The sequence below is a fragment of the Mastomys coucha genome, unplaced genomic scaffold (assembly GCF_008632895.1).
Source record: "Mastomys coucha isolate ucsf_1 unplaced genomic scaffold, UCSF_Mcou_1 pScaffold21, whole genome shotgun sequence".
NCBI classification, from domain to species: Eukaryota; Metazoa; Chordata; class Mammalia; order Rodentia; family Muridae; genus Mastomys; species Mastomys coucha.
The window spans coordinates 149,576,806-149,648,894 of NW_022196904.1; the positions used below are offsets into that span (position 1 = coordinate 149,576,806).

Genomic DNA, 72,089 nt, shown 5'->3' on the forward strand with positions numbered 1-72,089 from the left:
GTAATGGAAGGTGAGAAAGAAACCAGACAAAATGAAGCTGGATGGCAGGAGAGTTAAGATTCAGAAACCTTATTGTCTCATTCTTGAACACTGTATATTTTTGTTAACATCAGAAGGGTACACATGTGCCCTGCCCATGCCACACACCATGAACTGTTTCATGACCATGTGTTTGACTCTGGATGGTTTCTCAGACGAGACATTTCCAAAGTCTCATAATTGTAGCATCAATAAGATGAGAGCTTGGTCATTAGTTCTCAGAGCCTTGGCTCTAAGGTGGGGGTGTGAAAGTTCATTCATCTTGAGTTGGAGCCAAGTGAGCCAGACAAAGAGAACTGGTCCCATTCCACTAATCCTAACTTTATTTTTCCTCTGAATTGAAGCGTAATAAACCATTTTCCAAGTCATAGGATGAACCAAACTTTATCTTTTAAAAAGGAACTCTGCTGCAACTTTATAGTCACAATAACTTTTTCAATATTTTCATTACTTGCACATAACAGAGGCAACGAAAAGGCCAAGTGCATTCTCGGGTCATTAACGTCAGTGCCAGAGTCTATTGAATGCCCCTGAGATGCGTGTAATTGACTCCAGTAATGCGTACCTCGTCATGTTTGTTGCCCGAGTCATTAGTGACTCTTCACTGTTTCTTATCAGTCTCCCACTTGCTACAACACTGGGGTTTGTTGCAGCCCTGACATTTGCAACAACATCATTAGTTGCTAAACACAAGGCAAAGAACATGTCCTTGAATGTTCAAGAAAGCAATAGTTACAGGCCAAAGCAGAAAGGGGGAAATTGTTTACCATGAGGAGGTTTGCTCATTAATTTCCTGGTTTTATTACTCCAAACCCTTGTTTGATGAATTGCCTTCATGTCTAGCATGTTCCATCTATTCACTGTTGCAGGGATACTCTCACCTACAAAACACACATACACACACACACACACACACACACACACACACCACAGAGCAGAGGGGAGAGAAAGAAAGAGAGACAGGTGCAAACTCACACACAGGGCAGGGCAGTGATTTTTTTCTTTCTGAGAAGACTGAATAAACTATTTCTTAAACATATTAACACATGCAAGCTATGGTTGGGCACACAGAGAGCCATGTACAATATTCCCTCAAGTCGTGTTTTCTTTAATGTTTTGTCTTTTGTTTCCCAAATGTAACTTTAGCTATTGAAAAAAATAATGGGATATTTCATCATATGACTAGGAGTACTTTAAAATTCTTTCTGAATTCCTAGAGGTTTTATTAATTTTTAGTTGCCTCCTTTTACTTTTAAAGAAAAAAGAATACATTTTCTTTCCTTCTCACCATATATTTATATATACATATATATTCTTTCACATATTTCATATATTATATTTCATATGTTATATTTCATATATACATATATATGAGGCAACTTTATTTTTCCTTTGTTTACCATGAGGAGGTTTTTCATTACCTTCCATATATATATATATATATATATATATATATATATATATATGTATAGTATAATATTCTGGCTTCTAAGAAGTTTTTAGATTCTTAGGTTAATATGCCACAGAAAGGTGTCATAAAGTCACCTAAGAATGAACAAAATTCTGAAAGTTACAGTGCCTGTGTGACTAAACTGGGTAAGATGATGAAAATGTGCCAGAATCCATAGACCAGTAGAGGCACAGACTTGAAATTATGTATCATCAAAGTTCTAGAAATGATGTAACTGTATTAAATTAACACCAAATAAATGATAGTATTTTAACAAATAAAACCAATGGGGGTGCCCACCTTATATAGTTAATGACTGGTCTGAATTTACTAGTAAGCACAAAGTCATTAGATAAGAGTTAAAGACTATTGATGCTAGACAAAGAATTTTTATGCTATTTATTAATTTCCATCATTTTCAATTCTGTGTGTGCAGGTGTGTCTGTGGGTCTGTATGCACATAAGTATGGATGTCCCAAGGAAGCCAGAGGTGTCAGAGCTCCCTGAAATTTCAGCTACAGTTGGTTGTAAGCAGCCTGATGTGAGTGTTGTCAAGAAAACTTGACTCCTCTACAAGAGCAATAATATGTAGTCTTGACCACTGAGCCATTTCTCCAGCTCCTTTTTCCAATGTTTTAATTCTGAATTCCTTTTTGTAGCCTTTATCTTCCTTAGTGTATGAAATGGGCAATGCCAAGATCTTAAACAGAGGGTCTATCGGGACTAGAAAACTGCCCTGTCTGTCTCAACACCTTTGTCCAATGTAAGAGAACAGCTTCCTAAAAGTACTTTTGACAACAGCATTGTCTCTGCTTGTGTGGCAATATCTGGATTTAGAGTAGCTGTGAGACTAGTTAACATCCCATTTAAAGAAGGGACCACTAACCTGGTCTAAGAATGGGTGTTTGAGGTCTATATGCCACATTCTCATAGGACTTTTCATAAAAGCAGGAAAGGCAGCCTATCCCTTTGTGCTCCCTTTCATCTAGGAAGGATTTCCCACCAGCAGCCTTTCCTAGGACACAACCTTTCATACCAGAGGTCACAAGCCCTTTCTACAAGGGAGACTGAAAAGGCAGTGCTGGCCCTCCCCAGACCCTATGCTGTTGGACAGTGAGTGCTGCTGCCAGAGCAGCCTGGAGCAGCATGGAGCAGCCTGGGGCAGCCTAGAGTAGCCTGGAGCAGCCTGGAGCAGCCTTGGGCAGTTTGGGGCAGCCTAGAGAAGCCTGGAGCAGCCTGGTAAGCTCATCTTTCTAAACATCTCCTCTTCTCATTCTCTAAAATGAAAACATAAGAAATAAAATCCCCCTAAGGAAATAAAGCGAGCTCATGCTTTCTGGGCTGCTTTGCCAGGGCACAACCGGTCAGCTTTGCTTTCTCGGCTTTCTTTCTTGTGTAGTTGTTTCACTTCCTGGCCATCTCTGTGCTTCTTATTTTGGTGTGAGGGGTGTGGATCTGGGAACAGTATCTTCCAGGGCACTTTGAGGATGACAGAAACAGCCTGGTTTGGCAAATGAAGTTCTAGGTCTGAGAGTCTGTCATGTCTTTCATTATCGTGTGGTCACAGGCAAGGCTTTTGGTCTTGCATCCCAACTGTGAAGAGGAAATACTAACAATCCCTGCCCTGCCTATTTCTGGAAGTAATTGTGGGGGCCAAATGAGGTAAGATGTGTGAAGCTGTTTTGTAAGCTGTCAAGCTCTGTGTATATTAAAGGCAACCATGACATCTCAGGATCCTGTTTGCACTTATAAACACCCACACCTCCAATTACTGTGTCTCATCCACTGAGCTGAGGTCATTCTAAAGAGAAAAGTTCTTTGCATGAGTCAGTAGTCCAGGTACTGACAGGAAAGCCCCACACTATTTGTTCACAAGTGAAAAGCTCACATGTGTCTGTACTCCGATCAGAAACGAGGCACAAGAGCCCCTCTCTTGTTGACTCGGCTTCCCTGGACGAGTCTCTGCGGTTGACTAGTTGTGTGGGAAGTGGCTTCGATAAAGTGTGCTGCACACTTAAGAGGCTGTGAAAGGCCCACTATTTGAACCGTCCATGCACTTGAGCCTGTGGCAATGCAGATCAATGTGGCAGGGAGCATGGGACAGAACAAGAAAAGCTTACTTGATGGTAAAGCAAAAAGAGAAAGTGACCAGATCATAATAGCTCTTCACAGCATGTAGCCCTAATGATCTAAGCTCCTCTCATTAAGCTATACTTTCTAAAGTTATACCACCTCACAGTAACATCGGTAAGGCTGGAGTGTATGTCTTCAACATCTGGGCTTTAGAGGGACATTTACAATCCAAATCATAGTAGCATTTACTTATGACAATCTGGAAGCAAACACATACACACATATAACAGAATAATATAGACTAGAAAAATTAAGGCATGGGAGTTTGTACAAGAATATTGCTGAACACTAGTTTCAGGAACAATATAGAAACTCTGTGTTCAGACCTTTAGTATCAATCTTAAAGCAGAGAGATCAGGAGACTAGGCAGAAGTATTGAAAAGGGATTAAAGGTAGCCTTGCAAGAATGGTCTTGTGTAAAGGTCTTGAGTAAGGGGCTGAAAATGCCCAAAGTTCAGGCCTGAACAGTAGAACCACACTGGAGGAGGGGCCTCTACAGAACACATGTGTATAACAGATAGATGGTGGGGGGTGGGTCATGATTGACAGTGCTCTAAGTTAGGCCTCGTGGAATATGCTTTCATATTTCACCTTGAGGGAAAAAGGGACTCTTTCCTTTTCTTTCTCCTTCCTACCCCTTCATCATCTAGGTGTCCCATTGTCCCCTCCCACAGCCCTTCCTACCCACCAAAAATCTCTGTCTGGAAAGACCTAGGAGACTTAGGGTTTGACAAAAATTTTAAAAGCCTGCCCTTTCATTTAAACCATGGCTTACTAAAAATGACATCATTTCCTACCAAAGACATTTCATGAAGATGAGGAGACATCACACTCCCCAGATGACTGAGAGCCAGCATGTCTAAACATAGGTCAGAGTCTCTTCCCTAGTCATGAATCTGATCTGTCCCATGGACCGAGTCATATAACCTTTGTGCCCTCCAGGGTCTCTGCTTCTGTTAAGATAATCCTACCTGCCAGGCTGACATCACAGATCGCATGGAAAGCCCATGAAACAACCTATGGAGCTAAAAGATATAGCACTGTGTGGATTCTTCATCAGTCTCTGGCCACTCACAGGTCCCAGAACAGTCTCCACAAGAGGCTAATGGCTCTCAGAGGTGGGGATCTAGGTAGCCTCCTGCACTTTCTCTCATGCCTTGCCCAGTCTTCCCAACCGTCAGCTCAAAAACACAAAGCATACTGGCTTTGACTAGCTTAATCAAAACCACTGGCGTGCTCGCATTTCCACCCAAAGCACTTTACACACAAGAGAAGTGAAAAGCTATCAGAACCAAAACTCCACTTGGACCTTTTCCTCTCAAAGGTATTAAGCGTGGGCACACATTGGCAAGGCACAAAAGGAGCCCTCATGAGAGTTGGTGTGAGGCTTTGTGCTTGTTGTCATCTTGACTGGATTAAGAAATGTCTGGGGCTGGTGAAAAACACCCCTGCATGACCCTGAGGAAGTTTCCAGGGATAACTGTTGTGTGGGACAGTGACTGAGAACAAAGACCCACATTGAATAGGCTGTTCAGATAAACAGAACCTGGGTGGAAACAGCACATACAATATGCACGTCCCTTTCCTGTCTGAGTGAATTGAATGCATGCACGGCTGCAGATATACTGGCTTCTCTGGCCTTTCCATGTGGATTCCATAACAGCATCTATCTAGGGATCTTCAAGTCCTGCAGCACAGGATTGATAGTGCCGAGCTCCCTGGACGGTTCAGCTGCCTAGTTCACTGCCCTTCCAGCATGCAGATGGCCACCTTTAGATTAACCAGCCCTGTCCTATGACCCAACCCAATCTACTATTATACTAGGTATATACACTTTATTGGCTCATTACTTTAGACAGCTTTAGATGATGCATAATCCGAGTCTGAGTTCTGACCTACTTTCTTGTTCCAGTTCTACTCTTACCTACCCATGGGAACTTGGATAAATGGATCTGTCTCTTTAAAGATGACTCATGAGAGGTTTCGGCCCATCTCTTCTACAAACTGCCGATGATATCACCACTCCTGTTTACCACCCCATCGTAAGACACATTCTGCAAGATTATGTTTTGTTACTGTTTGTGATTGTGAGAGAAGAGACTCTGGACACTTTCAGATGCTTTTGGAAGCACAAGTTGTCCTTAGGTCTAACTCAAATTCCACATTCTTGAGGTCAGCTTCCCAGTTTTCCAGAAGAAATTACTCTCTGTGCTCTGTGTCTCCAAGCACTTTGTCAGGCCCCTCTACTACACCTGCACATCCTCACTGAGGCCCTTGAAATCCAAGAGTCCTATGTTTCATACCTTTGAATCCTCAGGGCCCAGTACTCTCCTGTACATCATGTCTGTGCTGAAAGTACTTGGATGAATGAGATTTTCCCAACAGTGAATTTGTTTTGCAGGTCATCTTTGGCTTAGAATCTCAGCACATTTTTAGAAATGTTAAAGGCTTGTCCACGGTGCCAGAAGGGAATCACAGGAATATGATAGGGTGGGGATATCAGATGCTTTGTGAGCCATTTCATATTCAATTTCCGTTGTCCTTGGTTCTCTAAACCAAAGGTGGTTTTATCCTTTCTTTCTCTGTCTTCAAAATGATATCCTTAAGACATTCTTAATTGAAACACTGGAATTAGGAATGGGACCACATGCTCTTATAGATGTGTCCACTACAGAAAAACTGTCAATAAAACAGCACTATGCCAAAGCCTAAGCTCGGGTCCCCATAAAATACACAGTCCCCTCTCCCCAGGTGCCAAGAGACATAAACAAGATACTTTTATTGTAAAGGAATGTGAAGCAACTAGATCAAAAAGGGTTGGGTGGGATTTTTTCCTCCCTTTCTTCAATGTGATCTCAAGCTGAAATGCAATCCAGCAGTTAAAAATGGAACAATCTGAAGGTGTTTGGTTCCAAACTATGAAATAAGAAAAACTGTAGTCTGAAGTCTGTTGAGTTAGCTGGCCATGAGACTTGCCAGCCATTCTTGAGCACTTTCTAAAGGGAAGTATTGCTGGGATTCAGCAGAGCCAGACAACATCCCAACAGTATTAGCATCACTTGCCCCGCTGCTTTCCATAGTAAGAACATCCCGTAATAGTGTGTAATCATATTGCACAATGCTGTGTCTAAAGACATGCCTTATTAAATGGGAGAGGGCCATTGATGTGTTTCTCTGTGTGATAAAGTAATCATAACTTTTTTAAGAGCATCTAAGACAAATGGAATATTGCAAATGGTTCAAAGTACTACAGAGAATTAAAACAAATGGGCTGTCTGTACCTGTAGTCAAGATGCCATTCTTGGCAATAAAATTGTCTCCTGAGAGGAATGTATGCTGCCTGGGCTTTGGAAGATATGTGTGTGTGCTTCTGCTCAACAAATCAGAATTCTTTTAATCACAATTGTTAAATTTCGGGAAATAGTTTATGACTCCACTACACACAGTCAGACTTCCACTATGAGCCCTCAGACTGTGTTAGCTTACTTCTGTAAGTTCTTTCATTTAATCTGCTCAGCAGTGCTTTTATTAGGAAGTAAAACTTGGGCTTAAGTGAGTAAAGGCTTAAGGGAGCTGAGCACCTGGTCAATGCTTTGTAACTAGTAACTAGCAAAGCTAGCTTCTAAGAGAGATCTTACTAGTACCAAGTCCACAGATTCCCCTCTGTGTGAGAGACATTGCAGCTGAGTGAGGCTCAAACCAAGAGCTGGTTATATTGCAAAGCTGGGAATCAAAGCCACGGAAACTTGATTCTCACTTAAGATTTTCCCTATTACAGAGTCATGCTGCCTCTTGTCCCCCCCGAAGTTCTTAAAATCCTTTTACTTGGGAAATGGAGTGATAACTCCAAGCTTTTCCCAAGCAGTAGCCTCCTCTGGCATTTAAAAAGGATGGGCATTTCATGGAATTCTGAACACTGAGAGAACAAAGACCTGTTGTAGTTAGCCTTGGCAGTCTACTTGATACAAACCCAGTGTCATCTGGAAAGAGGGAGTCTCAATTGAAGAATTGCCCCTATCAGAATGGCCTATGATGTATGTGTAGAGCACTTTTTTTCTTCCTAATTGATGAAACAGGGCTTAGCCCACTATGGGGTGGTAACACAGAAAGCTAGCTGAACATAAGCCCCCGTGGACTAGGCAGTAAGCATTCTCCATGGTCTCTGCTTTAGGTCCTGTTTAAGTTGCTGCCCTGACTTCCCTCAATGGACTGTGGACCTAGATGTATAAGACAGTAAACCTCTTACTCCCCACATTGCTTTTGCTCATGGTATTTATCACAGCAACAGAAAGGAAGCAGAAAGAAATGGCTATGTCATTTCTGTGGAGCCAACTGTCAGGTCTGTTCTGGAAGCAAAGGCCTTGTTCTCTGAGTGTTACAGAGTCTGCTTGCAGGGGTCCAGGCTACAGGAAACTTACCAGAGGCATCGGTGTTTCTACAGCCTTGACTAACCCTCCCCTCACAGAGTGAGCCCTCCCCTCACTGAGCACCTCACATGGACTTAAAGATTTATTTTGCATATTTTTGTGTAGGTATGTGCACATGAGTATAAGTTCCTGAAAAGGTCAGGGGAGTCAGAGGCCCCTGGGGCTGGAACTACAAGCAATTGTGAACTATCTGGCATAAGTGCTAGGAATCAAACTTGAATCCTCTGAAAGAGCAGTACATGCTCCAAACTGCTGAGCCATCTCTCCATATCTCTCCAGCCCTGTCTCATTGATTTAATAAATACATTTAGACAGTTTTCTCTTTGCCTGAACAGAAGAAGCCTATAGGGACATGCAAAAACACACACACACATACATAATGTATGTATGTATGTATATACATATATATAAAATGTATATGTGTATATATACATATGTATACATATATATGTATATGTGTATGTATGTATATAAAGGATAAAGATTGACAATTAGCATTTGTCAGGGACACCTTGTGGTGGTTTCAATATTTGAATGCTTGGTCACCAGCATTATTTGAAAGATTAAGAAGTGTGGCCTTGTTTGGGTAGGAGTGGCCATGTAGGATGAAGTGTGTCACTGGGGTAGGCTTTGAGGTTTTCAAAAGCACAAGCCAGGTCCAATGACTCTCTTCCTGCCTCCTGTGGATCCAGATGTAGAACTCTCAGCTGCCTCTCTAGCATCTTTGCCTGCCTGCATGCCAACATGATAATGGAAGTCTTGCCTGTCTGTATACCATGGGTGTGTCTAAAGCCTGCAGAAGTCAGAAGATGTTAGGGTCCCCTGGAACTGGAGTTACAGAGAGTTGTATGATGTGGATGTTGGGAATTGAACCTGGTGCTCTTAACCACTGAGGTATCTCTCCATCTCCTGGATATCCTACTTTCTATCCAGCTGTGATGATGAAAAGAATTGGAGAAGGCAACTTGTCTCCATAACATTTTCTGCTGCAAGCTCCTCACAAGATGCCACATGACAGCCCATTACCTCACTCACAGATGATGGCAGGTCCTACACACTACATGAGTCTCAGTCCCTTTCTAGCCTTTCTCTGAGAACAAAAGCTTCCAGAAGAACCTGTCAAATCCTGCCCTTCGGATCATGTCATCCAAAGAATCTGTTCTTTACATATCTACTAAATTAATGGCTCTTGGACTTGGGTGTGGCTGGCTGCATCCAAGATAACAAATGAAGACAGTCTTACATACTCACAGATAGATCATTTGAAAATTTACTAGACAAATTAAAAATAGCAATGGAGGATGAATTAATATTAAATTTGAAATATATGGTCCCAGGTTCAGTAATCAACTGCAAAGTTCTTGCTTGGCAAGCCTAAAGGCCTGAGTTTGGATTCCTGCACCTACACAAAAGCGATTGTGGTAGCACACATGTAACCCCAGTGCTCTGGGTGGGACACAGGTAGAGACAGGTAGATCCTAGGGATCACTAGCCAGCCAATCTATCTGAAACTTAGAGCTTTGAGTTCAGTGAGGAACCCTGTCTCTATAAAATTAAGGTAACAAGCAATAAAAGAAGACACCTGATGTCAACCTCTGTTCACCTCACATAGGCAGGAACATTCATACACTCAGGTGTAGACAGATAGACATTAAATAAATACATATTAAAATGGTTTCTAATTGGGGAAAAGGCTCAGTCAGCCAAGTGCTAGCTAGTCTGGTAGCAGTTCGTGACTTTAATCCCAGCACTGGAGAAATGGAAATAGGAAGCTCTCCTAGGGCTTGTTGACCATCCAGTCTATCCTGAGTTAGGGAGGGGAGGTCCAGGTTCCATGAGAGATTCTATCTCAAAAAAATAAATGAAAGGAGACACCCGATGTCAACCTCAGGCACCTACACGCACCCACATGCACTGGAATCTACACACACACAACATACCTTTATTTTATTCTTTCACAAACCATTCACTACATCCTTGAATTACTCCTTTAAAGAACTCACCAAACTTGAGATTCCTTGTTAAACAGTGCCTTCTATTTCAGTATCTGGTTTTAAATGAAAATACTTTAATGTTCCTCCTCACTTCTAAACCTCTCATAATTCACAAATCAAGGTATTATGCCAAGTAGGCTTCAGAGTGCACACACAGTCAGGTTCTCACCTCTTCCCTCTGCCCATCTCTCCTCTCCCCTTCCTGTATGTTTCCACACAACACTATTATTTGAGCATCTACTTTGTACCAGTGAAAGTAATAGGAAATCCCAACTGTTACATGCTAAAACAGCCCTTTGAATGCCTGAAGAAACCCAACGCCTCACTTCCAGCCAGGCACCTGCTGCACAGGAGCAGGAAGCCGGTGGAGAAGTGTGCTTCTGGAGTGTTCTGCATTTCTTCCAGGTTGATTCTCCAATTCAGTTTTTACACGTAGTATCATGCCACTCCAAACTTGCTAAAGATCATTTCTTCAAACTTCTTTAAATACAATTTTAAAATATTGGCTTCAAGAATGAATGATGCCTACGAATATAGCCTTCCCAGAGATTCCTTTAAATTTTTCTAAAAAAAAAAAAAAAAAGATCTCCTGATGAGAATATTATACACGAATAACTGCTTTTTAAAACATTTTGCATTATGCCCTATCATTTTCTAAGCAGTCCACAAGAATTTTGGAGGAATGATACTCTTCTGAGCTTCCAGTCTCTAGCTCTTGATGCCTGGTGAATAATCATTAATGAAGCAGCACTCCCTTGGATCTCCAAATTTTTAACTAGAAAGGCAACACAAGCTATATTTATAGTACCTGTGAATGCTTCCAAGGTATCTGAGGTGGGAAAAGGAATCCAGGTTCCCCTAACTACAGAGAACATGGTGGTAAAGAGAGTCCTTTCTCCTTTATAACCACAGGACAACAAAACCCAGCAAGGCCAGTCCTTGTTTGCAGTTTCTAGTTTGACCTATGGCTGCCATAGAAAGAACATGCTTACTAAAGGAGCCCTGGATTAAATTTCCTCTCGCTCTCAAAGCTTGCTAAGTGTCGGGGTCTTCCTCGTCTAGCAAGAAATCTCTCATAAATCTCTTCAAGAAACCTCTGCTGCACTGATGACAATCTGCAGCAGAAAGGCCATCTACATCTAAATTTAAAAAAATTTAAGGTAAAAAGAGCAAGAGCAATTCTTTCTTTTGTGGTATGGCCTTGGCCAATTCTCCCTTTTTTTTTTTTTGTAAAAGTTCTTTAAGAGTGTGATGTGTATGCTCTACGATGTCTTGTCTTTGAGGATTATATGGCAGTCTATGGGAAACATGAACTTCTGTTTACAAAATGACATAAAGGTTTGAGTTGTATAGGCAGGTCCATTATCTAATTTTAGCTGTTGGGGTTTGTCTCGAGCAGCCCATGTCTCTAGGCAATGTGAGATGACATTGTATGTCTTTTTTCTACTCAAAGGGGTGGCATGAATGATCTCAGAACATGTATCTACAGATACATGAACATATTTTAAAGTTCTAAATTTAGAAACATGTGTCACATCTATCTGTCAGATCTTAAGGGGAGACAAGCCCCGTAGATTGACACTCATGTCATGGGGATGATGATGGATTATACATTGAGGAAAATCTAAGACCACCTGTCGGGCATCAGTTCGAGACAGATGAAATTTTTGTTGTAATGTCTTAGCATTTACATGAAAATTTTGATGGAACTGTTTAGCCATTTCTATAGAAGAACTCATGAAAATGTACTCTATCTTAGTCTATTGATCTATAATCTCATTTCTTTTACTTAAAGGTCTTGGCAACCCGGTATGAGCCCGAATATATTGAATAAAAAATGGATTTTTTCTCTGTCAAATTATTTTCTGTAAATTTTCAAATAATGGACAAATAGTACTATTAATTTTAATGGGGCCAGTGGTTTTAAGAATTTTAAGAGTTAACAACATAATTCGAATCAGACATCAAATTAAAAGTAAATTGACAATTTTTTAAAAACTTCAATTACTATTTTTAATTTAACTACTTAAGGAGAGCTTGGTGGGAATTGACATAACACGGGCTCTTGTTTCTCTACCAAATAGGGCCCACAGCCTGTTTTAGAACCATCAGTAAACACATTTGGGGCCCCAGTTATAGGGGTAGCTGACATAATCTTTGGAAACATCACAGGATGTTCTTTAAAGAAGGATTGAGCATCTTGAAAAACTGGGCAGGCGAGCTGGAGCTCTGACCTCACTGCTTGCCAAACGTCTGGGTAAAAGGAGAGTCTTGGACCCCCACTGTTGATTGGATTATAGGGGGGAGGCACTGATAGTACGCAGCCTGGGGGGCCTTTTTTAGTCTCTTGCCCCCTTTTCTTCTGTTTCTTCTTAAGGGAGCTTTTCTCTATCTTCTCAATTAGATCTTGTAATTCTTTATCTGTATCAGACCAATCTGTGTCTGAGTTCTCTTTTCTTGATTTCACTGACCGCTCCTCTTTCAGTTGTTCTAGAGTTGTCTGTCTTTCTTCAACTGTCTTCTAACACTTTTGATCTTCTAGGCAGCTCTCTTTAAATTGGCCTGACTCTTCTATCTCATACACTTTAGAACTAACAGGTCCAATTATAGACTGAGGATTTGTTCTAAACAGTTACTATCTCTCAAGCTGAATTCTCTCACCCCCACATAGGGCTGTTTGTTGAAGGCAGCTCTTCCACCGCCTTAAAACAGCGCTGATCTTCTAAACAGCTCTTAAAGAGCTTCCACACAGGTCTTAACAGCTTTTGAAGAGTCAGAAAAATTGAGTTTGATAATAACAGCTCTGGGAGAGCCAGAAAAATTGAATACAAAGTGCCCATGGCTATTTTTGTTACTTTAACTTTTTTTGTTACTTTTCTTTTACTTTCAGTTCACTACTCTTTATAGCCTCTACTTTTGAGGTCTTTATTGCCTCTACTTCCGAGGACCTTAATATATGAAGCCTCCTTCCGAGGACCTTAATATATGAAGCCTCCTTCCGAGGACCTTATTGTCTCACTTACCTGGGAACTTCCCAGCCGGCTTACCCTGACTGTAAAAGGTTTTGAGTCTCAAGAGGTTTTTCTTTTCTTTTTTTCCATATGGGCCACCAGTTGTCGGGGTCTTCCTCGTTCAGCAAGAAAGACGCAACGACACGAGCTCTTCTTTTTGTAGTTTATTTCAGGACCCTTTTACAATGCTTCTCCCTCCTGCTCTCTCCTGTCTGCTTCTCCTCCTGCTCTAATCTTATGCCTTCTGGCTCTGCCTCTCTAGAGTTTACTTAAGCTCCACCTCCTGGCCCACCCTCGGCTGTTGAATACTCCCAAGCTTAGCCAATCTCAATGGGCCATGTAACAAAAACAGATAGATCACCAGATACAGAAACAACCAATAACAGTAGCTTAGCCAAATAAGGGCTTTGTTTACGAGGCCTCTCGCTTGGGGCTCGGCTCTCCACAGCTAAGGTGATGATCTGTAGACTATTGGTCCCAATTCCAACAGACCAGGCTGGGAGACACAGGCTGGAAACTTCTGAGTAGCTCTGTGCACTGTAAGCCTTGTAGTCATTTTTTAGCTGGGAGATTTTCTTTTTAATAATAATTATTCTTGCAGGGCTAGAGAAATGGATTTGTGGTTTAGAATACTTGTTGCTCTTTGCAGGAGATTCTAATTTGGTTCCAGAAGTACACATGACAGTTAATAACTGTCTATAACTCTAGTTCTAGAGGATCTGCTGCTTTCTTCTGGCCTGCTTGGACACAGCACATAGGTGCATACATAACACCCATATAGAGAGGTTTAAAAGATGTCTTAGTCAGGGTTTCTATTGCTGGACAAAACATCATGACCAAGAAGCAAGTTGGGGAGGAAAGGGTTTATTCAGCTTATACTTTCAAAGTGCTGTTCATCACCAAAGGAGGTCAGGACTGGAACTCAAGCAGGTCAGGAAACAGGAGCTGATGGAGAGGCCACGGAGCAATGTTTATTACTGGCTTGCTTCCCCTGGCTTGCTCAGCCTGCTCTCTTCTAGAACCCAAGACTGCCAGCCCAGGATGGCACCACCCACAATGGGCCCTCCCCTCTTGTTCAACAAATGAGGAAATGCCCCACAGCTGGATCTCATGGAGGCAGTTCCCCAACTGAAGCTCCTTTCTCTGTGATAACTCCAGCCTGTGTCAAGTTGACACACAAAACCAGCCAGTACAAAAAATAAATATTTTAAAAAAGAAATTTATAAAACTTTATGCTTGGGTGAGAGAATGTTGAAAATTCCTTCCTGAGCAATGAGACAAGTTCTAGTCAAGGCTACCTCCCAGACAGACAGGAGTACGTGAGGGAGATCTTTGTGCAAGAATGAGAAGGAAATATTTTTCAATAATGAACTTCAAAACAGGCCTCTGGGTATTTTCTCATTTACTCCCCCTTATAACTTCATTGTTTTTCAAACCTTATTTTTAATGATGGTTCTTAAACACTTTAACCTCCCTTCTAGTCCACCACCCCCCAGAGGTGGTAGGAAAGAAAAGATACAGGGGAAGTAAATCAATTTAGAAATACTTCTTTGGAGCAACTCCCGTCTGTGTTGTCAGGAAATCAGCAATTCAATTCACAGGTTAGCAGCAGCAGCAGCTCAATCCACTTGCAAACCCTTCCTGGATACACCAGCAGTTCAGTTTGGTAGTGTTGGGCTGCTAAACTGGAATCAGCAGTGGTGACATGACTTATCAGAAACAGCCAGGCCTCAGCCTCAGCTTTAGTCAGGAGGAGGGTCCAGGAGGAACACCAGGAGTGCTTGACTGTGACTCTCTCAGTTAAACAAAGGCCAGTGAAGATTTGAGACCAACAAGCATTTGCACAGCTAGCTCTATAAGCAAGCCTACCTCAGCCTCTGTCACTGGCCTTCGAATCCTTTTTATACTCCCTCCAAACATCACATGCCCTCTATGGGTCTTGCCTCACCACATGCATCTGTCTCAGCTGACATCCCTCTGTCAATCAGCCTGAGTCCAAGGAAGCCACAAGAATATGCAATATACCACCAGAAGTTTTTTGGTGCATTTCTCTCTATGGTGTCCCTACAAATGAAGCTCAGCTACGCAATGTAACGCAGACCAATACATGTGTGTCATTGGTGAAGACTCCTTCATCACGTGTCCTTTCATGTGCTTGCTGTAGCAGAACATCCTTTCACCTGTGTCTGTTTCAGCAAAATGCTCCTTCACAAGTCTGCCTTAACCTTTCACCTGTGGCCACTCCAGGAAAACACTCCCTCATGTGTTTGCTTCAGCAAAACACCATCTAACACAACTGACTTTCCAAAGAACCCTCAAGTTTCCACTTCATCCCCTGTGTGCCATGTCTCCCCCTAAGCTAAACTGTTGAAAGGGGTCACTTAATCCCTCCCAAAGAACTCTGGGATTTACCAAATGTTGGAATCTTCTCAGATACACCTGGAAAGAGGAGAGACTGAAAGGTAGAAAGGAAGGGGAAGGAAAATGGATTATAACACCTAGATGTCAAATAAAACTCCCTAGGGTGTGGGAATGCACGTCAGTGAAGAAAAGTACTATTCCCTCATCAAAACTGAAAAACTTACTAAATTAGGCAAAATTGCCCAATAGGGAAAGTGGGCTGACCTTGTCTTGGTTTTTGTGACTTTTCTAAATATAGGACAACTGAGGAAAAACCTTCAGGAAAAAAGTTTGATCAATAAAGTAATCTATTCATTCAAAGCTGCTCTACTTACCTAAGAAAAAGAAAGCTCATGTTTAAATTGTCTACAATGTCTTCTTCATGCAGCCTTTGTTTTTTCAGCCTTCTAAGATGTCAGGTCATGTCTTTTGCTTCTTTCTTTGTGATAAGGTTGGATAGTCCCTAGAATGTGTGTGTGTGTGTGTGTGTGTGTGTGTGTGTGTGTGTGTGTGTCTGTGTGTGTGTGTTCTTTTTATTACTTGTGCAGACTTTTCAGCCCAAGGACCTTTTAATCCAATACGACTTATTTAAAATGCATGAGAATGTTCTATCACCCCTATATATGCCTCTGGGAAGAGAAGAGAGCTATTCTGGTTATGCGCTTTACAGTAAATACCAGAGATTGCCAGACAGCCTTTGCACAGTGTGCTATGGCTGGAAGAGTGTGCAGACTAAGCTTCCACAGCCAGGGCAAGCAATCAAATGCAGATGTTCCAGACAGTCTGTAAAAAGAGAGAGCACAGAGCATATCAGGCTAAAATTATGACAGGGAGCCCACAGTGGGGCCTTGTAAGTCGAACCACTGCAGTGTGGTCTTGCTGTTGCTGTTGCTTGCTATCTGTCACCTTGTTGACATTCTGACCCTCCCTATTTGGCATGAACAACCTCCCCCAGTATTTTTATTGGTATGCCTCCACTAAATTTTGCACACACAAACTTCATGGTCCTGTCGTATCTGCCAGGTGTTTGATGACTGATTTTGCTCCTGGAGAATTGGGCTTTCTGGTTTGGGGATACTTAGCTCTGTGCTGTATGTGATCTAGGTCTGAGCTGCTCATCTTGATTGTGATTTCAAGATACACATGCCAATTCTTGGTAGTTCGGTGGCAAGCAAAATAAATCCTCTTACCTTTATCAGTATTGTTATCTGTGACAAAGACATATATTAACCATATTCCCCAATAAACATATAATTCTCAACTACGATCGAAACAATGGAAAGAACACAGTGTTATGAAATAGACTAACAGAAATGGTCTTTCCAAGAAAATGATAGTAAAGATAAAACCTGAAGAATTAGTAGGACAAAGAGCTTTCCAGGCAAGAAAAACAACATGCTCAAGGAACTGCTGCCAAGAAGGAACTTGGCACAGCCAAAAATATTGCATGAAGTCAGTGTAACTCTGGAGCAGTGATCATGTGGCAGACAGGACAGGGCTGCAGAATCAGGCAGGGGCAACAACATAACTGTAAGATTTTGGAATTCTGGTCTCAGGCCAGCAACATTGAGGATTCTAAGCGGAAGAATAACTATGGTCTCATTTATGTTAATTGAAACGAGAGACTGGCAGTATGGAGAGCCATGAGAAAGCATTGTCACACACGCTGGGAACAATAATTGGGCCAGTGAGGACTCCCTTTAACTTATTCCAACTTGATTCTTCAGTCTTCATCACAGCTGTGAACTATTCTCCTCATCCTGGCTATGGGGGTTCTACTTTGGGGTGTCTGAGAAACACAACACTACCATGGCTTATTCCACTAGAATCAAATGTCTGGAAGGGATTACATTTGTTTTCCATAGCCCCACAACAGTCTCAAGGAATCAGCTGCTTTCCTTACATCCGTTTTCCCTACAACCACCACCACTAATGTGGGGACAGGAGGTAACTTGGAGGGAGGAATTAAAAGACTAATTCTGGATTCTTTCTTCCAACAGTGCTGACTACTACTATTTATTCCCTAAGCTTCCCCCACAAGATCAACATGGCAAAGGCTCACTCCTCAGCTTGTACTATTGGGAAGCAATAGACACCTTGAGAGGGAAGGCACAATGTGAGGTCATTAGGTCACGGAAGATATGATCTTGAAGGGGACTGTAGGGCCCCAGCCAGTGTCACTTCCAGACCATAAGGGAGCAGTTTCACTGTGCCATGTACACTCCCCATGATACTGGCTCATCCTAGCTTAATGAGAAACGGGGGCCCACTAACCAGGAACTTGAACTTCCAAAACTGAACCCGGGTAAACTTTTACTACTCAAAATTTATTGTCTCAAGTATTTGTCACAGTGACAGAAAGCTAGCACACTAAGATAACAAAAACATAGATGGAAGGTAGAATGGGCAGGGTCAAAAAATACAAGAAATACTTATGAAAAATAAATATAACCATAGGGTGTCTCTTGACAAAACTCAGAAGTTGTGTGTTTCAGTTTCAGGAGCTGTGTCAAGTAATCAAAACTTAGATGTCTGCCAGGTCAAGTCCAGTTTTTGATTAGAGGGATAAATCCTTAAACAGAGCAGAAAGACCATGGGACCAGAGATGTGCTATTACAATAGATGATCCAAGTAAAAATCCTCCCACAAATATAACTGAATCTTCCAAGATACCAAGAGGTCCTGAGGTCAGAGATAGTGAGGAACAAATCTGCTTATATAACTCTAGGTGGATGGAGAAGGAATTTGGTGGGTATCCTTTTCCATGGTTAGGATAGTATTTAACTCAGCCCTATCATAAAAGTTTTGATTGAATGTCAGAGTTGTCTTACATGAGAGCCCCAGAAAACCACAGAGAAAGTTGAGGAATTTTATGGCTCATATTTTAAAGTTCTTATAACCCGTTGTGTGTGAATGAGGGAGAAAGGCTAATAACCTGTGCTCGGTGTATATATCTTTAATTTCTCTGAACTAAGACTAATGTGTGCTTCAAAGCACTGATATATTTCAGCATACTGTCAAGACATTAGAGACACACAAAAAAAAATATCTAATCACCTTAGGACAAACATTTATTTCATTGTAAAAACTTACTAAATAACATTGGTTAACTCATTTTATACTTTTTGCTATAAAACCAATTGCATGAAGTAGGAAAATGGAAGTAGGCTTTCTATGGTAGGATTTCTCTCTGATGATAAGTTTACAGAGAGCTGAACCCAAGGGAGGAGGGAAGGGAGACATTACACGTTCAAGCTATGAACTCTTCTGCTTGATTCTTTGTGATAGAATCATGTATTGATTCCAACCTTAGAGTTTCCACTATTTCAGCAAGAAACAGGAGAGAAGAGGTTGAAGTTTCTGTGGATTTCACATTTACCTCTGATGTCAGAAAGGATCCCAGAGACCACACACTCACAATCCTGAGCTTAACAAGGCAGGGGGCCCAAACTCCAGCTCAGGCTGATGTAGGCTATGCTCTGAGACTCAATGGCATTTTTTTCAAAATCCAAAAGAATAAGTCAGGAGACAGAGTGGAAACCAGAAAAAATGTCCAGGTCATCCTAGATGAGAACTTCATGTTTTGGCTATGCCGTCTTTTGGTGTTGGCAATGGCTCTCCACAAGTCAGACATGCCTGTTGGGACCATGAAAACACTGCCCAATGCTAATAAGAACAATTTTGTATTCATCTGTCACACTATCACCACCTTGACCCAAAAAACTAAATCAGTCTACCTAGGAAGTTAATGGAATGTTCCATTTGAGAGTTGAAATTACATCCAGGCAAAAGATCTTTTTCTCATTGATTTTTCATCTAGAGACATCTACAAGACAGCATGCCTTAAGAGAAATCCAACCCATAAAATAGGTCCAAAGTTTACTGAGGTTTCCTATGAAGGCAATGGATCCAACTTCTTCAAAAATCTGTTTTCTGACCTGGAAATGTAGTTCAGTTGGTAGAGTGTTTGCCTAGTGCATGCAAAAAGCCTTTGGCTAACCCTCAGCATACGCCAGACATAGTGGTGGCACATGCTTACAATTCTAACACTCAGGAGCTATAAGGAGAGGGATCAGAAGTTCAAGAATACTCTTGGCCACAAAGGTTAAGATACATAAAGCCCTGTACTAAATAAATATAATATAATGACACAATAACAAGAAAAGTGTTATGTTTTCCACTTAAATGTGGTCTGTATCTTCCCCCAAAGTCAGAATAGCAAATAAGATGAATTGGACATAGCATTAAGATGGTGTCTTGACTGGCTTTGCTGCTATATGGATGCACAGCCTTGGACATGATGGTGAACTTCCGAGTCTCACTTACATGTATCAATGCAGAAATACAATCCAGAGATGGAACGGCTGCTTTCTAGTGGCCTCATTTGTTTACTGAGGTTAAAACATGAGCCATCTAATGTTTGGCTGTGGGTCTCTGCATCTGTTTCCACCAGTCATTGTATGAAGCCTCTTAGAAGACAGGCTAGACTCTAGTCTGCAAACATAGCAGTGTATCATTAATTGTGTCAGGGGTTGGTTCTCATCCATGGGATCAAGATACCACAGGAGATTTACACCATCAACTAGCCTGGGACCATAAGGGCACATAGAAACTAAACCACCAACCAAAGGGGCTGGACCTAGACTCCTTGCTTAATTATATCTTTCTGTGGGTCTCCTAACAATTTGAACACAAGCTGCCTCTGGCTCTGTTCTCTGCCTTTAGGACCCCCTTCGTCTACCTAGACTGCCTTGTCTTGTCTTAGTAAAAGTTACACTTAGTGCAACTACAACTTAATGTACTAGGTCAGGGTGGTACTCACAAGGAGGGGGCTTCCCGTTTGTGGAGGGGGGACAAGGAGGAGAGAAGGGAGGGGCTGTGATCACGGAATTTATGGAAAAAATCATCATTATCAGAAAGAAAAATTATGCATATAAACAAAAAAATCAAAATAAATAAATAAATACACATGAGCCACCTTCCTGCTTAGAACACAGGAACTCAAAAGCTGCTGGCTATTCTTCATTGATAATCCTTTTAGAATCATCAAAAGACCAATCTTCTTGTCACCCTCACCTTTATTTTTCTATGGTTTGAGCTGAACTGCCATTATGAATATTAAAAAGAAAAATCACTGTGGACAGTCCAGATGCAGCTCTGAAGCAAGCAGTAGTTCAATATACATTTTCTTACTCACCAATGAGTTATCACATGTACTTATGACCAGAATAAAACATGAATAAGAAAAAAAAACATAATAACAAACCTCTCCTCTTTCTGTAGCAGGAAGCCTTGGGACTAGCTCACTGTATATTTCTATTCATTAAAACTTCAGATTAGGGGTTCAGCTCAGCAGTTGAGTGCTTTCCTAACATGCATGATAACTGTGTTGATGTCTCAGAGCCACCAAAACAAGAAAACAGCAACAAAAATCTCTATAAATAAACCAACCAAACCTTAAGGAGCTAAAGATTTTACAAAATTGCAATACCTCTCAAATTTTTACTACAGGAGAGAGAGAGAGAGAGAGAGAGAGAGAGAGAGAGAGAGAGAGAGAAAGAAAGAGAGAGAGAGAGAACCATGAAATTATTTAGCATCATTTCTAAGTGTATACCAAGGCAATATATCCACATTTCTGTGCCCCAAATCTGCAGGGTGTTGTTTTCCTCAACTAGAACTCGGTCCACTCAACAACTCATGTTCCCTCCTCAGCTTCCAGTAACTGAAATGCTATTTGTCTACCTACCTTTTGCATACATTTGACTTCTACAGGCCTCATGAGTGAGATCACACAGAATGTGTCCTTTCATGTCTAGATAATTTACCTTAATGTGATACCTCCAAGTACCCTTCATATTGTTGCATGTGTTAGAATTACTTTTCTTTACAAAATTCAATAGTGTTTCATTGTAGGATCACACCATACTTTTTGTTTGGTTGTTTGTTTTGTTTTGTTTTGTTTTAAACCTAGGAAAATTTTTTTAAAGATTTATTTATTATATGTAAGTACACTGTAGCTGTCTTCAAACACACCAGAAGAGGGCATCAGACCTCATTACAGATGGTTTTGAGCCATCATGTGGTTGCTGGGATTTGAACTTAGGACCTTTGGAAGAGCAGTCAGTGCTCTTAACCACTGAGCCATCACTCCAGTCCCCTGTTTTGGTTTTCTGAGACAGGGTTTCTCTGTGTAGCCTTGGCTGCCCTGGAACTCACTCTGTAGACCAGGCTGGCCTCAAACTCAGAAATCCACCTGCCTCTGCCTCCCAAGTGCTGGGATTAAAGGCATGCACCACCACCACCTGGCCACATCATACTTTTATAACCACTCACCCACCAATTCCCTCAGTAGTCTTAGCCAAATCTTTTAAAAATATACAACTTCCAGTGATTATTTTATAACCCCAACTCAATTTCAGTATATCCAATTTATTCATCCAGTTTAGAGGAATTAGAACCATGGTGACAATACAGAATTTTTGTGCCCCCTGTTCCTTGCTCCCACTTTCTCATCCTTGAAATTACCATATTGACAGTACATTTTCCTATATTTAGCTAGATCTTCTTCCTCATGTCAACCCAGACAAACTAAAACACTGTTGCAAAGCTTAGCATTAAAACCGTTCTGAGAAATTGTTGTTTAGTGGTTTTAAGTCACTAAGTAAACATCATTCAATACTTGCTGTCACCCTGTACTTATAAAAACTACAACAGCTGCAATTGGAGCTCCCTGACTCTATTGCCATCCTCTGAGACCATGGCTGTCCTTATGGTCTGTCGGTGGCCAATGAAGGGAATGTTACTGTCCTCCACTCTCTGGATGTTCTTGCTTTACACTGGCTCTAAATTTAACGTTTTGATTTTGTTTTGTTTATTTCTTTGTTTTAGGGAGAGAAAGGAACAAAAAGAACCTCCCAGAAAAATACTATTAAGTGAGAGGAACTGTAGTAACAAGGAGGCTGGAGACTCAGCATCAGAATCTTTGAGTCCCCCATCCTCTGCTGTCTCTCTTTCTTCCTGAGGTTTCTCTGGGTTGTTCTAATAAAGCCTTGGCACCAGGTGGGGAATATATATATACCCATGCTACAAGTTTTGTTCTTGAATATTTCAATCCATGCACCAAAATAGTCTGCTTATTCTGTTCCAGGCAGACTGCTACCTCCTCCCTCCTCTGTAGCCAGACCTGCCTCATTCAGATGCCCAGTCAAAAGTATTTCCCCATTGGATCTTCATGTCCTAATGCATGAAGATTTCTATCTAGATTTTAAAGGAGTCTAGTCTTCATTTTCTTTCCAGTTGAACCATAGTGGGGAGTCTTCACGACACCAAGCAATAAATTGACAAGATCTATGCTTCCCCTACTCTCCAAGCTGGTTTGCAGAACACAGGCACTGAACCCAGTGTCTGACCCAACATGACCTTAAGAGCCAATAAAATCAAAGACCCCCATAGTTGAACCTGAGGAGGATAATGGGGCCTTGAAGATCTAGACTACAAGAGAACTACTAGCAACAGTGGTGAGATGGACCAGAACTCTCCACAAGTTCAACCTTGATAGTATATGAAAGGCAGACTAGTCCATCAAGAGTCTAGAGCCCTCACTCTGAAGCTTTAGCCCAAACACTTAATTTTTTTCACTTGCGGTGGCCGGAGATGCATACTTGAGCATGTCTTTTGCTTGTTGGCCTTCCTTCTGTAAAGAGCTCTTTATTAAAACCCCAGGGATTATTGCAATACTGAGTGCTGGTCATTGGGCTTCTAGACCTTCTGTGGGTCACTTGCATTGTCTTTGAGAATCTTTGAATGTGTGTCGCATCATCCCTACCAGAGCAGCACTGTTTTTATGCCCCCTAAGGCAGAAGCTTCCAGTGAATGCCCTGTCTCTGATCCTCCCGTGCCCATAGCCTGCAGCTGTGACTCTTCCCCAGCTGGCATGTCTGTGATGCCATCTGTTTTGCTCACAGCCATTTCTACTCTGACTGCTAACATGGCAAGGGACTGTGTGCTTATGACTGAGGACTACAGGTGAGATGATCCAGTGAACTGCCAGGTTTTCTGGGGGAAAAAAGTTTGAGTAGATTTAAAGAGAAATTTAATGTCCCAAATCTGGGAACTGAAAACAACTCTTAAAGGCTTAAACATGATAACGAGTGTGCCCTGGTCCAAAGGGGCCACAGATACTAAATATACTTTGTTCTATGTGTGGTTCCATATACTTTGCTTGGAAGTTGTTAAAATCATATCACATCTGAAACTTAGCTCTACAGCCATGCTGCTGTCTTTCTAAGACACCAGCGATATTTCAAAGTGATCAGGAACTACACATGAGCTGCAAACCCCATTAGCCCAGATGCAAAGATCTTTCATCAGTGCAGAAAGCTCATTTCCACCATTGCAAGACTGCTCTGAGAATTCTAGGAGGTCAAGTTAGCCGAGTGAATCCCGGATGAATTATTAATACCATGGCAATACAACGCACTGCCTAAACACCATCCTTCTGAGAGAGCATGGTTGTCACTAATGATACTATATGGCCTGGGTGTATGTCCACGAGGACATCATGTTACATATGCAAAGCCTTTGGTTCAGTCCCTGGCTCCAAAATAGAAAGAAAAAATAAAAATGAAAAAGGACTGCACCAGTAATTATACTAGGCATTGTCACCTTATCAACATGTTTCCACTGGCTATCCCAGGGGTAGAGTCTAATGTGAACAGTGCTGATAGCCACTAAAGAGAATTTAAGAAAAAGCTTGATATGGTGTCTATATTTCATATTGTTTGGATGGGAGGTGAGATTACCAGTTTTCAAGTGGTTAAAGAGCTCACTACAAAAGCATGAGGAACTTAGGATTCCCCAGGATCTCTGTAAAAGGCCAGGTGTAACAGTGCTTATTTGTGATTCAGTTTGCTCATGGGAACAAAGACAGGTAGATCCTAGGGACTTGATAGTCAGTCTGGTGAAGCTCCAGGTTCAGTGAGAGACTTAATCTCAAAAAAAAATAAGTTGAAGAACAATATAGGAAAAATATCTTGTTGAGCTCTTGCTTCTACACACACATGTGCAAGCACACACACTTGAATATGCACATACATATGCATACCACAAAAGCAATATACACATAGAAAAAGTGGGGCAGCTGGAGAGGTTGGTCAGCAGTTAAAAGTATTGACTGATCTTCCACAGGAACTGGATACAAATTCCAGCACCTACATAGCAGCTCACAACTGTCTATAACTCCAAGGTCTGACACTCTCACACAGATATACATGCAGGCAAAATACCAATGCAGAGAGAGAGAGAGAGAGAGAGAGAGAGAGAGAGGGATGGGAGGAAGGGATGGGGGAGGGAGGCAGAGAGAGGAAGGGAGGGTAGGTAGAAAAAAGGAAATTGTTCTGGGATGCTGCATACAAAGTAGACTGTTCTCTCTCAAGTGGAATTCCCAGCCCAGAATCAGGGCTCTACCTAGATACTTGCTAGATATGCATATCCCAGACTTCTTAAAAAATTAGGTATAATCTAATAGCCAGTGCTTCGGTAGGCTTTCTAGGAAATTGTAATGGGTGAAAAGAACATGAAAGTGAATCATGGGAAATCAATAAGGAAGCTTCCTTAGTTAAGATTTCTATTACTGTGATGAAGCACCATGACCAAAAGTTGAGGAGGAAAGGATTTATTTTACATATGCTTCTACATCACTGTTCGTCATCTATAGGAACTCAAATAGGGCCAGAACCAGGAGGCAGGAGCTGATGCAGAAGCTATGGAAGAATACTGCTTACTGGCTTACTTCTCATGGATTGTCCAGCCTGCTTTCTTATATAACAAAAGACCATGAATCCAAGGATAGAAACACCCACAATGGGCTGGTCCCTCTTACAACCATGACTAATTAAGAAAATGTTCTACAGGCCTACATACAGTCCAACCTTATGGAGATAATTTCTCCATGGAAAGATAAAGGTTCTGAAGATTCCTTCTCTCCTATAACTCTAGTTTATGTCAAGTTGACATAATAACTACCCATCACAGAGGTCCCAGGAAAAAAAGATCCCTTCTATGCTTACAGACTTGCACCTTTACTGTGGAGAAATGCTTTCTTGAATGTAAAATATTGGGTGACAGTGTGGAAGAAAGAGTGGCAAGTAGTGGGGAGTCAGTGATGAAGATATTCTCCTGTCTTCTGTAAAAACCAGTCATTTACACAAGGCCACTAGCAATTTTCTTCTTAATCTTCATCTTTCTTGGTGGAGAAGATGTATAAGTCAAAAGTCTACATTCAAATCCTTTAGCTAAAAAAATATGAAATTGAAAAACCAATACTTATATCTATACCATATTACTGAAAAAAAATAAGAGATTAGAAGACTAGTTTATTTCAAACATATGCCTCATAAAGACCTAACTCTATAGTTTTCCATTCAGATGCAATTGGATAAAGTGTTTTCTAGCTAAAGAATAAAATTAATTAGGAAATATTATTGAATCCTGTTATGTGCTCAAAAGTGAATTACATATATTTCCCCTTCAGAAACCAGAGGAAACCTTTTTCTGCACATATATCCACTGGCAAAAAAAAGAAGGGGTGGGGAAGGGAGGAAGGAAGGAAGGAAGGAAAGAAGGAAGGAAGGAAGGAAGGAAGGAAGGAAGGAAGGAAGGAAGGAAGAAAGGAAGGAAGGGAGAAAGAAAGAAAGAAAGAAAGAAAGAAAGAAAGAAAGAAAGAAAGAAAGAAAGAAAGACAGGAAGGAAGGAAAGAAGGAAGGAAGAAAGAGAGAGAGAGAGAGAGAAAGAAAGGAAGGAAGGAAGGAAGAAGGAAAGAAAGAAAAAAGAAAGAAAGAAAGAAAGGAAGAAAGGAAGGAAGGAAGGAAGAGGTGAAAGAGAAAAAAAGAAAGAGAGAGAGAGAGAAAGAAAAAATAATATGCCATTCCCAACTATGGGATCTTTTCTCAGGCATCAATGAAAACAAACTCTCTCTGGACTCTGAGAGAAATAATTATCACGGTTTGTTGAGGACAGCCACTGTCACAACATCTGGATTTTTATGAAACCCAAGATCTCTATAAAATGCAGACTTTATGATGACAGAATAAAATATGCCCATGACCATCTCTCAGAGCACTAATGGATATAAGTATAGTGGATTACTTAGTCATCCACCTAAACCAGGAATAGTATAGCAGCTGCAGGAGAGAGGTGCATGGGTAGGGAGAGATTCAAGAGTATTAATCTCAGAGCACAGAGATCAGGGTAAAAAATACTGTATTCACTGGAGGAAAAAGGTTCATCAAAAAATTGGGAAAGATTAACCTCGGTTTACCTACCATAGGATGAGATCTTAGAGCTACTACAAAGATATATTCCAAGAATTTAATATAATCTTTTATTTACAAGCAAGGAGTTGTGCTCAAAGCACCAAGGGAATTGGTAAATATGGAAATCTTCCTTTTTCTGGTTTCCTTACATTGAAATTTTGAAATCTCAATTTTCCAAGGATGATTGTCTCATGATCTCACTAAGAGCCCAAGCAGAGAAGGTTCACCATTTTCCAAACCTATAAGGGATAGCTGTGTGCCTTCATGCCCCAGCTGAAGACAATACATTGCATGGATAATTCCCATAGGATCTTGTCAGCCAGTCTCAGCAGCCAACACCAAGTAGGATAACATTCTCTCTCACTCCAGCAGTATATACTTTAAGGTGAAGTAGGTAGGTCTGAAATTCTACTATTTCTTAAAACTTACCCAAAGCATTCAGAAAAGTAAGGATGAACAAACAGCATCCCCAACTCCTCAACTCAGAGGCACAAATGACAATTGTAAATTTCCCCAATGAACATCCCTACCAGGGAACATATTTGTGTCAAATTCTGGAAAGGACTTTGAGCTACACAGACTTCATATTAAACAGATTAAAACAAAGAAACACATACCAGAAAGAAACCAAAACACTTAGTGACTTGACCATTGTCACATAACAAATTAGGATAGCATCATTGACACCAAGTCCCATCAACTCCATGCTCTCCTTACAGGGCACAACCTGTCTAGCCCAGCATGCAAGACACAATGTTCTTTAAACAGTTTGTACTTGGGAAGTAAAACTATCTTTAGAAATTCTCACTGTTCTCCCGAGACCAAACACTGCAACACTGATTTGAAAATGCTTACATTTTAGAAACAATTGCAAAATAGAACCATTCATTATGCCCCAAAGCGACAAAACCATCCCTGCTTCACCACACTTGCAATGGATATTTTATTTGTAGGGAGGTGTCCTTTCTCTTATGCTAGCCAACATTATTTGCAGGCTAATAATTGATGCACAAAACAACCCCAGTTTATTTGTGTTTCAGATACTGTTTCCCTGGGAGACTCGGTATATTTAATGATAACACCACAAATACACTGAATAAGATAGTTTGACTTGCAACCTAATAGAAAAGAGTATGTGAACAATACTATTTCATTTCAGTATGAAGGGGAAAAAAAAAACTTTCCTTTTAATACACTGCCCAGAGATGTGCCAGAGAGCTCATGTGGTCTGAAAGAGTAATACTCAGCAAAAACTGAGAGCTTGGGTCATAATCCATGGCCAGCTCAGGGAATGCAAGTAATAACTAAGAACCAGAGCACATCCTGCTCCCCCGGTCTGCTCTGCCACACAGCCCATCACATAGTCTACTGCTTTTTTTTCCAATAAAAATATAAAAGAACACAGGAAAATTAAAACAAAATGGAGTAAGAGTTAGTACAACCCTGAGATCCAATGGATAAGCAAAAGTCCCTACCTAACCATCTGGAGCCCCAGAACCAAATTACTGGATTTTCTGGTGTTATCTCCTTAATGGCTGTTTTAAAGTGGTCATATGGCTTCAAGTTTAGAATTTCATAAGAAAAAAAGAGAATGGTTCTGACATGACATCAAAAGATGGTCTGATGGTTACACAGCTGCTACTCTTCTCACAGTCACCCACCAATCAAATGCCTACAGAGCTGTACTGGATCTTCAGGGGACAAACATCCTGCCTCCTCAAGGGTACACTGGATTCACAACAGTTTTCCCCGGCCAGTTGTCCCACTAAGACCACACCCACTGTCCAACAACATCACCTAGGCTCAAGTTTCTGCCCAAAGTGGACTCAGAGCCATTGTCCCCATTTCTTGCTTGGCATCCACTATTTCTTTCCCAACAAATATCAGGCAGCTTCCCCAAGCCATGATGGAGGACAACAGACTAGATTAGACTGACATTTGCCTGCCTTCTTCAGAGGTGTACCTCCAATGATTTACTGTATAAAGTCTGAAGGAAACCCACAAGGAAAAAAATAAGTATGATATTAAAGATTTCAGTTCAGAATGGGCAAGTTGAATCGTCTTTCATTTGATTCGTCATCCTTTCTTAGTGTGTAAAAACAGAAGAATCGAGTTCTATCCAAGCTGACATATAGCCCTATAGTGAGCTAAGAGCTAGAGACTCCATACACATACTACTTTCACTAACATAACCTATGCATGTCTGGAATTTGTACAGACCCTTTCTCCAATATGTAGTGTCACTACTTGAAGCTCCATACATTTTGTGCAAATGGGGACCAGAGGGAAGCCCAAATTGAAAACTAGTATATGTGTTAAAATATGCAAAGTACTCCACAGAGCCCCACTTGTGGTCATCCTTGTCACTTATCTGAAGCTTCACAGCCTTATAAGATATGTGTCATTAACTTTAGCTCAGTGATAAGAAGCATACGGTTTTAAATGCTCAATAGTGAATGGCTAGCATGTAGTAATTCAACTCTCATTTTTTTCTCCATATTTTCATGTTTACAAAAGAAAGGACATAAAAAAGTTTAGTCTTCAAGCTTCTAAAATAGTAACCTCAGACTGAGATGCAAGAAAAAATAGGATATTCATTTTCTTAAGACTGCATGAAACAATTTCACTTCTGAGCACTACCATGGTCCTTGCAGAATCCTTGGTGAAAACATAACTCCTCTATGTTTAAGTGGAGCTCCATATAACAATTTGAAAGCTGTCTAGAAGGCAGCTTGTGAAAGACCAGGAGCATTGTACTAGCAAACCCTAAGTTGTGTGGAGCACAAGCAGAGATAAATATACACCTCGATAAGGAACCAAATTATTGAGAGGATCATAAAATTCAAATGGTTCAAAGTCCTTGGATGAGTTTTCTCTACTTTGAGAGCTCTTCCAGATATGGTTCTGTGAGGATAGAAGTAGCAGGTTGTTCTGGTATCAGAGGGAGCATCTGTCCTACAAAGTCAGCAATGCTCTGCAATCCAGGACTCTACTTCCATATAGCCCATTGGTATTCTATATACTCACTGCTTGGATAGTAGAGATAGGACATTGGTAGAAAACCATAAAGGCATTATTCACACTCCCAGCTTCCTTAGCTTCTCATGTAATGAGACATACTTACGTATCATCTTATTTGATATGCTAACCCCATCTCGCAAAAGATAAAACTTAAACAGAGAGAAGCTGAGTGGCTTATTAGGAAGTTAGGTTTCCATATTACAATTCTTCTTCTTTAATATTCAGCCCTATAGTTCTACTAGACAAATGACTGGAGGAGGCTGCCTTAATTAATGTTCTATTGCAGTGACATAACATCATGACCAAGGCAACTTATAAAATGAAGCATTTAATTGGGGCTTAGTACATGAACATCATGGTTGTGAGTATTGGTGACAGGCAGGCACCTATGGCACAGGAGCAGTAGTGGAGAGCTGCTATCTGACGAATAAGTTTCAGGCAAACAGTGGGACTGGGTCTGGCTTGAGCATTTGAAACCTCAAAGTCCACCCCCAGTGATATCAACAAGACTTTCTTCAATAAAGCCACATCTAATCCTCTTTCCCAGCCCCCAAAAACCAGTTTCACCAAGTAGGGGCCACGCATTTAAACGTACAAGGCTATGGGGTCCATTCTCATTCAAGCCAGGACAAAGGTAATTTTCCTTTCTCCAAAGCATTTTTTAAAAATCTCACCTTTGCTTTCTGTTCCCCTTTATATCATACACACATGTGCATGAGTCCATGAACACATACACACATATATCATACACAGATGCTGTATGCTTAAGACAGTGCTTTCATTAAAGAAAATAAGTGTTGTGGGGGAACAGTACAGAACATGGATTGCACAGAGTATGAAGTGAATCGGTTCATAGGAACTTGTTTGTATCTTGGAAGAATTCTTGAGATTTTTGATAGATACAAGTGAAATTTGTTTTGCTAACACCTAAGCCAATTGAAAAGAAAGTTTATAAAAAGAAACCAGGACTCTTTTTTTCTGAACCTTAGAAGAGCATCTTTGGCGTGATGGTATTTGGACCTTGCTCACTGTCTACCTCATACTTGGGCATGGTGTAAGCTTTTTCTATGGCTTCTCTATACATTGGAATATGGATGATGGCTTCTAAGATAAAACTTTGGGTCTTTATGTTGTTCCATCCTTAAATCTAGGACACTAGGTGTCCTCTTCCATAGAAACCACATTTTTCTATGACAGAGTCCCACTCAGGAATTCGCAGGGGCAAGGGTATATACCCACCTGAATTCTATGTTCACCTGGAGCCCACTCGTCTAGTTTATAATACTTTCTCTTCACCTGGGACTCACCTGGAAAACACTTCAGGGCCTGTGTAGTCTCCTATAAGGGAAGAGACTCCTGACAGCAGGCTACTCCATATGAAGGCATCCAGGTTTGAGTTGAGCCCTAGAAATTTGTGGGTTGAAAGAGGGCTCAGCTTTAATAGTTAAAATTTTGTTGTGGGCATATTTATTTTGTCACACACACTAGCTGCAGAGCCCTTTCACCTCCATTCTCATCTCTTCCATCTCCTTCCTCCCTCCTAGCCTCTAAATGTCTCATGCAATGCACTTGAAAAACATGTTGGGCAGTTGGGCAGTTGGGCAGTTGGGCAGTTGGGCAGTTGGACAGTTAGGCAGAGGTGTTTTGGAGTTCTTCTGAGAGAGGAAACAAGAGGCTGAGGAGTTGAATAGGCTGGGACTGGTGGTGAACCTTGTGTTCCTTCTGCCCCTTCATGGAGGCTTGGCCTCCTCAGATGCAAGATCACCAACAGAAACATCTGGCCCAATTAATTACTTCTGCTCACCATCTCCATAATACCAGACACAATCTTATCAAATGTCTGGCATTTGTTGCAGACAAAATCACAACTAAGCTCTCCTTCCTCCATGCTTACCTTCCCTACAGAAGTCCAACCACCATCACTCTGCTGTGCGTTATACACTGACAACCTCTTGGTTTTTAAATAATTGGCTTGCTAAAATGCATTCCTTTAATCATACATTTTTATTTGACTCGATAGTTTATAAAAGATGAAAAATGTTATTGTTGATTGGGCTGTAATAATGTTTTGGTGATATGACGGAATTTAGAGATATTTTGTCTTCATGCTGTTTGGCTTGCCCCTTCCCCTTTAAGATAGGGCACCAGCCTTTCCATATTTGTTACTCATTATTTTTTTCATCCTTGGACCCAGTGCCTGACCAAAACAAGGATGACGATTTGAATTTGTCCCATGGTTTTAAAGATTCCAGTTCATGGTCCTTGGCTCCACAGATGCTGGGTTCACAGTAAGGCAGAACGCCATGGTTATGGGAACACCTACAGGAGGCACCTGTCTACCGCCTGTCAGATAGGAAGCAGCTAGGGTGCAAGGGACCAGGCACTAGTTGTAGCTTCCAAAACCCTCCCATTAGGAGCTACTTCCTCCAACTAGGTCCTACCTCCTAAAGTTCCCACAACCTCCCCAAAACAGTACCACCAGCTGGAGACTGAGCATTGAGCACTTGAACCTGTGCAGACAGTTCACATTCAACTATAAAAATATAGAAAATATATGCTTTTTATCCAACTCAAGGCTTTTAATAATCTACTAAAAAAAAAAGAGAGAACTATCCTTCCTCAATAAAACAATAATCCAGAGGGGATGTAGTGGGTGACATGGAGGAAAATGATTGAAAGAAAAGATAGAAAGAAAAGGGGAATTTTCAGAGACTAGGAAAGGGCAGAAATTGATAGATTCCTGACTTTGATATCAGTTCCCTAGAGGTGACAAGTCCTTAGAGGGGTTGAGGGACTATACATATTGTGAATGCTGAAGAAATCTCCAGAGTTGGTTACCAAACTGTCAGAATGCTAGTGTATGGGCTCCAAGTTGTTGGAACTATTTACCAAGTAAAGTATAGTAAATTCTCACTGGCTTTTATTCAACAAACACATGCTTGAATCATGACACGAACAGTGACCTATGCTCAGAGAATGGCTGTGTGGCCCAAGATTTGCTTCTCACTGCCATGCCAATGGGATTCTGGTCCCAGGTTGTCTAATGGAGCTTCAAGGGATTTCCTTGGGCAATACTACAAAAGGAAATGTTTCCTATCTACTCACTATTTCTTCCCTTCTTCCCCTGGTATGTTTCCTATGCTGTCAGCCAAAGGGATGATGTGAAGTTAGTAATGCAAAGTAAGCATGGATATTCCCTGGGAACTTTATCTGCCAGCTTAAGGAAAGACGTTTTCCCGGGGGTGGGGGCAGGGTGGGGGGCAAGCAAGAGCCACCTATTGACAACTGTGAGCATGGACAACTCAATCTCAGAAATTAAAGATGGGTCTATGTAGCCAGGATGAAAGAGAGATAATGTAGAAAACTGTACCACAGTTTTCACTCTAGAAACTGATCATTAAAATTCAACTCAAAAATCAACAACTGCACTCCCATGTAGCACCTGGCCTCTACACGCAGTTCACAGTAAATCTCCTAGGCAATGTTGCTCCATTACTTCTGCTGAAGCAGCATGAAGGTCTTTAACCAGTGGGACTGCCTGCATGCAACACAAAACTATTTGTCTTCTGTTTAAAACGCATCACATAATATCAAAACATTGGCCTAGAACTCATTGCAGGGCATCTGGAATCAACTTAGAGGAAGGTGGATGGCAGGGCCAGATCCACCTTCTTTCCTCCTCTTCCTAGATAACACAGTCGGTTGAACGATGTCAACCTAAGTGACAATCAATCCAAGCCAGTTTGATAATCTACCAAACACAACATAGGCAGATTTTTTATCTAATCCATAGTAATATTCTGGGGACAGAAAATTATTCAAGAAAACAGAATTGACCTGGTTAGAAGAGCCCAGTTTAACCATTCCTGCAAATCTGTTATCAGATGAAGGGTCTGTCACGTGCAAATCACATGTTCAGTCTCGAGTATTTAGAAAAGTAAACAAAGAACTGGTAAGTAAGAACTCAAAAGTGTTCAGCTGTTCCCATTTCCTAGGTGACTGTACATCTCCCATCTAGCAAGAAACTGGCATCAAAGTTTCCCACAGCTTCCTCATCAGCCTCAATTGTGTGACTAGACATGGAGATCTGCATGCCACCTCGAGTTGCTGCGCTCCCCCTCCTCCTGAAGTTTCCAAGCATTTCATTTACACCAGCATTTATACAAGTTGAGATGAGAAAATAGGACAAGAAACCGTCAACTCTGACAGACCATCCAATCTCCTCTTGTGGATACCTCCCCAGCTTGAATTCCTAACTGGTCCCAGCTATGGCAGGAGGTCCTTCTACCTGCAAAGATCCTTATTTAAATGTAAATCAAAATCAGAACACTTCAGATTGGAAATGCTCACAGTTCAGTCAGACACTGTCCTGTTGCTGCAAAGTTGAAACCATTATTTTCAACTCAGTGAGTTCAGAATCTGTTCTAAGTGGAAATATGGATGGGAAATTAACATTTTAATATCATTTTTAAAAAATGTTGCCTCTGTTCCATTTAAGCTCCAGCACTGTTTTAAGCAAGAGTCTTTTGCACAGCACTGAAAACTCACACAGTTTTATTGAACTTTTAAGACTGTTGGCTGCTCTAGGGGTGTGGTGTTTCTCCTATGTCTAGGTTAACTTCCAAGTGTCTCATGTATGTGACTCTTTTGCAGGTACATTACTGAATTTTCAATGATGGTTGTTTTCTAGCGCTTGCCTCTCTAGGGGCAAAGGGACAAGCTCTCCTGTCCTCTTCAACACAGGGAGGCTCATTACCTGCAGATTAAACAACAACCCCCTACTGCTCTACAAGGAATGCTAATGTACCCTGCCAAAACTTCTATATTTCAAAAGGACCTTCCTGGACTGTTTTGATATTTGGAAGGTAACTGGGAGAGCAAGGAATTGGAGTAATTTTCCTTTATATAGGGAATTAAGAAGCCCAGTCATCCTGGAAGGGAGGGAGATGTGGGGACATTAAGAGGGCCTATGAAGACCTGGGTGTTGTCCTTATATACCCCTGTGCCTGGCACTGCTCCTCTGAACGCCATGGAACAGACAGTTGGCATAACCTGGGCGGTATATATTCAAAAGATGTTTGTCCCTGACACCGCTGCTGTAGGAAGCCAGCACCTGTGCCTGCCAGGTTGCCTGTCTCTCCCACCTTCCTCCCAGGTTACAGCAAACAGACTGCATAATGGGAACATCGCCCACCATTTTCCCAACTGCAACTTTTTCACAGTGTTCCCACTGCCAAGAAAGTCCTCCATTGTTATCACCTTGCCATCTTAAGACTTGCTCTCCTTCCTGAAGCTGACTCCACTGGGTAAGATCGTGCCTGTTTCCGAATTGCCACCCTCCCAGCTGCTTCAACACCTGCACACCGTATGAGTCACATCAATTGCACATCGAGAATCCACTTCTTCCTTTCCTGACCATAAATGCCCAAGGCACAGACTCTGTACATTCTTACTTTTTCTTCCCCTTCTCCTCCATGAATCAGCACAATTCCTTGCTTATAGCAGCTATTCAATAGAAATTGACTTGAGTGCATGACTAAATGAAGATGTTAATGAGTCCCCAGAAGCCAGGCTTAATTTCAGAGAGAACTAGTGAATGATTCAGGTAGTAAGATGGTCAAGTTCAGCCCTAACTATATGTTACCATTGCCAAGTCAATGTGTGAGTATATAAAATTCTAGAATTTGTTGCTGTCCTAGTTTGCTTCTCTATTGCTTATAATAAACACTGATCAAAAGCAACTTGGAGAAAGCAGAGTTTATTTTATCATACATTTCCAGGTAAAAGCTCATCGCTGAGGAAAGTTGGGGGAAGAAACTGAAGGCAGGTAGGAACCTGGAGTCGGGAACTAAAGCAGAGGCTACAGAGCACTGCTGCTTACCGGATTGGTCTCGTCATTTGCTCGCCTTGATTTCTTACATATACCAATGGTATAGGGGTATCACCATCCACAGTGAGCTATACCCTCCCACATCAATCATTAACCAAGAAAATGCCCACCGGCATATCCATGGGCCAATATGATAGAGGCAGTTCCTCAGCTGAGCTTCTCTCTTCCCTGGTAGAGGCCGAGATACGGCTGTCAACTCCTGAAGCTTGTGGTGTTCCCTTTAAGTTTTAGAGACCTCAGCTTAAGTAAAACTGCATTCTTGGCCATCCCAGAGAAAGAAATTTCAGGACGACCCAAAAGGAAATAGAGTTAGAGTTTACTAATTTACAACAACAAAAAAAAGAGGTAAGAATAAGACACATCTGAGACTATGGGTATAGGCTTCTCAGAGAATGGAATTTGAGCATATTAACACTAGTCATATATACTACGTTGGCAGTGCTTAAGATACATTTCAAGAAATGCTAAGAAACTTTTTATCTCCCCTCCTCTTTTTTTGTATTATAAATGATGTCATTGGGTAGCTCCCGTGGTACCTTGGGCAGGACTACAATGTGATATGATAAGGCCGAGAGAGGCTAAGCTTATACAAGGAGGTTAGAATACATCCTTTACTTGAAATAGTTTTTCTAGCGAGAATCCTAGGTATATAGGGTGTATTTCAGGTATGCTTATGAGTTTACACATTCATTACATTCAGTAAACTACTATTTTATGGTGCTAGGTATTAAAAACAAAACAAGGGCTTTTAGATTGGAAGAGAGAAGGGCCTTAAGCAAATGTTGTTCAATTTGTTAGAATTCTTGACTTGGCTGGTGAAAGACTTCAATTAGACCTCTGAGTCAAGTGCTTTTTTCTCTTCCCACGACCCTATACTTCTCTCATTGTGTGTCCATCATGACTCACCCCAGTTAAAAATTAACTTTGCTCTCCTTGCAGCCTAGTGAAGTAAAGTAATATGTTTCTCCACCATACGCTGTGAGAAATAAAATAGGTTTCCTCCATGTGTCCTCCACTATCTCTTTATTCACCTGCTAGGACACAGCTGACTAAGGGGAGTAACAGTGGTAGAACCACAAAATGGGAAGACTTTGGAACCCTGAATGACATTACCATTCCACCCTGTCCTTCACCAAGGTTTCTTGACAACCTGGACTTTAATCTATGAAAGAACTAAACTGATTTAAAACATTGTTATTACGGTTTGTGGAAAAGCAGACAGACCAGTATCCCGACTAACCTGGCATGTCAACAAGGTTCCATGTGTAGTCCTTGTATTTAGAAAATTATGTGAATTTACATGAATATATATATATATGGAATATATATGTACATGTATGTATATTTGTGTGTGTATGTGTGTATATGTATAGGTACATCTATATGTGTACAGATGGTGTGCATGTGTGTGTGTGTGTGTGTGTGTGTGTGTGTGTGTTAATGGGCAGTATTTTGCAAAAGCAGCACAAGAAATTGGCTATAAGCATTTGGTAAAAAAGTCTCATTAGTCTATAGGTCTGTACTTTAAGTTCTCATTACAAGTACAATCTAAGTCTGGATGAAAATAAAAAAGAAGTAAAAAGTACAGCTGAGGATCTTATTTTGTTTTTGATACCTAGCATATAAAATAGTAGTTTACTGAATGTAATGGATGGGGTAACTCATAAGTAAACCTGAGATACACTCTATGTACCAAATACACATTTTCTTTGAAGACCTTAACTTCATATTTAGTAAAGTAAGGATATTTCTCTCATTCATAATGTTTAGATGATAAAGTGCTGTATTCACTGTGACTTCTTATGTACTTGGAAATCAAGGGTGAGTGTTTTCTATCATGTTGGCATTACAACATATTTCAGGCCAGAATCAAGGGAAGTGCTCATCATATAGTAAACTATGAAATCAGGAGTCAAATAATATTGCCAGTGATCCTTGTCACTACCTTCTAAGCTAAAGTAACAGAAAATAAATGCAACAAGACAGATGATAACAAATTTCTTTGTGTTTTTCTTAAGCTACATGATGAATTGAGAATTTTCAGAATTAAATGGGTATAAGAAAATGATTCATTAACATTATAAAAGGATTCATACAGGTTTAGAAATTTACATATAATTTACAAAAGGAAAGGACAATTGGGTAAGACAGGAAGTAAAGTATGACAAAAAGGAGATACTGAATGTTCATGCCAAAATTATGAAGAGCTAAGGAATTCAGAAATATAGATCACATCTGCTGTCAATCAACAAAGATATATATATCTGTTATGGGATTTCCCAAAAATGTAGGCAGTCTAAAAATATACACATTATAAGTGCTTAGTGAATTCTTCTTGGCTTTTGTCAAAAACTGGAATTTAAAAGAATGGACAAGAGAAGAGTCTATTCATTTGCCAGTGACATCTTGACTAACATCCACTTGTCTCTTCTTATTCTGTCTGCCTTTACTCTTCCTTTGTATAATTTTGCCTTTAATAATGACAACAATGTGGGCTTGTTTAAATACTTGAAAATCTCCTAGCACTAACACAATTGTCTCATTTGATCTTCAAAATTCTAGGTGCAAAAAAAGGAGAGTCCTATGATTTTTGTTTTATTTCCTTCTCAATGTAATGATGGTAAAGATGAGATTAGAGGTCAGTGACTTAATTGATCTAATTGATCTCAAATTCAGACCTTCTACTGGATTCCACATAATTTGCTCGAAACACTGGACTGTATGTATTACTCAATGGAAACTTCTGACTCTCTGGTGTCTAGTGTACTATTTCAAACTGTAACAATATATAATCACTCTGCCTTCAGTATAATGCAGACCTGAATTCACTTATCCAAGTTTTTTGAATCCAACTGAGTACTAGATAGGCACAGCACAAGCTGCTAAGTACTGAACAGAAAATATGTGGGCCTTGTCCTCTTCCAGCGTGTTCACTGAGGAAGAACATGGCTTCAGGTTTATCTTAAAATAATTTGCTGAAATTGTCACCCAAAAAGGGATGACCCTTGCAAGTGGAGGTTTTTAGGCAAAGTGTTTATGAATGAAACAACTTATTTTGTAAAGAAAATATAAACAGCCAACTCTTCTGTCTACCTCTCATGAAGACATGGTAACCTGCCATTTATGAAGCAGGAAGTGGCTCCTTACCAAATAGCGAATCTGAAAATTTGTCAAAACTATGAGGAATATATTTCTATTCTTTATAATCCCCCAGAAAATAAAATTTCATTGTAACACCTAAGTAGCCTAAGAGATAAACTAGCAATTACAGTAGAATTTGAATATTCTATTATAAATTTATTGGATGAAAAGCCTCAAAACACTCAAAGAGAAAATAAAGGTGTGTGTGTGTGTGTGTGTGTGTGTGTGTGTGTGTGTGTGTGTGTGTGTGTGTGAAAAAGTATTTGGGCTAAGAATATAAAAGGAAAGTCAGTTGGAGGGAGGATAGCTGTAAGATGAACATGTGCATATGCTCTGAACATTTAACACTTTCTAGGCAGTAAAGAAAGAACTAGAAAAAAGTCAAGATAACTGCATCTTCCAGCACCACTGAGGAGAATTTTGTGAGTATGGGAAGACTCTTGTGACCACCTGGATATATCTAAACTCAACTCCAAAGGCAGCAAGAGACTCCAAGGATAGCAAGAGACTAGTGGACTTTGAATGAGTCCACTAGTCTCATTAAATCTAATTTAATTAGATGTACATGAGACTAACTTTTAGTCTCACGTGAATCTAATTTGCATAGAGAGTTGGAGTAGGCCAAAGTGCGAAGTCTAGGAGGCTCTTGTACCAGTCCCTGTGAAAGGTAATGGTGATTAGACTGAAACAGCAGAGAAGGTCATGTTAAGAATGAAGGCTTAAGACATACTGCAAGTATAAATGAATAGACTTCAAATGGGAGACTGAAAGATGGGAGTCAAGGCCAGCTAGCTTCTCTGGGTACCAGTCATGACATTACAGCCAAATGGATGTTTTCCCTGCTGCTGCATTCACAGGCAAGCCCTCATGTATGCATAACTTGAGATAATGAGATTCATGTTCCAGTCTTATTGACATATCATTTCTTATTCTAGGCAGTAACAACCTGGTGGTATTTTTAACAGGAATTTATTCTTCTCATATTCATATTGAGATTATGTTAGCACACATAAAAATGTATTTATACATCTGAAAGTAAGGGAGAAAACTGGGGTTTTAACAACTATCTATGGAAAGGCACAGATGTGATTTTTTGGTAGTTACTGCAAGTGGAGAAAAGACATCTCCTGCCCTGAAGACACAAGACAAGTCTAATTCCTCCATCTTTTATAGATCCTTTCAAAACTAAAGATGTTAAAGACAAAAGCAAAACACAGTTGAACTAAAAACCCTCCAGCCTCACCATTTACTGTCATATGTACTTCATATTTTCTGCTCTGTAATGTGTGCTAAAATGACACTCATTCATTTGTTATGGGACAGTGATAGAAATAGCAAATAACCATAGTTATTGAAATGTGTGTCCTTCAAAGTTTACACGTGACTTGAATGTATATTATTTTTTTGTGTGTGTGGGTCCCTTTCATTGGGAGGCTAAGAGACCTTGGGTGTTTTTATGTACTCATGCATTTAATTTTCAAGAAACCTACTAATCTAAGAGTTTGAGATAACACCAAAGGCATCACTTAGAAGCCATAGCAATTACAGGCAAAGTCTTTGATTACTTACCACCCTACAGAATGTCGGATTTGGGGCTTCAGTGGAATTGAGAGACCTGTGTACTAATGAAGAGGTTGCACTGCAGCAGAGGGCACTGCACCCCCATTCCTCTTATTATTCTCAGTCTGGGCAAAGCACCACATCCATCTGATATAAGCACTTGCCTACACACTAGGTCATCTGAACTTCTATGCCCTCTGTTTACAACTCGTGCTGGGAAAGCCAGCTACCCAAGTACTAAAGATCTCAAGTAAGAGTTGAGGGGAACAACACCTCCTCTACGCTGCTTGGAAGAGGAAGACGTTAATCTCACGAGATTTTGATATTGGAAACAGCTACCTTTCCCAGCTAGTGCAGACAGTGGGTCCAAGCTTCTGCAAGGATGCACCAGCTAAATTGAAAGAAACCCTCATGAGTCCATTTTTAGCTAAACCTGCTTAATATTCCACATATCACTACTCTTTAAACACAAATAATATCCCATATGCAAATGGAAACCTTGGCAAAGAATAATGGGGTTTGCCCAAGGTGGCCTCAAAGCCTGTAAAGAGCTTCGTTTCACCACACATCAGCCTCCTTACAAAACAGACAAGTAACCCCTTGCCCCTGTGGCAAACATGAAGACTGGACTTAGCTAGAACTGGTGATTATGGTGACATCTCACACACAGTCCTCCAGACTTACAGTTGTAGAAACACTCTCTGAGGCCTAATCTAAAGTCAATATCTATGGCCTCTAACCACACTGAAGGCAAACAGATAAGAAGCAAATGTGGTACAAGTCATTTTGATGCTCCAGAGTTTGCTATAATTGTAAGTCTACATAGCTTTAAGATCTTAGCTGTTGCATTGGTAACATGGTGGGAACCTAAAGAAAAAAGCATCCCAGGCAATGTGTGCAAATGACTGACTTGGAAGAAATATAGTATAAAGCAAGGACAACCACATTTTAGAAAGTACTCCATTGTGAAGCTTCAGTGAAATATAGCACTTAAATAAAATTTTCTAAGATGCGGCACACTGACTGTCACAAGAATTCAAAAACATCAGGAAACCTGAATTTAAGTTCTATCCAATAGTATTGTTGGCCAAGTAACTTTACTCTCCAGGATCCACTTAACAACCATCCATAAAGATCATAGATTATGTGATCAGCCTTCATGTATTCCTTACCTTTTCCATCTCTAATAACTATAATTTCACACTATATAATAAATACATGGGATCAAATAGACATGTGATATTTCAACAAACAAATATTAACTGTCAGGATACAGAGATCCTTCAGATGTTTGGTCCCAACTTGGTAGTCATCTGTAGTATTCACATCCAGTGCCTCATTAGTGCCCTTCAATAATGATTAGAGGAACCTTCAGTATTAGTTCTGAATGGTAAGACTTATTTCTACAGGCAGATTCTTCAGGAAAATTAACTTAATCAAAAGTGAAAATCTTTGATCAAAATCAAATATTGCCAAGTTGAAAGAATGTCTGCACTCACATTTGCTATCAGAGGCTAGGATAATTACTGACAACTGAGTTATTCCAAGTCACCTCAGTGAGTGTGCTTCTTGGTGTCAGAAGCAACCATATCCTCCTTCAATCAAACCTGACCCATTCCACATCTTCTTAAGACTGTATGTGCCCACAATGAAAAATGACATCACGATCCCAGAAAGCAGGTACTTGCCCCCTCATTTGGAAAGGTATCCCTTCTTGGCCCACTGATGTCCAGGTGTCCAGATATATGCACAGACTGTCTCTCATTTCCTCTTTAAATGAAATCAAGATTCCATTAAAGTATTTCAAGGCTAAGACTGTAACTCAGGATGAGTTCAGAAGAATCTACTCAGAAATTCATGAACTGTCAATCCTCGTATATACATAATAGATCAAAATTGATAGCAGTAATTAAATTTTAACTAGAAAAATTTCTAATGCTAGATCTCACAGCCTTTCAGATATCATATGTATGTGTTCATCATGTATTCCAAAAATATTTTTGATTGCTAAATATGTGGTATCTTCCATGCCAATCATGAAGTTTACAAAGGTGGGGGAGTCTATCAAAATATACCTATGACCTAATTTGTTCAAAGGACAAAAATATGGTTCCTAAGAAAATGCTGATAGAGCTTGTTACTCATAAGGCATCTTCATGCCCTCAGATATTCTTTATCTGTTGCCCAACTGGGACCTGAAAAATAATACCTAAGTTTGATCTCAATCTCATGGACTGGACAAATACATTCCCTGGGCAGAAAAATGGGCTGTGGCTTCCGACAGTCTGTGTGACTTGGAAGACGTTGAATTGGTTAGCAGGAGCTGTTCTTTTGAGGCTGAAACCATTTCTGTGTCAAGCAGCATAAAGTTGTATGGCAGGAATCACAGGCATGCCAAAAGTATTTTCCAGCATTCCAAAAGATTAAGGAATTGAAAACTAAATATTTGGGGTGAAAGCTAGTGTATAATAAGTGTTTATCCAAAATTTTATATAAGAATATTGCTGCCAGCACATGTTGACCTAAGATGTCTGGATTTCATACCCATCCTCCCTTTTTCTATTTAATCAAATGGCATATAAAATTCTCCAAGCGAATGTGTTTCTCCATCCATATTTATAGACTCCCAGAACTGCAGAATGGACAAGAATCGGAGTGGTCATCTCCTCCTACTGCTTTGTGTATGGGGAAATGAAGGAGTCTGAGGGACACAATGCCTGAAATCAGAGTGCCATTCTCCGCAATGGGAATAGGCCAGATCTGACTCTCTGAACTTCAGAACTCTGATTCTCCTCTCAGAGTTGTTGCTACAGAGTCACCTGACCAGGCTCACTTATAAACATTGATCTTTATCTCTTCCATTGAGGAGAGGAAGAGATTGTGACTGCAGAGAAACCATACACACGATCTTCCTTTTGAGACCTCCCTTTGAGTCCTTTCTTCGGCCCCCAAGCACTGATCCACACCCTATTCTTCTCAACAGTGTTTCCTCCATGTCAGCTTCCCTCAAAGAATGAAGAAAAACAAAGCAAGCTACAAAATCGCAGAACCACTAACCAGGAGCTTTCTTGAGCCGTGCCTCTTTCTGCAAGACTCCTGAACTCTCTGAGTTATTATTTTAAAGTAATTTTAATCACTACCATCCCCTTTAGGATTTCAAAGGAATTGCCAAGCCGTTCATCTCAGGGATACAAACATCTCCAAGACACGCTCATTTATCTCAAGTCACATGTAGAAAGTTCTCTGGCAGCTGCTCAGGGGAACAAAGGTGAAACCCCCAATTAGGAATGACTTATATGTAGCTCTCCAGCCAAGAGTCACCCTGTCTTGTTAACCTCCATTGCTCCAGTTTAAGCTGCAGAAGATGATACACTCAAAATTCATTTATTCCTGTTAAGTGTAATTATCTCAGTTTTTGATGATGCCTCCAGCCATTGAAGTGTAATTATCCCAGGGAGAAGATTCCCTGCATTTGGGAAGAAAATACAGGATACTATGTAACACAGATTAGGGCTCAGTTTATAACCATGGCAATTTAATAAGCCTCTCGGAGCATGAGATTCAAATTTAAGCTTCCCAACAGGCTGAGCTTTTTATGTCTTCACTGTATTCTTTAAATCTAAATGACAGCAGGGATATAGAGCAAAGGACTATAAAGGCAAATTTTGTGATATCAAAGGATAGTCTGTATTAGAAGAGACAGTTCCATGACTGTGAGTGATGGGCAGCCTCTGAGGTAAGGTTCTATCCCACCAAGATAGAATAGGCTCGGATTTCTCCCATCTTAAGACAGGCATTACTCGCCGCCCTGCTTCCTGTGCTATTCATGTTCTTATTCATTCTTTCCTTGCCCTCCTACCACCTCTTCCTCCCTCTTCCCGGCCCCATCTCCTATCCTATTTGGCCTTTTATAGCCAAATTCTTTTAAAATTAATATTGATCCCATCTAGTCTTCCAAATAAATATAGTATCTTGGGTTCTATCCACATCATTTTATTAAAATTATATTTTCCAGGAGTAGTAACACCATCCTTGTGGCTAAATCCCACAAACATCATTCAATCTTTCTTTTATAGAATGCAGGCATCATTTATGAATTTTTTTAAAACTCTGTGTCCTTTGGACAATAGCCTTAATCACCCTTGCACTCCTCAGTTCTATGGCCTATGAATGCCCAGTTCTTCCCCACATGCTTCATGAATATTGTAAAGTATCCTCCAAGAACTACAATGTGTTAGGAACATGTACACAGTAATGCTGCAAAACAGCATGTACTGGTGTCCTTATTTTCGCAAAGTAAAAGACAGTCCCAGGCTTATCCTATGCTTATAACTAGACCTTTCCCCACCTCCCACCCAGGTCTTTTTTTCCATTCCTAGTTTCAAATTTTCTCATCTGTTTCCTATCTATCCTTTCTCCTCTATATTAGTCAGCTTTCCTCAGCTGCTCTCAGGGGGAAAAGAGTTAGGGGAAAGTTTAAAGGAGGTGTAGAGGATGGAAACCCCATAGGAAGACCAACAGTCTCAACTAATCTGGACCTCTGGGAACTTCCAGAGACTAAGCCACCAACAAAGAGCATACAGAGGCTGGTCTGTGCCCCACCCCCCAACTCCCTGCACATGTGTAACAGAGGACTCCCTTGTTTAGCCTCAGTGGGAGAGATTGCACCTAATCCTATAAGACATTGATGCCCCAGAGAAGGGAGTTGCAGGGGGTGAGGTAGGTGGTGGGGTGAGGGAGGTGGAGGATTGGGAGGAGCACCCTCCCAGAGGAAACTAGACTGTATTGAGGAGCTGGTGGTGAAAGATAAAACAAGCATGCTACAAAGGCCAGGGAACTTTAAGTCAGGAGAAGCTATCACTGCTCTATGTCTGGAATGCATCATGTCAGGTTTGTTACTATGGGGAAATACAATCTTATGGAGAAAAGCTTATGGAAAAATTCTTGATTCTAAACCATGCGTCAATGTTTCAGAAGACTGAAAGGTAGATATTCAGGCTAGGAGGAGAATTTGGAGGTCTTACAGTGAGTGTCATTCTGGAAAAGATAGATGAGAAAGAAAGTGGATGAGAGCCTAGTTTCCACCCCTGAGTGACCCTATACCTGTAGTTTGTCTTTGACCCTGGTAGGTAACTCTATTCAGTCCTCTTTGGGGTGATTTTTATTTAATTCAACCCAATGATGAATGTGTCTCTATCCATCCATTCATATAGGTATGTTTCAGGAGTCTATCTCAAGTATTTTTATTCTTTATCCAATACATCTAATCCAGAACATCTCATCTCCAATTGTGGCTTATGGACATTCATGTCTGTCACACACATATCTCTGTCCAAAACTCATGCTGATAACTATAGCAGTTTTAATAAAAATGTTCCTCATAGGACCATGTCTCTAAACACTTGGTTCTCAGTTGGTGGTACTGTTTGGGGAGGTTATGGAGCTAGGTGCAGACTTGAGGAGGAGGTGCATCACTAAGGATAGGTTTTGAGGTTTGTAGCCTCACCCCACTTCATGGGCACAATCTCTGCTCCATGGGTACAGTTGAGACATGATCGATCTCTCAGCTTGCTGTTTCTTCTATCTGCTGCCATTCCAGCCCCTCACTGCAACCATACACCAAAATGAACTCTTTCTTTTTGTACATTGCTTTTTCCTTGTCTCTAAGTCAAGTTCAGTTCTGGTTAGAATCAAGACTTCAGATGTTTTCATTGAAATTGCCTTCTTTCACCACTCAATTAATTCTCTTATGTTTGACTTGAGATCTATATTATCCCTTCATCCATTTAATAATGTGGCTGCAGGCAGCACCAGGATTAGACTCTGCCAATTTTGCAACCCTGCATGAAGGTCTATAACTCTTCCTAATAATTCTATCTACAGTCCCCAAGAATTCCTCTAACTAGACAGAAATGAATCCATGTCCCCTTCTGAAGCTGTAGAAGACATCCATACCTCATCAACCAAACACACTGTCAGGGGAAAAGGGTTCCCAGAAGAAAATCGGGGTATTATCTCAGAGAGGAAATGAGGTTGGAGACTAAGCCAGCACAGATTATATACATAAATAATACAAGATAGATAGATGGATAGATGGATACTGGATACATGATACATAGTAAATGAAAATATCAAAAAAGAAATGAGGAACATATACGTAAATGATAAATAGAGATGACAAAAAGATACAAGGAAGAATGTGAAGAAAAATTTATTTCTTTAAACCATTCTTTAGAGTTTTTGGCCTTGTCAGATTTGAGAATGCAACTTTTCGGTGCTGGTCACTCAAAAAAATGTCAGCCTTGAGAAGGACACAGCATTCAGGAAAGGATGAAGGAGAAGATAAAGCTGTGAGTATGAACTCCTATGAGATCTGTTGTTGGCTCTAAGCCCTTTCACTCTGTATTCACTCCAGCCCATGAGCTTCAAAAGCAATAAATGCAAAAGTACGTAAACAAAAGCACATTAACTCAGAATTAGATAACCCAGGCAGTGTGGAGTCCTGAACATCAGCCCATGCTAACTGGCCACATCTCAGAGTGGTCAGCTAAGCAGCCTCTGAGAGAAGAAAGCAGCAAGAGGTATTCAAGTCTGAAGGCATAGCAGCCAGCTGCACAAAGAAAACCTGGGCTATCAACACCCAAGTCAAATCATTGCCAATTCCAGGGGACTTAAGTATGTGTGTGTCCTCTAAAACTTTAAAAGTATATTGTAGGGAGGACACTAAGGAGTATATTGTAGGGTAGGAGGGACATAGAAGACTTAAGTTCCTTTAAGAAAAACATTTCCCAATTTGTTTTCCTTTTTGAGTTTGTTTCTTGGGCTTTCTAAGGTGTATAAAGGTAATTTTAGTAAGCTGTGGTATTTGTTATATTTCTAAGATTGTTACATATCAACTTCTAAATATGATGGATAAATCCTACAGCAATCACAGAGAGAACCTTAAAAGCAACTGTGAGGAACTATGTGGCATTTTAGTATCTCAAAGAAATGCTGCATAGCGAAAATCAAAAAGGTTTTGCTTCTTCAGTCTCTGAACCTAAACTAATAATTCTTTAGGCGGACATTTTGGAAACAATTTTTTGCAAATTGTGCTCATAGTGTGCTCAGCATCTCATATATAAACCAAACTGACACAATCCTCCTATGGGAAAGAAAACATAAAGTGCCTTTTATAAAGTACAAAATTCTAATATTCTATTCATTTGATTGTTTATGCCATCAAAAAATTTTGTGCAAGTGACTGAGAATGCAAAACCCCATAAGGCATATACCTGTTTGCATAAAGTCCCAGTGCACTTAAAAAAAGAGATGCCTAAACATACCCACTCAGTCATTGCACTGGAAAGGGTCTTAAGTCAGTGGAACAGGAAGGTGGGATCAATTTCACTCAAAATTCATTTTAAATGAAAATCAACTCTATTTTTAATGAAACAATTTCAGTATTTCACAATTTATTATAGGACTTGCTATTGCATTTTGGCAAAAAGAGTCTATTATATTTAAATAGTTTCCTTTATTTCTAACTTTCTTGGAATTTTTATTAGGAAGAGCTTGGGGATTTTATGATTCCTTCCAGTCATTTATTGGTAAAATCATTGGCTTTTTTCATTTCCTTTCTTGATGTAACAAATTATACTGATAAACTTCCTAAACCATCTTCATGGTCACAGAGTAAACTCTACAGTTCATGTTAACATTATCCTTTTAACATAAAAGCAGAATTAACTTCTGTATACTGTACAGAGTTTTTGTACCTATATTCTTATAGGATACTATAATTTTTCATTTTTTAATACATTAATCATTTAAAATATTGGTTATTCGGACATGAAAAGAATCGGGAAGCTTTGGTAAATTTTTATCCTCAGTGGCCAACAGGAAGTCAAGTACATTTTTAAGAACTTAAAAAATTTAAAAACCCATATATTCTTTATTTTTTATTGGGTATTTTCTTTATTTACATTTCAAATGTTATCCTCTTTCCCGGTCCCCACCCCCACAATAAAAACCCTGTCCCAGCCACCACCCTCTCCCTACTTCTATGAAGGTGCTCCCCCAGCCACCCACTCACTCCCACATCCCTGCCCTGGCATTCTCCTACACTGGGGCATAGAGACTTCACAGGACCAAGGACCTCTCTTCTCACTGATGCCTGACAAGGCCATCCTCTGCTACATATACAGCTGGAATCATGGGTCCTTCCATGAATACTCCTTGGTTGGTAGCTTAGTCCCTAGGAGCTCTGGAGGGTCTGGTTGATTGATATTGTTGTTCTTCCTATGGGGTTGCAAACCCCTGCAGCTCCTTCAGTCTTTTCTCTAGCTCCTCCATTGGTGACCCTGAGCTGGGTCCAATGGCTTGGATGTGAGCATTTGCCTCTGTATTTGTCAGGCTCTGGCAGAGACTATGAGGAGATAGCTATATCAGGCCCCAGTCAACAAGGACTTCTTGGCATCCACAATAGTGTCTGGGTTTGGTGACTGTATATGAGATGGATCCCCAGGTGGGGCAGTCTCTCGATGGCCTTTCCTTCAGTTTCTGCTCCACACTTTGTCTCCATATTTCCTCCCATTTTCTGCTTCCCCTTCTAAGAAAGACCAAAGCACTCACATTTTGGTCTTCCTTCTTCTTGAGCTTTGTGTGGTCTGTGAATTGTATCTTGGGTATTCCAAGCTTTTGGACTAATATCCACTTATTAGTAGGTGCATACCATATGTGTTCTTTTGTGAGTGGATTATCTCACTCAGGATGTTATTTTCTAGTTCCATCCATTTGCCCAAGAATTTCATGAATTCATCATTTTTCAATAGCGGAGTAGTACTCATTGTGTAATGTACCATATTTTTTGTATCCATTCCTCTGTTGAAGGACATCTGGGTTCTTTCCACCTTCTGAATATTATAAATAAGGCTGCTATGAACATAGTGGAACATGTGTCCTTATTACATATTTTGAGTATATATCCAGAAGTAGTGTAGCTAGGTCCTCAGGTAATACTGTGTCCAATTTTCTGAGAAACTGCCAGACTGATTTCCAGAGTGGTTGCAATCCCACCAACAATGGAGGAGTGTTTCTCTTTCTCCACATCCTCACCAGTATCTGCTGTCTCCTGAGATTTGATCTTAGCCATTCTGACTAGTGTGAGCTGGAATCTCAGGGTTGTTTTGATTTGCATTTCCCTAATGACTAAGGATGTTGAACATTTCTCTAGGTGCTTCTTAGCCATTCGGTATTCCTCAGTTGACAATTCTTTGTTTACCTCTGTACTTCATTATTTACTAGGGTTATTTGGTTCTCTGGAGTCTAACTTCTTGAGTTTTTTGTATATATTGGATATTAGCCCTTTATCGGAGGTAGAGTTGGTAAAGAACTTTTTCCAATATATGGATTGTCGTTTTGTCCTATTGACAGTGTCCTTTGCCTTACAGAAGCTTTGCAATCTTATGAGGTCCCATTTGTCTATTGTTGATCTCAGAGCATAAGCCATTGGTGTTCTGTTCAGGAACTTTTCCCCGTGCCCATGTGTTTGAGGCTCTTTCCCACTTTCTTTTCTATTAGTTCAGTGTTTCTGGTTTTATGTGGAGGTCCTTGATCCACTTGGACTTGAGCTTAGTACATGCTAACTGCCAGTTGAACCAGCACCATCTGTTGAAAATGCTGTCTTTTTTCCACTGGACAGTTTTAGCTCCTTTGTCAAAGATCAAGTGACCATAGGTCTGTAGGTTCTTTTCTGGGTCTTCAATTCTATTCCACTGATCTACTTGCCTATCTCTGTACCAATACCATACAATTTTTATCACTATTGCTCTGTAATACAGCTTGAGGTCAGGGATGGTGATTTTCCACAGAAGTTCTTTTATTGTTGAGAATAATTTTTGCTACTTTGGGTTTTTTGTTTTTCCAAATGAATTTGAGGATTGATCTTTCTAACTATATGAAGAATTGAATTGGAATTTTGATGAGGACTATATTGAATCTGTAGATTGCTTTTGGCAAGATGACCATTTTTTACTATATTAATCCTGCCAATCCACGAGCATGAGATCTTTCCATCCTCTGAGATCTTCTTCAATTTCTTTCTTCAGAGACTTTAAGTTCTTGTCATACAGATCTTTCTCTTGCTTTGTTAGAGTCACAGCAAGGTGTTTTATATTAATTGTAACTATTTTGAAGGATATAGTTTCCCTAATTTCTTTCTCAGACTGTTTATCCTCTGAGTAGAGGAAGGCTACTGATTTGTTTGAGTTAATCTTATGTCCAACTACTTACTGAAGTTGTTTTTCAAGTTTAGGAGTTCAAGTTCAGGAATTTTGGGGGTCACTTAAGTATACTATAATATCAACTGCAAATAGTGATAGTTTGACTTCTTCCTTTCAAATTTTTATCCCTTTGACCTCATTTTGTTGTCCTATTGCTCTGGCTAGGACTTCAAGCCCTTTATTGAATAGGTAGGGAGAGAGTGGACAATCTTCATATTCTAACTTGAACAATTCACCTTCCATTTGTAATAAAAAGAAATTTTGTTCTATAGAAGGTCGCATTCTGTGATAAAGTGACTGACCATCTATGTCTCATTGTTATAGGCTGTGTTCCCTTTGGAAAATACTGAATTGAATGTCAGTGTTGGAAGGTTTGGGAAACCTTGAAACTCTTGAAAGATCAGACCTATTGAGGAATCAAGAAAACAAGAATCAGAGTATGGAGATAGGTCAAGATGCAGACAGAGAAGAGGGAGACAACAGAGACTCTGCCCTACCCAGTGCTCTCAATCTAGTACCAGAAGCCAAAGCAGCCAAACAACAACGGAGAAAATTTCTTGGCACCAAGTGATCTCTAAAATAAAAGGGTTTATTGAGCCATTAAAGATGTTATCACAAAAGTCACTGGAGCCTAGAATAAGTAGCCACAGCCACAAGAGTAGAGTAAGCTAGTAAGAGTTGGAAGAAGATCTGTCCAACAGGCCTACAAGCCTGTAATGTTGTTACAATAAAATTTTTGACAAAGAAACCATGAATTGTTTACATCAAACCTATACTACCTATGAACAGAGGAGCAGACTAATACAATGGGAAAACATAAAAAGCATGATACTTCAAAAGCACTACTTACAAATCCTGGATTGTTTGGGGTCATAGTTAGATGGGATAGTTGTAAGGGTTAGGCATATATTCAAAAGTATGAAGAACTTTTATTAGTTTTCGCCTGTAGTTATTGTTACTTTCTCTTATCTCCTTCATCACCCCCCTCTCTCTCTCTCACATACACACACACACACACACACACACACACACACACACACACACACACTCATTCACTCACTCAAACAGCAGATACAGGTGTAAATAGAGAGACTGTTTATTATAAGGGATGAGTCCATGTGCTTATGGAGGCTAAGAAGTACTGCAGGCTTTGCTATAATCAGGAGGTCCAGGGAAGTGAAGGGTATCTGTTTTAGTAAGGGTTACTATTACTGTGATACAAAACACCATGACCAAAAGCAATCTGGGGAGAAAAGGGTTTTATTTTATTCACAGTTCCATATAACAGTTCTTCATCAAAATTAATGAGGGCAGGAACTCAAGGTGAGCAGGAACTTGAAAGCAGGAGCTGGTGCAGCAGCCATGGAGAAGTGTTCACTGGCTTGCTCTCCACAGTTTGCTCAGCCCTTTTTCTTATACAATCCACTAGCCCAAGGATGGTACCAAACACAGTGGGCTGCCCCCCCCCTATCAATCACTAATTAAGAAAATACCCGACAGGCTTGCCTGAAGCCCAAGCTTACAGAGATGTTTTCTCAATAGAGGTACCCTTCTCTCAAATGACTCTAGTGTGTCAAGCAGACATAAAACAAGACAGCATATTATCATTGTCAGTCCTGGTCCAAAGGTCTGAGAACTGAGAACAATGGGTACATCTAGTGAGTACAAGATAACATTGAAGTCCCAATTTAAGCAGTCAAAAAAAAAAAAAAAAAAGACAGAGGAAATTCTTCCCCTTCCATATTTTTGTTCTGTGTCCCCAGTGTTGCAGGGTAGAGACCCAAAAGCCACTCAGCACAACCAAATTCCAAACTGAGAATCTGTATCAAGCTGGCCTTTGACTGCCTGGAGAGAAACACTTAATGATAAGCCTCAAACACATTTTGAAGGGAGACAGTAAAGGCAAAGAACACAGAAAACTACAACCTGGGTGGGAGTTGCAGGATCAAGTAAAGCAAGCAAGCAGTTTAAGAGAAGCCAAGAACATGCAGTTAGCTGGGGCATTTCAATCCCTAGTTTCTAGAGCACATTTAGATGCTTTCCCAACATGTGAACTTTTCATAGTGGGGTAGAGAAGATGGCTCCAGCTGAGACAAGATGAAGGAAGCTCTGCCCTGTTATACCCGACAGCTTGCATAGTGCCCACCCACTGGTGAGAGAGAACCTTCTCTTTATTCAGTATAATGGCAAATACTAATGAAATGTCTAATGAAATAGCAATCATTTTGTAGTTTAGTCAAATTGGCCCATAAAATCTTACAAAGGTGAAGGTAGAGGAACAGGCCTTTCTATGTCTGCGCCATTGATTTCAAACTGTCTTTTGGCAGCCAACTAACCTCCATAGAGCCAAGAATGACCTTAAGAGTGCCTTGGTGGAGCACCATCTGCAGCAGCTAAGGGGTCTGAGTGGCAGTATCTAGGTGGCACCATTACCTGAAACGCATGTGCTTTACTTGAGCTACGTTTTGAAGATAGCATAGTCCAGCAATTTGCACAGTTTCCAAGATTCCCTTATGTCATTATGGCAACTAATTATTACTTTACATCTTTATCTGGCAACCCATATGTTTAATGATCTTTAACATGCTGTTTTTCAAATGGAACCACTCAAAAATAAGGGAGGGAGGAGGGCAGTTTTTCCATTTGGCACATATCTGACTTTGGTAATCCAAAATAAGTTTTGACTCTCAGATGAGAGTTTCCTCACAGTCTTAACACAAGTGTAGCCATTGTGTTGTGTTCAAGTTGTTATACTCTGCTTTAACATTTTCTGTCTCTAACAGTCAAATAAGATTCTCTGGAATTATAGAATACCACATAGTACTTTTGTCCCTGAAAAGATTACTTTGAAGATAAATCTTATGAAATCATTGTTAAATACAGCAAGACCATTATTTATATCTCTCTGAGATATTAATTTATTTTTTGCTCCCTGAGATCACATTTCACATGTTGTTATGGATTCAGCATTGATTAGTGAGAGGTTTGAAACTCTCCACGATGTGTTTTGCATCTAATTTTAGACCCTGATGTCACTGTGCATGCCTTTGCACCTTCCCACCCTCATTGCTGCCCAGTGCCACCTACTGACACATGCTCTAGTTGAGCAGTTCACAAGTGTTGTCTTCACCTGGTTGTGAAATCAAAGCTCAAAATTCTCAATTCCTCCTTTTAGAGCCACTTGCTAAGAGAGAGAGAGAAAGGAAAAAAAAGAAGAAAGAAAGAAAGAAAGGAAGGAAGGAAGGAAGGAAGGAAGGAAGGAAAGAAGAGAAAAAGAGGGAAAGATAGAAAGAGAGAAAGAGAGAAAGGAAGAAACAAAGGTGCCTGCTCTCTGGACCAGTAAATACAGACTTCAATAGTTTTGACTAGGAGCTTTCTCAACCCCAGACCAGATACTAGGCTGCTAGAGCTACACTCAGAAAACATTCACCAATAGCTTCCAATCCACCAATCTCCACATAAATACCCTCTCATTTTCAGCCTGCTCTTGTCCTGTCTAGGGAATTCTGCCTCTCATCTGTCTTGGTGTTGAAGTTTTGCATCTGGCACAAAAAGAATCTCAGTTTTATAAAATCCATGTTTGCTTATTTATGACTGTTTGTCTCTGCTTCCAGACACCTGCCTCTTCCCTTTCCTCCTCCTTGTCTCAGCCTGAATCATGAATGCAATCACTTTTCTTCACTGATTCACCTGAAATTCTTTACCTCAGAGGACCCTCTCCCAGGCTTAGGCTCTCCATCTGCCGTGCAACTCTTCTAGCCTGTCTGGCAAAGCCAGCATCCTTTGCTGGATAACAGTGCTTCGTGGGCAGAGTGCTTTTCACAGGCCATTTAATCACTGCAATACGTATGTCTCTTGGAATTTCTTTCACTCTCTGGCATGTGGTCTAGTATAAGGTAGACATTTCTTCAGTTCTGTTACCTAGAGGACTACTATACTCTGTCTACCATGGCAGATATTAATATCTTACACTCCTACCATTTGTGGGAAGAACGAAGTGGGTGGAGGGGAGCTGAGGAAAGGCAAACTGGAGGGGCCTGCAGGTGTGCCTGAGGACATACACAGATAGCCTCGGGGCAATGAGAACACTAACTTGGCTACTCTTTTTTTTATTAGATATTTTCTTTATTTACATGTCATATGATTTTTCTTTTCCCAGTTTCCCCTCCCAGGAACAAACAAACAAACATACAAAAACAATAAGAACAAACCCCTGTTGGCTCCACCCTCCCCATGCTTGCCACCCCACCCTCTCCCACTTATTGGCCCTGGCATTCCCCTATACTGGGGCACTACTCTTAAGGAGAATGGTCAAAATTAGCAGTTTTGGAGAAATAAATTTTAAGCATGAGAAAAATGAATGTTTTTGGAATTTGGAATGAAATTTACCTTTTGCCATCATTTATACTATTTTGAAAATATTCACCGATGTTCTCCACTTCTCTTTATCACCCAGTCTTCCACTCTTGGGGATGTAATACTGTTTTCTCCTTTTTTTTTATTACCCTCCTTTATTTCAACCACATCCTCATCAGAAGTATCCTAAAACTCACCTTCCCTGTTAAGTTCCCCCATGATTCCTATAGTTCCATTTACACCTGACTAAATCTCCATTATAGAATGTCAGGATAGCTTGTACAGTGCTTGACACTTAGCACCCTGACCCAGAAGAGAGAATTAAAATTCTATCTCGTGTCCCCACTCTGTCTTGGGTGAGATTGTGATATGTATACTCATGAGCAAGAGGAGAAGGGTCCTGTCATCTCCAAGCACAAACTGAGAGCCTCAGCTAATCCTTTGCTCTTGGGTATCTTGTGAAAATGCCATCACTCTGTGGTAAGCAGGGTAATTGGCCCAAAGTCCTCTTTCTGCTTAAGGGACTACCCTTTTGTCTTTGCATCCTCACACTTTTCTACCCTTGTGTTTCCCTGTTTACTCAAACATTTCTACATGTTAGAAATAGACATGTAAATCCAGAGCAAAAAAAAAAAAATAGTCCAAACCCTTTTTCTCTGAATCATAAGTTGAAATGTCTTCAAGTGACTTTTATAAAAGACCCAAAAATGTTCTGCATTGGTCACAAATTGAAGACAACTCATTGCCCATAAGCTTAATGCAATCACACATAACAGTTGGGGTACATTCTTGATAAAAGTGCCACTTAGCAATTTATCATGTGTGACCATGTTATAGCACTTTCCACTCACTAAGATGGTATGCAGGTCAGTCATGCAGTGTGGCCTGGAGATGCTATAAAGAGATATATGTTATGGTTGAGTTTCTGTCAACTTGACACAATCTAGATTTATCTAGATTAACCTCAATTGAGAAAATATCTCACATAAAGCTCAAGAAGAAGGAAGACTAAAATGTGGGTGCTTCAGTCCTTATTAGAAGGGGTAACAAAATACTCATGAGAGCAAATACAGAGATAAAGTTGTGAGCAGATACTGAAGGAAAGACCATCCAGATTCTGCCCCACCTGGGGATCCATCTCATATACAGTCACCAAACCCAGACACTATTGTGGATGCCAAGAAGTGCATGCCGACAGTAGTCTGATATAGCTGTCTCCTGGGAGGCTCTGCCAGAGTCTGAAATATACAGAAGTGGATGCTCACAGCCAACCATTAGACTGAGCTCAGGGTCCCCAATGGAGGAGTTAGAGAAAGGACTAAAGGAGGTTTGCAACCCCATAGGAAGAACAACAATATCTACCAACCAGAGCTCCCAGGGTCTAAACCACCAACCAAGGAGTATACATGGAGGGACCCATGGCTCCAGCTGCACATGTAGCAGAGGATGGCCTTGTAAGGCATCAATGGGAGGAGAGGCCCTTGGTGAAAACACTACACTTGGTCCTGTGAAGGCTTGATGCCCCAGGTAGGGGAATGTGAGGGCGGGGAGGTGGAAGTGTGTGGGAGGGTGGGTGCACACCCTTATGGAAGCAGGAGGGGGGATGAGATAGGGGTTTCTGGGGGGAGAAATCAGAAAAGTGGATAACATTTGAAATGTAAACAAATAAAATATCCAATTAAAAAGAGAGGAGAAAATATCTCTATCAGATTGTCTGTAAGCATATCTGTAGTATATTTTCTTAATTAATAAGTGATGTGGGTAGGTCTAACCCATAGTGGGTGTTACCATGCCTGGGCAGGTGTTTCTGGGTTGTAGAAGAAAACAGGTCAAATAAGTCATGAGGAGCAAGCCACTAAGCACCAGTCCTCCATGGCTTTCATTTCTTTCTCTTCCTTGCCTCCAGGTTCCTGCCTTAAGTTCTTGCCCTGACTTCCATTAATGGTAGACTGTGATGTGGAAGTGCAAGTGAAATAAGCCCTTTCCTCTCCAAGTTGTTTCTAGTAAAAGTGTTTTATCACAACAATAGAACTAAGACAATATAGTAAACACAGGATGTGAGGCTCCTGACAGAACAGAATAGACTCATAGCATACTGGTTTTGATCAATAAAAGTACAGTCTAAACATGGTACAAATACAGAGTGGCAAATACATAAAGCAATAACATAGTAACTTATTCTCATTATCAAGCATTATTTTCTTTATATACCTCTATGAAACTATGCTTTTATACAACTAGCAGTGGGCTAGGGTTGTTTAACAACAGAATCAACACAAATACGAAAGTGATGAATCAGCTGTACCGAACTATACAGATCTGTAGGATCACAAGTCAAAACTCAGCTAAGGCAACTTGGAAAACCTGTTATCTAGTATGAAGGAAGCCGGCCCACAGCTTCACTTCATCCCGTGGGAGCTCCACGAACGGGAACTTGAGGTCCTGCAAGTAAATGGGTGATAAGAGAGACAAAGAGGCATGACACCAGGAGAGGTTCTCATCGAGGTGCGCTTTACTAAATGACAGGGGAGCATTTATACTCAAAGACAGTACAGGTATGCAATTGGCATTTAGGTGAGAATCAGACATTCGGCAGGATCAAAGCTAAAACTCTAACACAAAGGATTCCAGGACAGGATAGAGAGATCAAAGGTTCACGGCTTCCTAGGGAACTGGTATCTGGTCCTTGAGTCATTTACATAGGCTCCAAACCCCCAGCGAGCTAAGTCTCTGGTTTCGGTTTTGAGTTCTTCCATGAACACAGCAGGGCCACCACACTAGTAGAGGGGGGATAGCTTGTTGAGCAAAAAATTATAACTAAAATGTCCTTAGGTGACATTAATTTTTCTCCATTATAGTCATCTTAGATCATGGTTGTATGTGTGAGTTGACATTGACAAGAGCACTGATGTGTAGTGCCTGAGTACTTGATGCCTGAAGTTATCCCACAAGAACTCCATGAAGGTGATCTTATTGTTTAGCTTTTACCAATAAGTTATCTGTAGGTCACACAGCTAATGTAGTTGCCAACAGTCAACTAGTAAATACTGGAGGCAAGTTTTAAAATGGAAACTTCCAATTGTCTTACTAGTATAAAGAAGTTCTATCACCTCCGCTGCCTAGCCTTAGCTAAAGTTGAGTTCACCTTCTTTAGGATCTTCTATATGTACATCACCTCGAAATCTATTCATTTGAGGAAGCTTTCAAATGAAAGCCATTATCAATACACAAGATAAGGCTTTTAGAACCTAGCTTGCATTTCTGTTGGGCTTCATTAGAATGCTTTGAGCTAAAGCGAAAAGTCAGCCCAGTTCTCAAAGGTTTCAACCTAGAGGACATTTTACCAGGGCAAGATTCCAAAGACTAATCATGTGTTGAAAGATTGGTGAGATTGAATGAGTTCAAATAGTTTCACTTCTCTGTCTATTCATTTGCTACTAAACTAGTAGGATTGGGTGAGACCTAGGTGGGGATTGATGTGGGTAGACTTCGGGAGTAAAATAGCTCAGGGAGACATGTTTGTTATTCTTAGTCTCTTCCTTTTCCTCAAGAATGTGTTTATGTTTAGTGTCAAAGGATGACCAAAGGGTGCCTCAACATAAATCCTCAGTCAAGGGGCCTCAGAGGAGCACACTCAATACTTTTGTTATCTGGCTGGAAGTGAGTCAGCACCAAACACCCTGCCCTGATGTCAAAAAAGAAGCTCCCTACTTCTCCAGGTGGAATGCTTCATATTCTATTCCCCCCGGAACATTGGACGCACTTCATCTTGTTCATAATCCTCATGCATGATTAAGAATCAGAATAAATACCTCCAAAAGAAGCTAGGCTTGATGAGAAAGAAGCTTAGCTCTGTCTTCTACTGTGTCACCTCAGGATCACAAACCAAGTAGCACATCTCCACGTCATTCCCAGCAGAGCAGTGTAAGGGAGGGAGGGTGTCTTTTTCTCCTTGCGTTTGTATTTGAGCAGGAAAATCTTTTACAGATTCTATCAAGCAAATTTGCGATGACAGGTTACCTGTCATAACCAAGTCACATGATCGCCTACTTGCAAAGGCTGCTGGAAAATGAAAACATAACTGAGGAGTGCATGCCTAACTCACAAAGAGGCTAGCTCAGTCCTAGGAGCAGAGGACTCAGCCTCTCTGCACAGACTGTGGATCTGGCTACGGAGGCTGCAGAGAATAGCTTTCCTTACACACTAACAATGGCTGCTATGGGAATGCTCCACTCGGCATATTTAACAATTTTTTGTTTTTCATAATTCATGCCTTGGGAGAGAGATTTCTTCTGTGTTTACATAATCTTAAATTAGGCAAAACTCTGGATTCTGTAAAATGGTTTCTCTTGATCCAACTTTACAAGGCAACAAAACTCTGTCCTTGTTTTTGTGTGTTTTGTTATTTCATTTCAAATCTCTAAGAGTTCTACAATTTTATTGCCCAATTTCATATTTTGTTGTGAGTCATTCTGCTGGTTGCCACTATTAAAGGCTGTGCAATCAATTTCCTAGCAAACACACACAAAAACTTAAGAAAGCCCAATTCCAGACATCACTTCTTACCCTGAGTTTTTAAGCCCAGTGATTGATGGCTTTCATGCCAAGCCTGCAGGTGACAAGTCTTCCAGGTTTCCTGTACCAGTGGATGATTGCCCTAGCCAAATCATCATCATCTTGGCTGGCTGAAATTTATTCTCCCAAGGCCTATGTCTGAGGTTTTCTTCTGACAGGTAGTTTGACCTTGAGACCTTTCTTTTCCCAGACAATCAATAGTCACCCTAAGTGAAGTCTCAAACACTTCCTTGCTTCACTCTTGAATCGAAAGAAGTGATTTCCATCTTCTCTGACTTTATTAAATCTTATTTTCCCTCTGTTTGACTATTTCACATTACCTCCTGAGTACTCCAGTATTTAATGATATCTCCTAATTGAGAATCCTCCTTACTTCAAATTCAAAATATACTGGCACTAAGTCATAAAGAAGAAGTTAATGGACTTCTACAGTTACCATGTTTTGTAGCACACACTAAACAGTCAATGTTGTTTCATTTCTTGTCTGCACATCTACCAAGCATTTAAAGTGGCTCACCATAATTATGTTGTGAATACAAAGGGAGGAAGGAGAAATCCTGAAAACACTATTTAAGGAGTAGAGCCTGATAAACATAAATTCATCATATAACTAATGATTAATAATTTAAAATGTAATGGAAATAGGATTCGTATCAGTACCTCTTGTGTACTACACTTTTCAAACTATGGTAGGATAATGGGGACATTCATCTCTCTCACACACTGCTTATAATTCACTGGCTCTATGGTCAGGTGGCCAAATAGAGGTAAAGACATGGAGTCACTCAACTCCCTGCCTCTGAGCTCAGTCCACTGAAGGATGTTGCACCAGTTCTTCAACCAAATAAATAGCAATGTGCTTTGATACATATTTACCATCAGATACTTTTAAAAGGAAAGAATGGATGGAGGTAAGAAGATATATGGCAATCTTTGTTGCATCACAAATCACTAAAATTGTAGACAGAGCTCATTTTAATGATTTGTTTATGTTTATTTGTATGTATGAGTATGTTATCTGCATGTAGATAAGTGCACTTCTTGACTCTGTGGTGCCTATGGAGGCCAAAAGAGGACATCAGATCCCCTGGAACTGGAGTTCAGATGGCTGTAAGCCTTTGCGTGGTTGCTGAAACTAAACCCAGATTTTCTGCAAAAGCAATGTGTCCTTAACTGCTGAGCCATCTCTCCAGGCCTACAAAGTTCATTTTAAATGTTTGTTTACTCTCATGTAACTCATGACATTCACCCTTTCAGTCAACATGTGCTTTATAGGGCAATACAACTAAAAAATAAAATAAAATAAAAGTAAACATTTTACTCTTAATGTGTATAAATAACAGAAATTATATATGTATATGTGTATATATACATATATGTGTGTGTATATATGTATGTATATATATGTATATATATATCACATTTTCAGTAAGACTGTGGGATTTAAATTTCTTAGTGGATGCTTTTAAGAAAATCCATCTCTGGCTGGTGAGATGGCTCAGCGGGTAAGAGTACTGATTGCTCTTCCAAAGATCATGAGTTCAAGTCCCAGCAACCACATGGTGGCTCATAACCACCCATAATGAGATCTAACACCCTCTTCTGGTGCGTCTGAGGACAGCTACAGTGTACTTATAATAAATAATAGGTAAATATTTAAAAAAAAAAAGAAAATCCATCTCAAAAAGCTCTCTGATTATCCCTAGAGGCTTTGCAAGAGTGGCTACTGTGTCACATGTCCTTCCGTAGGTGACAGAGAGAAGAGAGGCTATGTCTATGCTCAGTTTCCTGACCTATGGATATCTGAATGGTTAGTAGTTTAACATTCCCTGGAAAAATTGAACCAAAAACCACCACCAGTCTGGTGCTATGGGACCCAGACAAGGAGCTAGCCTGAGTCAACCATTACTCTGGTGCAAGGTAGGCCTGGTCAGGTTCCCTGGACTGGAATCAAGACTGAGACTAGTAGAACCCCACCCAAGACTGCAGACCCATGGCAGAAGTAAACCTAAGACTTATGGCCACTCAATTAGGCTGGAAGAGGAGTGAGCCTGAGACACCCACCAGACAGGCATCATGGGGTTAGGACAGGGAGCTACCCTAAGATGAACACCAGTCCAGCACCTCCCCAGCCTTGGAGAGACAGACCATGCTCAAGATGACCCCTGCCTGGCGCCACAATGCATGAGTGGGACATAGCACTCCGAGATCACTTCCGAAATGACTCCAGGCACTCAGAGACCCCAAGCATCACTAAAAGGAGCAAGTAAGAAATGGAAGAAAAAGAGAAACAGAAGGATGTTGGCACAAAGAAGAGAGACTTGAGGGTAATGAAGAACAGTCTGAAATGAGTAGCTGGTGATGCCACCTGGGACCAATTGGGGGGGGGGAGTCCATTGCCTGGGCTGACACTGGGGGCCATGTCTGGGTCTGTGGCTCTGCAGCAGCAAGGATCTGTTACCACAAAAGGCTAGGTGGATGTCCTCAGTCTGGACTACCATGGGAGACATGTTGATAGCTGAGGGCTGTGCAGAACTGGCCCCACCTCTTATGTGGAAATCATGGGAAAGCTGGCCCTAATGGCTGACCTAGCCCCTAACCAGCTGCAGTATTTGGGAGATCGGCCCCTCACATTCCGGGAGCCGTGGGTGAGCCTCCTCAAAGATGTGAATGTAGGGGATTTGGCTCTACCACTTATCTCCCTGTGGTAGTGTGAATGAGAGAGAGATAACATGCACACAGACACACATGCAAACACACACACCTGAAGCAGCTAAGAGAGCTGGTCCTGGGATTATGAGAGCAGGAGGGCTGATCCTGCTCTTCACCAGCCATAGCATTTGGAATACCAGACCCTGCAGCTCACCTGGGCAGCACAGTAGAGCTAACCTGGGATGTAAGGGTTATGCATGAGTTGGCCCAGAAGGCATGAGCATGGGAGAGTCATCCTTGCCTTTTGTCTACTGTGAGGTGACATTGGTAAGGTAGAGATCCCCTCCCTTCCTTTTTGTCCTTGCCACAGGAGGCTGGCTGGAGAGTTGGCCCCGGTGGGGTCATAAGAGCAGGTGAGCTGGCCCTGACCCTCATATGCTTGAGCACTCAGGAGAACAGAACCTGTACCTCACCTGGGCAGTACAGTAGAACTGACCCTAATGGTGAGTGTTGTGAGAGAGCTGGCACTGCCTCTCATTTGCCAAGTGCCAGAATGGGCCAAGGAGAGACATCCTCACTTCCCCTCACTCCTTGCCACCTTGGCAGCAGTATAGAACAGGCCCTGGTTGCAAGGGCTATGAGTGAGCCATCTCCAAGTGCATGAGAGTGAGGAGAGAATCGGCTGACTAGCTCAGATACCTCTCAGGCACAGATTCAGGACATTGAATTGGCCCACCCCAATATCTACCCCATCAATCAACTGCTGGAATTCGTGAAGTGGCTAGTTCTTCAGATCCAAAACTACAGGATCTCTGTGACACAGGGAAACAACCGGATATCTGAGAGGAGTCCCAGTGAGGTTCCAGTGTTAATAGTGTAGCAGAAGCCAGAGATCTCATACCAGACCAACGAGTCATTGCAATGAACATTTTCAAGCAAAGAAGTATGGACAAAAGGATGTACTGTGGTACACACTGTGACACACTACACCTTCCACAATGAGATTTTTAAATCTGTTATGGGGGAGATTGCAAGGGTGGAGGACAGATATAAAGGAAGGGATAGATGAGTTGGAATTGGGTCCATGATGCGAAGTTCACAACGAACCAATAAAAACTTTAAAAAGAAAAAAGATGCTGAAAGATGGAGAATCAGTTTCCTCCAGGGAAAAGCTCCCACATAGGTGGTCCAATTATGAGTGGTCATCCTAGGACATAGAAACATATGAGCAATGCGAAGTGGACTCAACAGGGTATACGTGTGTGTGTGTGTGTGTGTGTGTGTGTGTGTGTGTGTGTGTGTGTACGTGTGTGTGCCCTAGTTAGGTGTCTGTTGCTGTGATAAAGACTATGACTTGAAGGAGGAAAAGATTTTTTCATCTTACACCTCCAGGTGGAGGATATAGGAGAAGAGTTGGAGGGGCAAAGTGTGGAAATGATACAGATGCAATGCTCAAGTATTAAGTTCTCAAAAACACTTTTTTAAAATAGACTCCTTGCATACCAGTAAAAGGGATACTGAGCAATGGCTGAGAAGCATTTTCCAACTTGACACAAGAATTTCAGAACATACAAGATTAGACAGAAATCATCTTTCCTATATTTCTTAATCCATACAGTATAATACATAGGAAGGACATATAATTTCCAACTGGGCAGTGTTCAGGCCACTCATTCCCTCAATAATTATTTCTCAGTACATATTATATGTTAAACAAAAACCCAACAATGTTTGGGATGCAGCCACAGTGGAACAGACCATTATACCCTGCTGGTACTACAAGCTGCCATAGATGGCAGAATTTGACTTCAAGGAGCTCATGGATGGTGGACTGCAACCTGAACTCAATTCTTTTTATCACATTAACAACCTAAGAAAATAATTAACTTGTAAAAACACAATTCCTATGTGCTGATATCCACCTAATAATGTTTTTATAAAGATTCAATAAGCCAGGCCGTGGTGGCACATGCCTTTAATCCCAGCACTTGGGAGGCAGAGGCAGGTGGATTTCTGAGTTTAAGGCCAGCTTGCTCTGCAGAGTGATTTCCAGGAGAGCCAGGGCTACATAAGGAAACCCTGTCTTGAAAAACCAAAAGAGAGAGAGAGAGAGAGAGAGAGAGAGAGAGAGAGAGAGAGAGAGAGAGAGAGAAGAAAGAAAGAAAGAAAGAAAGAAAGAAAGAAAGAAAGAAAGAAAGAAAGAAAGGAAGGAAGAAAGAGAGAGAAGGATGCAATAAGATATGAGTTTTGTCCACACCTTGCACACAGCAGGTATTTAAGGGAAATTCATTTTTATTATTATCTAGTGGTTTCACGTGTCTTGGCTGAATCTGTGTTTTCTCTCATATTAAGTTGATTACATTTGATGAAACAAACATATCCATTCTTTGTTGCATCTTCTTTACCCTTCAGTTTACTATGTTAATATTTTCTGATGGCTTTGAGACTAGATTTCCTAACAATTGGGTTTTATATCTGGTCTGAAAGTTCCAGATAATCTAGGTTCATAACAACATGGTCTCATCTTTTCATCTAAAATGCTCACCAAATATGCCTTACGCCATGGACTGTGTTGGGCTAGATGCTAATAGCATTGGAAAGAACAAAATGAACCCACAGATCCTCTTTGTATTTCAAAACATAAACACTTGTAACTACAAAAAATGTTAGTGACAGAAGAGGGGAATGACCACGAGCCTGGTAGCTCTTGCCAATAATCTGGATGTCTGGGGCCTGAAGACAGGAGAGCCATAAGTTCAAGACTGGTCTAGGATATATAGTGAGACTAGACTCTGTCTCAGAAAAACATACCAAATAAAATGGACATCTCAAGGAAATAAGACATGTACATATAGGAAATTAGAAAGAACAGAGGGTATTGGAAGCTGTCCAGCAAAGATAGATTAGAGAGGCACCAACACCCTGGGGTGATGCTCTCATTCTTGAAATGCTAAATGTTCCCCTCTTCCTGTCCTTCCTATTTGTTTTCTATCTCTTAATAAAATCCTGAACCTCCAACAAAAGCAAATTGTCTCCCTATAGATTTTCAAATTTATATCCCTCCCCATCCATTTTTGCCCTCCCCTCCTCTCCTCTCTGTTACCCAAACTCAAGCCACAATCACTTGTCATATTTTCGACACATCCATGTTTTTTCTGTGTTGATAACATGTGTAACTTTAATTTTTCTCAAATCCTATTTTTAAGGATGGGTCTTAAACACGTTAACCTCCCTTTAGCCCACTACCCACCAGAGATAGTTGAAAAGAAAGGATACAGGGGAAATGGACCTGTTTAGAAAGGTTCTTTGGAGCAACTCCTGTCTATGTTGTCTAGAAATCAGCAGTTCCGTTCACAGGTTAGCAGCGGCAGCTTGATACACTTGCAAACATATCACAGATACACCAGCAGTCCCATTCAATAGAGTCAGGTTAGCAACAGTAGTGACATGATGTAACAGAGATAGCCAGGTCTCAGCCTTGGCTTGAGTCAGCAGGAGGGATCTGGAGAGACATCAGAAGTTCTGGACTGTGCCTCTCTCAGAAAAGTGAAGTTCAGCGAAGACTTGAGACCCACAAGTGTTGCAAAGCTAGCTGTAGCAGCAAGGCAAGCTCTGTCTCCATCACTCCATAGAGTCCTATTTATACACTCCAAACATGAAGTATCTTGCCGTGGCATGTGCATCCAATCAGCCCGAGTCCAAGGAAGCAGCAAGAAACTGTAGTACATCACCAGACGTTTTGGGGGATGTTTCTCTCTATGGATTCCCAACACATGCAGCTCAACTACAAAATGTAAGGCAAACCAATACATGCATGTGGTTAGCAAAGAATCCTTCGTCAGGTGTCTTTTCACGTGCTTACTTTAGCAGAACATCCTCTCTCCTGTGTCTGCTTCAGTGAAACATTTCTATATGAGTCGGCCTTAGACTTTCACACCTGTATCCACTTTACCAAAACATTCCTTCACATGTTTGCCCCATCAAAACACCATCTAATTGAATTTCCAAAGAACCCTCAAGTTTCCACTTCAGCCATGTGGCCTGTTCTTATACTTTGAGATAGATGTCTGAGGACCCCCAGCTCTTACATCACTGGTTGTTCATTAGAAATGCAGACTCTCAGCTGCTAGGAGTCCAGGGCCACCTCATCTGACAAAGCACACAGACTAAATCTGAGTCTTCCTTTTAAGGGGATGCTCGGATGATTCCTATAATACAAATCAAAGTTGGAGATGACCTCTGTCATCCCCTTGCTCAATCTAAAGAAGAGGCAATGTGGGTTTCTCCACCTTGATCTGGTTAACTACTTTTTTTTAATAGTCATCTAAGAACTAGACAAGCCAACTCCTGGGTGAAAAGTTTGTGCAGGAAGGTCGTAGTCCCCAAGAAGAGGTGTGAGGACCTTAGATTTCAAAAGGAGACATTCACTTCTCATCTCTTATCTCCCAAAGCTACAGCTCTCTTTTCTGCAGATTTCTTAGATTCACTTTGGAGGGTTCAGATTCATCAAGTTAACTTTCTCACTTTCCTCAAGGGAACTTTTTATCAATGCCTGTACAGACCTGATGTCTTCATGTCAATGTTCTTCAATCAAATGTTGAGAAAATATATTCCATGTTTTATGTATGTGTTCGACATTTCCTAGATCCTGATCTTTTAAGCAATGTGCTGAAATATTCTCTTAACATATATTTCTCTAATGTATGAAAAGGACCCTATAACTCTTTAAATGCATTGCTATGCATTTGGTTGAAGTAACATACCTTATCATCCTATCTATTTGGATTATGCTAGTAGCTTAACTGTCCCCTGAAAAAAATCACATCCATTATTTTCCTGCTGGAATTTCAAATATCTTTCTTACCTGCAGGTTCAGTAAACTAACACTGAAGATTGAAAACCATAGGGACATTTTATTCTGAGATTGAAGCCAGCTCCCCTTCCTGACACCTTCTGTGTGTCACTTCTGCCAAGGGAACCTTTTGTCACAGTGGTGTACAGAGGGTATGAGCCCTTCCCACTGTCCCCACACATTCTGCTCCTTATTTCATTGACATCATCCTCCTGTCTCTGTGGACTTTGCTTAAAGTTAGCCTTAATTCCGGGCCTTAAATCTGCATCTTACTTCTAGGGAAGGCCTGGGTTTGTTCAGATTTTCTACTTGCTACTCAGGAACTTCCCTTCTATTCCAACTCTTCCATCTAAAATACCCGTCCTCTCCATTCATTTTTACTGAGTCCTTTTGCAATCTTGAATGGGATTGAAGAATCTTCAGAACTCCTTCCTCAGACCTGAGGACATAGCTGAGTCAGAGTGTTTATCTGGAGTCTGAGTCTTAGTGTTGTAAAAAATAGAAAGGGAATAAAGCAATAATACAAAGTAATGGAAGCCAGCATGGTAACTTAGACCATTTATACTATAACAGGAAGAATTGGGATGTGGGAGGATTGCCAGCCTGAGCTAGCACGTGAAACCCTGTCTCAAAAATAAAAAATAAAAAGAGAGAGAAGTGAGAAAAGTAACAGAGTCCCTCCCTTGTAATCTCACAGGCAGAGTGGTTATTAGTGAGAAGCATTGGCACCCCCAGCCCACTATCTGTGCTACCAGAACTCTATGTATGGTTTTATGCCCTGTGTTCTAATCACTCCTTCGGGATGGCTTCTGTACTACACTTCAGTAGCACCACCTTGGAAAATCTTTCCTATCACTTTACAAAATTAGAAATTCCGTTTTTCTGCTTTGCATTTAAAAGTGCTTTTCTTTCACTGGAAACAAATTATTTTATCACATATCACATCCGGATTGTAACTTCCTCCCAGTCTAATCCTCCCAGCTCCTCTCTACCTCCCTTCCCCCCTGGATTCACTCCCTTTCTGTCTCTTAGAGATAATTACCAAACACAACAAAATAAGATAAAATAAGATGAAGTGAAAAACATCATGTCAAAGTGGGAAATGTCAACCCAATGAGAGGAAAAGTGTCCCAAGAGCTGGCACAAGCATCAGAGACATCCTCATTTTCACACTCAGGGGTCCTGTGGAAATACTAAACTGAAAGTTGTAATATATACACAAAGGACCTGGTGAAGAACCATGTATGTCTGTGCTTACTGCTCCAGTCTCTGTGAGGTCATAGGCACCTTGCCCGTATTATTAACAAGGCCTTGTTCTACTGGTGTCCTCCATGCCCTCTGGCTCTTACATTCATTATTTTTTATTGGATATTTTCTGTATTTACATTTCAAATGTTATCCACTTTCCAGATTTCCCCCCCTGCTCCAGAACCTCCCATCCCCCTTCCCCCCCACCGGCTGTTTCTATGAAGCTGTTCCCCCACCCACCCATACAATTCCTCCTCCCTGCCCGAGCATTCCCCTACACTGGGGCATCAAGCCTTCACAGGACCAAGGGCCTCTCCTCCCACTGATTCCCTACAAGGCCATCCCCTGCTACATTTGCAGCTGGAGCCATGGATCCCTCCATGCATACTCCTTGGTTAGTGGTTTAGTCCCGGGAGCTCTGGGGGTCTGGGGAGGGGTATGCTTGGTTGATATTGTTGTTCTTCCTATGGGGTTGCAAACCCCTTCAGCTCCTTCAGTCCTTTCTCTAACTCTGCTGTTGATGACTCTGTGCTCAATCCAATGGTTGGCTGCAACGATCCGCATCTGTATTTGTCAGGCTCTGGCAGAGCCTCTCTAGAGACAGCTGTATCAGGCTACTGTCAGCAAGCATTTTTGGCATCCACAATACTGTCTGGATTTGTTGACTGTATATGGGATGGAGCCCCAGGAGGGGCAGTCTCTGGATGGCCTTTCCTTCAGTCTCTGCTCCACACTTTGTCTTTATGTTTCCTTCTGTGAGTATTTTGTTCCCCTTTCTAAGAAGGACCAAAGCACTCACACTTTGGTCTTCCTTCTTCTTAAGCTTCATGTGGTCTGTGAATTGTATCTTGGGTATTCCGAGCTTTTGAGCTAATATCCACTTATCAGTGAGTGCATGAGTTGTGTGTTCTTTTGTGACTGGGTTACCTCACTCAAGATGATATTTTCTACTTCCATCCATTTGCCTAAGTATTTCATGAAGTCATTGTTTTCAATAGCTGAGTAGTACTCTATTGTGCAAATGTAACACACTTTCTGTATACATTTCTCTGTTGAAGGACATCTAGGTTCTTTCCAGCTTTGAGCTATTATAAGTAAGACTGCTATGAACATAATGGAGCATGTGTCCTTATTATATTGTTGGAGCATCTTTTGGGTATATGTCCAGGAGTGGTATAGCTGCGTCCTTGGGGAATACTATGTCCAATTTTCTGAGAAACCTGCCAGACTGATTTCCAGAGTGGTTGTACCAGTTTGGAATCCCACCAACAATGGAGGAGTATCCTTCTTTCACCACATCCTTGCAGCATCTCCTGTCACCTGAGGTTTTGATTTTAGCCATTTTGACTGGTGTGAGGTGGAATCTCAGGGTAGTTTTTATTTTCATTTCTCTGATAACTAAGGATGTTGAACATTTCTCTAGGGGCTTCTTGGACATTTGGTATTTCTCAGTTGAGAATTCTTTGTTTAGCTCTGTAGCCCATTTTAATAGGGTTATTTGATTGTCTGGAGTCTTAACTTCTTGAGTTCTTTGTAAATATTGGATATTAGCCATCTATTGGATGTAGGATTGGTAAGGATCTTTTCCTAATCTGTTGATTGTTGTTTTTGTCCTATTGACAATCCTTTGCCTTACAGAAGCTTTGCAATTTTATGAAGTCCCATTTGTCTATTGTTGATCTTAAAGCATAAGCCATTAATGTTCTGTTCAGGAACTTTTCCCCTGTGCCCATGTGTTCGAGGCTCTTCCCCACTTTCTCTTCTATTAGATTCAGTGTATCTGGTTTTATGTGGAGGTCCTTGATCCACTTGAACTTGAGCTTTGCATAGGAGATAAGAATGGATTGATGTGCATTCTTCTACATGCTAACAGTTGAACCAGCAGCACCATTTGTTGAAAATGTTGTCTTTTTCCACTGGATGGTTTTCAACTCCTCTTCTCGGGTTTCCTAAGCTCTGAGGAGTGAGATTTGATGAAGATACTTCATTTAGACTCTCCATAGCTTCTGGCTGTGGGTCTCTCTCTATTGCCATATGCAGCCGGGTATATTCTGTGATGATGACTGAATAAGGCACTGTTCTATAAGCATAGCAGAATATTAATAGGAATTATTTTATTCCTATTTTATTAATTATTATATGATTTATTTTTTAAAACAATAATGTTTGGCTTATCCTAGATCTTTGAGCTATCTACTCTCTGGTTCTTAGTAACCTAGCAGTGTCAGGTATGGGTTCTATCACATAAAATGGACCTGAAGTCAAATCCGACATTGATTGGTTATTCCCACAACTTCTGTGCCACCATTGGACTATCATATTTTGCAGGCAGGACAGATTGTAGGTCCAAAGTTTTGTGGCTGGATTAGCGTTTATGTTTCTCTTTTGGTAGCTAACAGAGTACCTTCTCACACCAAAGGTATTAGAACATAGGTGTGAAGACTTCGTGTAGGCACCATCTCAACTCTCCATGTTCTGTGAGTTGTGTGGATATTGTCTTCAACAATGGGACCCTGCTGTTAGTTTGGGGAGAGTAATCCATTTTCTTAGCAACAATCTGTATTGTTTGGGATTTCCATTGGACCCCCTTGGCTAATAATTTAATTGAATGCACCTCAGTCCCAGTACTGGAAGTCTCCTTTGGTGACAAGAGCTGGCCAGTTGGGACTCCATATCCCCCATTATTAGGAGACCTCATGATGATCACCTTCATATATTTTTAGGAAGTTTCCACTGCACTAGGTTTCCATATCATCCATCAAATGCACCTCAGCTTCAAGTTTCTCTTCCCACTTTCTCATCCTCTACCCTATCACCCCTCCTGCTTCGCATCTCCAGTTTCTGTCCTTACCAGCCCCCAAGTCCACCCATAAAATCTATTCTATTTCTCCCTCCCAGGAATATCCATGTGTGCACCCACCTTGACCCTTCTACAAATCTCTCTGGATCTAAAGATTGTAGCTTAGTAATCATTTACTTAATAGTTAATATCCACTTATAAGTGAATACATACCATATTTCTCTTGCTGGGTCTGGGTTACTTTACTCAGGATGATTTTTTTCCTAATTTCGTCCATTTGCCTGCAAATATCATGATGTTATTTTTTTTAACAACAGAGTAATACTCCATGGTATAAATGTACCATATTTTTCTTTATCTATTCTTCTCTTGAGAGACACCTAGGTTATTCTCAGTTTCTGGAGATTATAAATAAAGTCACAATGAACACAGATGAGCAATTGTCCTTCCGCTAGGATGGAGCAGTCTTTTGGGTATATGCCTAAGAGTGGTATAGCTGGGCCTTCAGTTATATCAATTCCCAATTTTCTGAGGAACAACTATATTGATTTCCATAGTGGTTATACAGGGTTTCTACTCCCACCAACCATAAACCAGAGTTCCCCTTGCTCCTCACTAGCATGAGCTGTCACTTGTGTTATTGATCTTTGCCATTCTGACAGGTATAAGATGAAATCTCAAAGTATTTTAATTTTCATTTCCCTGACATCTAAGTATGTTGAACATTTAAGTGTTTCTCAGCCATTTGAGTTTTGTCTCTTGAAAATTCTCTGTTTTGATCTGTTTACAATTTTTACAAATAGATTACTTGGATTTTTGATATCTAGTTTCTTAGTTCTTTATATATTTAGAATATCAGTCCTCTCTTAGATATGGAGTGGGTAATTTTTTCCACTCTGTAGGCTGCTACTTTGTTCAAGTGACAGTGTCCTTTCCCTCACAGAAGCCTTTCAGGTTCATGAGTTC

General features: G+C 40.7%; 1 long non-coding RNA gene and 1 other non-coding gene across 3 annotated transcripts; both read left to right on the forward strand.

Annotated features, from left to right (window-relative positions):
- The first annotated feature begins 31,036 nt into the window (after nt 1-31,036).
- On the forward strand, nt 31,037-35,528 carry LOC116103638. 2 transcript variants are annotated; one of them, XR_004123525.1, is made up of 2 exons: nt 31,037-31,177; nt 33,783-35,528. It is a non-coding gene; the product is annotated as an uncharacterized LOC116103638 (long non-coding RNA). The 2 variants fall into 2 exon arrangements; XR_004123524.1 differs by lacking the exon at nt 31,037-31,177 and adding an exon at nt 32,043-32,914.
- Nucleotides 35,529-61,266: 25,738 nt separating this feature from the next.
- On the forward strand, nt 61,267-61,398 carry LOC116104357. The gene has a single exon (XR_004123862.1). It is a non-coding gene; the product is annotated as a small nucleolar RNA SNORA17 (small nucleolar RNA).
- The last annotated feature ends 10,691 nt before the right edge of the window (nt 61,399-72,089 follow it).